The sequence below is a fragment of the Furipterus horrens genome, unplaced genomic scaffold (genome assembly GCF_987537825.1).
Source record: "Furipterus horrens unplaced genomic scaffold, mFurHor1.1.pri manual_scaffold_9, whole genome shotgun sequence".
NCBI classification, from domain to species: domain Eukaryota; kingdom Metazoa; phylum Chordata; class Mammalia; order Chiroptera; family Furipteridae; genus Furipterus; species Furipterus horrens.
Window position 1 is genome coordinate 96,280,729 of NW_028327179.1, and position 69,549 is coordinate 96,350,277.

At 51.2% G+C, this 69,549-nt stretch overlaps 3 protein-coding genes and 1 long non-coding RNA gene across 7 annotated transcripts; 2 read left to right on the top strand and 2 right to left on the bottom strand.

Moving 5' to 3' along the window:
* Window positions 1-2,388: 2,388 nt before the first annotated feature.
* LOC150002279 (uncharacterized) lies at window positions 2,389-3,678 on the bottom strand. Of its 2 annotated transcripts, none has more exons than XR_016513152.1 (2): window positions 3,426-3,678; window positions 2,389-2,783 (listed from the first exon to the last, which is right to left on the bottom strand). It is a non-coding gene; the product is annotated as an uncharacterized LOC150002279 (long non-coding RNA). The 2 variants fall into 2 exon arrangements; XR_016513153.1 differs by having other exon boundaries at window positions 3,422-3,678.
* On the top strand, window positions 3,617-12,362 carry ZYX (zyxin). Of its 3 annotated transcripts, none has more exons than XM_090287612.1 (10): window positions 3,617-3,641; window positions 4,171-4,390; window positions 4,864-5,063; window positions 5,222-5,314; window positions 5,413-5,931; window positions 9,883-10,003; window positions 10,129-10,298; window positions 10,434-10,612; window positions 11,483-11,603; window positions 12,114-12,362. In XM_090287612.1, the coding sequence occupies exons 2-10, from the start codon at window positions 4,183-4,185 to the stop codon at window positions 12,216-12,218; spliced, it is 1,716 nt and encodes a 571-aa protein (XP_090143738.1). In that variant the 5' UTR covers window positions 3,617-3,641; window positions 4,171-4,182; the 3' UTR covers window positions 12,219-12,362. The 3 variants fall into 3 exon arrangements, with proteins under 3 accessions (XP_090143738.1, XP_090143737.1, XP_090143736.1); XM_090287611.1 differs by lacking the exon at window positions 3,617-3,641 and adding an exon at window positions 3,956-4,051 and having other exon boundaries at window positions 4,168-4,390; XM_090287610.1 differs by lacking the exon at window positions 3,617-3,641 and adding an exon at window positions 3,956-4,051.
* Window positions 12,363-12,738: 376 nt separating this feature from the next.
* Window positions 12,739-27,305, bottom strand: EPHA1 (EPH receptor A1). Its single transcript, XM_090287619.1, is given in 19 exon segments — window positions 12,739-13,068; window positions 13,155-13,310; window positions 14,732-14,925; window positions 15,188-15,337; window positions 15,524-15,912; window positions 16,086-16,271; window positions 17,167-17,220; window positions 17,223-17,292; window positions 18,208-18,234; window positions 18,236-18,266; window positions 18,491-18,587; window positions 19,027-19,177; window positions 19,390-19,517; window positions 19,652-19,996; window positions 20,303-20,458; window positions 20,697-21,093; window positions 21,995-22,276; window positions 26,061-26,125; window positions 27,161-27,305. Coding segments are annotated over 19 exon segments (3,039 nt in total). The 5' UTR covers window positions 27,243-27,305; the 3' UTR covers window positions 12,739-12,989.
* A 27,303-nt stretch (window positions 27,306-54,608) lies between these two features.
* TAS2R60 (taste 2 receptor member 60) lies at window positions 54,609-55,699 on the top strand. Its single transcript, XM_090286914.1, is given in 3 exon segments — window positions 54,609-55,384; window positions 55,419-55,527; window positions 55,631-55,699. Coding segments are annotated over 3 exon segments (954 nt in total).
* The last annotated feature ends 13,850 nt before the right edge of the window (window positions 55,700-69,549 follow it).

Consider the following 69,549-nt stretch of genomic DNA (forward strand, 5'->3'; position numbering starts at 1 on the left):
CCTTCTGTGGGTGGGGTGGGGTGGGGGGGTCCCTGGGGCCGAGAAGGAAGCTGCTCTTCCTTGGCTTTCCCACAAAGATCCCTGGGTCTCGCTGGGTGCGCCACCCTCCCCCACCCCCATTCCCATCCAACCCCTCCACTGCGTCTGCAGCCCCACCTGTGAGTGTCCTTCGTTGTGAGACGCAATGCGAGTGAGACTAGGAGGGGAGTTGGGAGAAAGTGCAAAAGGAAGCGCTCTGATATTAGCAAGAAGAGATGATGGCTCTGTCATTTTCCTTTCTTAAAATTATAGAAGTTATACATGTTTATGGGGGCAAAGTCAACAGTTGTAAAAGCTTTCCAACCCTGTCTGGTGTGGCTCAGTTGGTTGGAGCCTTTGTTGGTAACTGAAAAGTCACGGGTTCGATTCCCAGTCAGGGCACCTGCCTGGGTTGCAGATCTGGTCCCTGGTGGTCCGGGCACATAGGGGAGGCAATCAATAGATGCTTCTGTCTCACATTGATGTTCCTCTCTCTCTCAAAACAATGAAGGAAAAAGAAGAAGAAGAAAAAGCATTTTGCCTTTCCCCAATTCTAATACCCTAACACCAACAATACTTGGAGAAGCCTTCTGGAAAAGTTCTATTATACAAAACTCTGTCCCTGACTCCTCTATCTCTGTCTCTATATAATTCACACACACACACACACACACACACACACAGAATTTGATGGCACCAGGTGATGGAAAAAGAAAATGGTGGCCCAAAGACGGCAAGTGGGGGCTGGACTTGGCGGCTGACCTGAAGAGGCTGTGGATACGGATATGCCAGGCTCCTGAAGGGAAGAAGTGAGGACTGCCAGGATGTAAGTGGAGGGCAGAGGTGTCTTCAAACAATAAAATATTTGCGTGACAATTTTGTTTGCAATTTCAGAGGTGAAAAATGTAACAGCTACTTGGCCTCGGTTTCCTTAACTGGAAAATGGGATCATAATGTACATTTCACAGGTTTGTCGTGAGGGCTAAATGGAGGCTCCATGTTTAAAAGTGTTCAGTATTGTATCTAGCGCCACGTGCAAAGCTTCATCAGTGTTATTATTATTAATGATGCTATTGTTATAGCGGTTGCTGGGCTTGCTGTCGTTAAGAGTGCCCAGCACAGTGCCTGGCACAAAATGAACCCTTTGTCCATCTGCCGCCAGCATACGGAAAGAACCACGTGATAGTGCTTTTTTTTTATTTCAGAAAAATCTTTTTTTTTTTTTGTCACTGTTTTTGCTCCTCCCCCCCCCCCCCCCTTTTCTTGGCTGCTTCTAACTGCTTACTTTGTGTGGTATGACCTTGATGAAAACTTTCTGGTACCTGGGGGACAGAAATTTTTGGAGGTGTGTAGAGATGGTTTAAGTAGCAAAGATTCCTGCCCTTTTTCTTTTTTACTTCTTCTCTCTGGTCTGGTCCCAAGCTGTTGGGAGTGATTAGGTGGGAACATTGGCGTCCTTGCTGCCTTTTACGCATACTACCTGAGGAGATCAATTAGAATTGCTTATTTAAGAAAAATACCTAAAAATCATTAGGGCCCTGCCTATTCCCTGTGTGCATTTGAACAGCATTGGCTCAGCAGCTCCACTAGGGACATCCTGGCCTAGTGAGCCTGTCCTCCTGGGACATCCGGTATGTTTCTACTTGTGTGTAGACTGGCTGGCAGGAAACTTAGCTTTTAACATTCTGTATCCTAAATGCTTTTAGTTATCAGTAAAACCGAGTCTGCCTATGCACTCTTCTACTCTTGATTTATAAATAGGGTCAGCTGCCTAACAATTAAACATACTGTATTTTGCTCTTGCACATTCCTTAAGGGGACATTTAGATTGCAAATGGCTTTTCCTCTGTGACACTATCTGGAAACCATCTTCCTAACTACCCCCACCCCCCCCCACTCCCTGCCCCAAGTGAGTGTAATTTTGAAGGATTGGCAGAGACTTTTGGTCTGTAAAACCCAAGACACAATTTCCAACATGCACAGTATCAGATTTCTAGCCGATCTGCACAAGGACAGGCCCAGGACCAGCTTATACCTGTCAGAGAAGGTCTGTCTGCAGAGCGTGCTTTATATCGTACATGGCCACACGTGCTCATGGCAGCGTGAAACACCCGTGACAAAGACAGTAAGACACCAGAGGAAAGAAAGATCAGTGAGGTTCAAGAAGGAGATGAAGATCTAGTATTCGGCATAATTAGCATTTGATAAGGTTGAAGGATGGAGCAGGCCTTGCATACTCCAAGGCCCATGAGAGATCAGCTTATCAACTCAGAGGGGACATTTTGAATAACGGCCTTCAGTTAACCTGTCAGAATTTCCATTCTGGGCAGAACTAGGACTTGAATAATAATACCAAGTATTACCTAACACTTCACATATTGAATTTCATTTATTTCGCCATATAATGCAATACAGTGAGTGGATTAAATATCATCGCTCTTTTACACACAGAGAAAATGAAGTGCAGAGAATGAAGAGGCACCCACTCAGGCTAGTCTCTGCCCCCTGACCTCATTCTGCATTCCTGTCTCCAGCGTTGTTTCACCTGACCCCAGGGTTGAGAGCGGGAGCTCTGACATTAGAGCTCTCAAGACACCCAGTTCTAACCCAGACCTTGGGGCTCACTGGACGCGATCCTGGGCCGCTCTCTTAAGCTCCCGGCCTGTTTTCTCCTGGTCAATGCCAGGGGTCGATCTGGATGAACTCTACAGCAGAGGCCAGGTGCTCGTCGACAGGAGGCTGTAGCCGATTTGAAGGGCCAGGAACTGAAACCGTAGGGTGTGCACAAGGGAACTGCCTCAGATGGCAGAGAAAAGGCAGCGCCCGGAAGTGTGATACTGCATTTACAGGCCGGAAGGCCATATGACTCTATAGTTTGTAAGCAGTGAGTGTGCAAGAACACAGGCGGCAATTTGGTTAGTTTCCGCGTTCGATCGCCCCAAGTCTGTCCCTTTGGCGTAGCCTGCGGCGGAGAGCTAGGCAGAGCAATTCGGTCCGGCCAGCGGGTGGCTCCCCAGAGCGCAGTCTCCGAACCCCCGGGGGGCCGCCTCGCCACCCAAAGGCTCCTTGAGGGGTCACTGTGGGCGCTTAGGGACGGTCGAAGGCGTGTCGCCCGCGTCCACGCTCTTTCTCTCGGAGCCCAAGTCGGCCGCCCGCCCTCGCCTGTGCGCCCCGCCCGCCCGCACCTTCATTCCCTAGCTCCGCTGTCCCCGCCTCGCCCTCCCCCAAATATTCACAGATCTGCAGGCGGGGGCGCGCATGGTGCGAATTCCTAGAAGCCTGAAGGGGCTGCCCAGGATTTCGAGTTAGGATCCCCTAAGGACACTTGAGGTTCGCGCTCACACACCCCCAGCCGGGTCACAGCGGGGCTTGGGGGGCGTGCGCAGGGAGAACGCTCACTCACCAACCTGGTCCACCCCGGAGCCCTGTTCCATCCCAGCTTGGCCAGTCCCGGCCGACCTGGAGGAGACTTGGGGCGCAGGGCTGGACGCTCGGTGGGGAGGTGGCAGGGACAGGTAACTGCAGGCCCGGAGAGAAGGGGGCTGGGCCGGGGCGGAGTCGCAAAGGGCTGCACCTCCCGGGCACCCGCCTGACCTCCGCCGGCTTATCCCGTAACGGGGACGGTGAGTCAGATCTTGGGCTCCGCGGGTCGGGCATGGAGGGGGGGCATGTCAGGAAATGACATCAGAGGCCTGTGCTCGGGGAGGGGTGGTCCGCGGCGGGCCGGGGTTTGGGGGGCAAGGGCGAGGGTGGGCGCAGGAGGACCTCCGCGGAGCCTCAGGCCCAGGGGCAGGACCGGGTCCCCTTCCTGGGGGAGTTTCCTGCCCAGTCGCTCTCCCCGCCTCTCCCCGCCCCCTCTCCGGGCCGCTCCTTGTATGGTCTCTGCGCCTCGCTCTCCCCGCCCCCTCCCTCCTCCCACTGCCCCCTCGTCCCACCCCCGCCGGCTAAAGGCTGCGCGGGACCCGGACGCAGAGTCCGTGGACCCGGCGCCCAGGCGGCCACCAGAGACGCGGCGCGCACGCTCCAGCCCGCGGTGAGGCGCGGGGAGCCGCCAACGGGGAGGGGACGCAGGGACGCCGAGGGGAGCTGGGCCTGCCAGGGGGTCCAACGCCCGGCTCGGCGCCGCGTAATCCGGCCACCCACCCCCAGCAGCCCGGCCTGGCCATGGCGGCCCCCCGCCCGTCTCCCGCGATCTCCGTCTCGGTCTCGGCTCCGGCTTTTTACGCCCCGCAGAAGAAGTTTGGCCCAGTGGTGGCCCCAAAGCCCAAAGTGAATCCTTTTCGGCCCGGGGACAGCGAGCCTCACCCGGCCGCCGGGGCCCAGCGCGCACAGATGGGCCGGGTGGGCGAGATCCCCCCGCCGCCCCCGGAAGGTATGCGGCGGGGCCGGGGGCTGGACTGCGGCGGGCGCCGGGCCGGGGGGCAGTGGCTTCGGGGTTGGGGGTGGGGGTGTCTGGAAAGGTTGCAGCGGAGGGGGCTGGGCGCAGGCACCCTGTCCCGAGCAGATGTTCTTACCTCATCGCGGAGCTCCTGGCTGGGAGCCAGGGCTCCTGGGACCGGTCCAAGTCCCCCGCCTGGGGGTGGGAGGTGGGAATGTGGGGCACGAATCTTCCCTCCGGGTCCGTTTTCCGAAGTGTAACGGGAGCTGCACCGCTCCTGCGCCAAGCCCCCGGCGGTCCCTGACCCGGTGCTTCCAGGGTGACCTGCGCCCCCGTTTCCGTCCCTCACGCCCCGGGACCCCTGAGAGAGTTTTTGGGTGAGAGGTTAGAGTTGTAGAAAGAGGAGAACTTAGGGAAGAGTGTTGAGGGGCTCTTGCTGACCTCCCTTTTTCTCCTTCCTACCCCAGACCTTCCCTTACCGCCCCCACCCCTCCTTGGGGATGCCGAGGATGCGGAGGGCACCCTGGGAGGTGCCTTCCCACCTCCCCCTCCCCCGATCGAGGAACTTTTCCCCCCTGCACCTCTAGAGGAAGAGATCTTCCCTTCCCCACCACCTCCCCTGGAGGAGGAGGGAGGGCCTGAGGCCCACGGCCCGCAGGCACCACAGGTATGGAGGCCTGGGGGGGGGGGGGGGGTTGCTGTGCAGAAACACCCTGAAGCGAAGGAGAGGGGGCTCCTTTCCTCTGACCACCCCTGTGCCTCTGCCCTGATGGCGTGGATGGGAGTGAAGGACTGGGATGGATGCTCTGACCCTTGACCTTCCAGCCCAGGGAGAAGGTGAGCAGTATCGATCTGGAGATAGACTCTTTGTCCTCGCTGCTGGATGATATGACAAGGAATGACCCCTTCAAAGCCCGGGTGAGGACCAGGAGAGGAGGAAAAGGAATGGGGACAGAATTGGGGGGGCAGCGCCCTCCCCTAACCACACTTTTCTACCTCTCCGTCTCCCCTTGCAGGTATCATCTGGATATGTACCCCCACCAGTCACCACCCCATTCATTCCCAAACCCAGTACTAAGCCTGCAGCTGGGGGCACGGCACCCCTGCCTCCTTGGAAAGCCCCTTCTAGCTCCCAGCCTGTGCCCCAGGCCCAAGCTCAGCCTCCGCCTCCGAGCCACGTGCAGCCCCAGCCCCAGCCCCAGGCAAAGCCTCAGGTCCAGCCGCACGCCCAGCCCCAGCCCCAGCCTGTGCCTTTGGCTAGCAGTCAGCCTCGAGGTGCCCCAGCACCACCTCCAGCCCCTAAGTTTTCTCCAGTGACTCCCAAGTTTACTCCTGTGGCTTCCAAGTTCAGCTCTGGAGCCCCAGGTGGACCCGGGTCACAACCCAATCAAAAGTTGGGCCCCCCCCAAGCTCCCTCTTCCACCAGCACAGGCTCCCCTCAGCCCCCCAGCTTCACCTATGCTCAGCAGAGAGAGAAGCCCCGTGTGCAGGAGAAGCAGCACCCAGTGCCCCCACCGGCTCAAAACCAAAACCAGGTGAGGGAGGGTGGGAGGGCCAGGCTGAGACCTGGGGGCCGAGGGAAGGGGTATAAGCCAGGAGCCAGACAATGAGGGCGAAGATGAGTGAGTGGAGTTGGTGGGGTAGGCATTGCCCGCCTCTCGGGTTGGATTGGCGGCACACGGTAAGGAAAGGCTCTTCTGGAGGGGGCCTGGCAGGGGCTGGGGTTGGGTGGGGCCTGGCCAGGAGTGGGGAGGAGCACAGACTGGGAATGAGGTAGAGGGCTGGTGGACTCTCCCTTTCACCTGTCCCAGGTGATGAGCTCATCACCAGTCCAGCCGTGGTTGTCCCTCTTCTTGAATTCTTGAGCTAATCTCGGTTTCTCTGAGCACTCAGTCTGCCCAAGGGCGCATCTGCCGATAAGGGTAGCAGCACCGGCTGAGTGCCAGGCACTATGCTCTGTCCTCAGGGCGGAAGAGATCTCTCAAAGAGGTTAAGCCTGAGGGAGTCAGCTGGACCTGGGATAGAATTCCCGGCTCCCCAACTCACACGGTCCTAGGCAAGCGAGGTGAACGTGGGGCCTCACTTCCCCATCTTTGAAATAACACTACCCACCCCGCCCCATGCAATGGTTGTGAAGATTAAGGTGAGCTAACACATACGAAGGGCTGGCATCTTTAGCTAGCCAGTGAGTGCCCCAAATGGAAGAGCTCTCATTCCTGCCTTCTAGTTCAGGGATGAGAGCTTCTGAGTGGCAGGGGGCCTGCTGGTCGTCTAGTCCGAGCAGCTGCCCAGTAAACCGATAGCAGGAATGTCGGGGTCTGCGTGTGCTGTCCCAGTAGGAAGAGAGGTCTGGTACCCAGGAGCCGCGCAGAACCCTGTGCTGTGGGGGCTCCGAGCAGGGAGTCAGCATTGGGCTGGCACAGAGGCGGATCAAGGTCGGTTGAGGCCCTGGGCGCAGAAGAAAATATTGGGCCCCTTAAAAAAAAAGAGAGACAAGGGAAATAAAAATACATGTTAACCCTATTTTATGCAGTGTAGTCATGAAACCAAACTTGGTGTCATTAGAGAAAAGTGTAAAGTTGGGGCTTGGCGGGGGCCCTTCAGAAGTCGGGGCCCAGGGCGCGCGCCCGGTGCGCCCGCCGTGAAATCCGCCTCTGGGCTGGCACATTAGGAAAGACGTCTTGGCTCTGGTGTGCCTTTGACGGATGGTCGGACTTCAGAATCCAGAGGGGAAAGTGAAGGGCGCTGGGCTGGGAATTGCATGGGCAGAACTCAAGGGCACAAATGAGCCAGAGCGTTTGGAGACTAGAGAGGAGAAGGTTCCTCGGGGAAGTTACAGAGCTATGGACTGAGCCAGTCAGTCCTGCCAGGCCCTTCCTAGTTTTTGAGTAGGTGTGTGGCTGGGTCAGAGGTCTGGTGACCGCCTTGCCTTTGGAGGCTTTTGGGAATGTTCCCAACAGAGGTGTGGGCTAGAGGTAGGAGGTCAGTGACTTGTTGGGATTCACGCCTAGGGCCGGGTACGAAGGAAATGCCGCCAGGACCTGGAAACTGATAAGCAGTTGGAACGGGAGGGGGAGGGCACAAAAATGCCTGGGTGTGTTGTGGAATGAATGTGGGTATTTTGACAAAATAGAGAAGTCAGAAGGGGAAATGCTTTGGACCGGAAGCGGGGGTGGTGGTCCAGCTGTCAGCGTGTTGAGCAACAGGTTCCAGGAGGACTCTCCTTCAGCTGGGACTGTCATTCAGTTAGAAATGGAGGCTGGGTTTTGGGAGAAGCTGGGGACTCAAGGTTGTCATGGGGGGTGGGGCAGGGGTGGCAGTGGTACTGACTCAGCGCAGGGTGCTTACGCAGATGGAGCTGAGGGCCTGGGAGGAACCTTGAGGGGTGCCCCTGTTGGTCACGTGGGAGGGAAACAGTGGCAGAAGGAGGAGGAGCATAAGTCAGGGTGGGGTCTTGGGGACGGAATTTGATTGCCAGCAACTCTTCAATGGGGGTTTGAGGACTGCAATAAGGCCACAGATGTGACAATTTGAAAGTCACTGTTGGCAGTACAATGGTCCATCTGTGGGGACCATGAACGGGGTTGAGGACTGTGTGGGCAGTTAGAATGGAGGTTCGTGTAGCCTGCTCTCTGAGGTTGGCAGAGAGATGGCCGTGTGTGTGCGTGCGTGTGTGTGTGTGTGTGTGTGTGTGTGTGTGAACCAGGAGGAAGAAGCTGATGAAGAAGAGGTTCGAGCTCTCTGAGAGCAGGGGCTGCTGCTGGGATAGAGTCTGGAGGAGACGTGGTGACACCCCCCCCCGCCCCCGCACTGACCGTGGCTTTCCCAGGGAGCAAGGACAGTGTCACCACAGTGTTTCCTGTGGAGAGGAGGGACGCGGGGGGAGCCTGAGCTGGCCGGCTTCCATCCTCCCAGCCATGTAGGAGGTGAGGTCATCGGTGAGCAAGAGGGAGCGAGGGGCTCGAGGAGGTGGAAAAGGTTCAGAGCAGCTGCCGTGGCAAAGGCCACTGGGAACCCGCAGGAGCCAAAAGCCAGACAGCCGAGTGGGGGCTGGGGGCCACCGGCGGCCCTGTGGTGCACCCTGCGCTCACTCTGCAGCCTCAGTGATCTCTCTACCTGCCTTTTGAGGCTGGAGGCAGAAACAGGAAGCGGGTGGAATGGCCAGGGCTGAGGTTGGGCCAGAGGAGCCATGGTGGCCACGCGTGGCAAGAGTGGCTGGGAGAGCCTTGTACAAATAGATGGCCAAGGGGCCAGGCTTGGGGGGAGGCCCACTGGGAGGGCTGGGAGGCAGGAAAAGAAAGCCTTTCTGAGTAGGTTCCTTAGTGGGTACACATGGTGAAGGGGGTGGAGGTTTGGTTGGAGGTCAAGCCCAAGGTCTTGGAGGTAAAGAGATTTCATGACTCAGGTCCAGGGTGTCCCGTGGTGGAAGGTGCCCAAGATGGAGGGACGTTTGGAGCCATTGGGGTTGAGGAGCTAGAGGACTGGGTGGCATGGCATTGAAGCTGGGACATTGATGCCGGCAGGCAGAGAGGGAAAGCCCACCGCTGAGTGAGCTAAGAGCTGGGGCTTCTCTGGGTCTGCTTTTCCGGGCAGATGCAGCCCTGTCTGGGTACAGACAGGCTGAGGGTGCTGGGGCCCGGGCGGAGGGGGAGGTAGCTGGCACACTGAGGCTCCAGGCATTGCGGGAGTGAAGGCCAGGGCAGGCTGAACGTTCAGTGGCCTCAGTCCTGGGGGGGCTTCTCCAGTAACAGAAGACCAGCCAGTGTTCCCGGGGGTGGGGGTGGGGTGTCTCATGGCCGTACAGGTCAGACAGCCCTTGTGGCGTCTCCTGGTGCTTCCCACCAGGAGGAGCACCCTAACCTCACCCCTCTCAGGATCCCCTAAATAGGTGTGGGCTGACCTAGGATGGGCTGTTCTCTGAGGCCTCCAGGGGAGAACGTGAGGTCAGGTAGAACAGGAACTCTCTCTGAGGAGGGTCGTGGCCCTCCGTGTGGGGGGCTGGGGGCTGGGCCGCTGCAGACAGCCCTCGGGGTTTAACCTGTGTTGTATCCTCACGCTGACAGGGCTGCTCAGTGGCAGGCAGGACGGGTAGGTGTGTGTGCGCCTGGGTGTGAGGCCCTCTCCCCTGGGGGGCCGCGTCTGAGCATGCTCTGTGGAGTTGGTGCTTCCGTGACCTGAGCTGCTGTGTGCGTGGCCTGAGCTGTTGTGTGTGTGGCCTTCGTCCGCTCAGTCCTTCTGGCCTGTCTGTGGCTGCCGGGGCCGGGGTGGGGGGTGTTGGACGAAGCTGGTGGAAGGGTCATCCCCTTCCCTTCTTTGTGTGGTGCTGGGTCTGGGACAGGGAGTGAGGAGCTTTCAGGGTGAACCCTGAGCATCTGGGAGATGGGAGGGGAGTTAGTCCTCCTTAGAAGGAAGTGGATAAGCTGGCTGGGGAGTGTTCTTGGAGGGGGTGATCCTTGAGAGGTATCAAGAGAGTGTTGGGCTTTCAGGTGCGCTCCCCGGGAGCCCCAGGACCTCTGACTCTGAAGGAGGTGGAGGAACTAGAGCAGCTGACCCAGCAGTTCATGCAGGACATGGAGCATCCTCAGAGGCAGAACGTGGCTGCCAGCGGTGAGCCCCCTGCCCCTTGACAGGACACCTGTCTCCCGCTCCGTGGCTGCTGGCTGGAGCTGTTTGAGCCGGGGGATCCTTGGCAAGCTTCCTCCTATTTATTCTCTCTCGTCTGGCCTCCCCAGAGTCCTGCGGCCGGTGTCACCAGCCCCTGGCCCGCGCGCAGCCTGCGGTTCGTGCCCTGGGACAGCTGTTCCACATCACCTGCTTCACCTGCCACCAGTGTGAGCAGCAGCTGCAGGGACAGCAGTTTTACAGCTTGGAGGGGGCGCCGCATTGTGAGCGCTGCTACACCGTGAGTCCGGGCTGGGGCTGAGGACCGCCCCCCGAGGCCAGCCAGGGGCCTGGGGCAGATGGGGGGGCCTCCCTGCCTCCGCAGCTGGCTGCCGGGTGCCAGGTCCCTGCCAACATCCTCCCGCGGCCCTCTCAGGACACCCTGGAGAAGTGCAACACCTGTGGGCAGCCCATCACGGACCGCATGCTGAGGGCCACCGGCAAAGCCTACCACCCGCACTGCTTCACCTGCGTGGTCTGCGCCTGCCCCCTGGAGGGCACCTCCTTCATCGTGGACCAGGCCAACCGGCCCCACTGCGTCCCCGACTACCACAAGTGAGGACCCGCTGGCCACTCTGGGCTCGTCACTGGGGCCAGCGCGGTTTGTCTGGGAGCCGGGCTGCCCCCTGACCCCGACCCAGCTCCACAGCCCTGGTCTCGCTTTCCGGCCCCACGTCCTGCCTGTAGGTGGCAGAGGCCAGTTCGCCTGGACTGAATTGTCCACGCGCCTTAGGCCTGGGTAGCAAGTCGTGCTCCCGGCCGGCCCGCTGGCCCCTTGGCTCACGGAGGCTTCTTTCGGTTGTGGTCTTGGGTTCAGCAACGCGTGCTGGAGAGACTTCGTCTCACACACGGGCGAGGTTCTAAAAGTTCCTTTGGAGACCAGTTGTTTGGAGCTCTGGTTTCCCCCTGCAAAGCGTTTGCAAGGTCGCTGCTTTCTCTGGCCAGCAGCAAAATCCCGTAAGGTAGCGAAAGGGCAGTACAGGGGACCCTGCAGAACCTGGCTCCCACCTCTGTGTTTGGGGTGGCCAGGACCTCACATTCCTCTGTACCCCCAGCAGTCAGGCAGACCCACCTGCGTAGTGGGGAGTGAGCCTGGGCCAGGGATCCAGGAATGGAACCAGAGGGGCACCTCTGGGTGTGCTTTCTGTGGGATGGATGTGACAGGGGTGAGGACCTGGTGGTCGCGGTTCGGGGCTGAGGGGCCTTTGGGAAGGGGAGGGGAGAGGCGGAAATTCCCCTTGGTAAGGGCAGGTATGGAGCCTGGCCTGAGGCCTTCCTCTTGGGCTTCCTGCACCTCACGGTGCGGGGCGAGACTGGCAGAGAAGTCCGCCTGTTGCCCTGCCACCGCCGTCTCCTGTCCGAGCGCAGGGGCCAGCCCCAGTGCCCCGGCCCCCACCCTGACTCCGCCTTCTGGCTGCCCTCCAGGCAGTACGCGCCAAGGTGCTCCGTCTGCGCGGAGCCCATCATGCCTGAGCCAGGCCGCGAGGAGACAGTGCGCGTCGTCGCTCTGGACAAGAACTTCCACATGAAGTGCTACAAGTGTGAGGTGCGTGTCCCTGCGGCCCGCGCGGGCTGGGTGGCGTGGGGACATGGCTCGCGGGATGGGGGGGTGGGCCGTGCCAGCTGCAGCTTTGAGGGTGGTCCGTGGCAGGGCCAGGCCTGCCTGGCCCAGATGCTCTGGTCACTGCAGGAAGGGGATGTGGGGTTTCTGGGGGGTCGCTGCGTTGCAGATCGACCAGGATAGGAGACTGCGCAATGGCGGGTGCCGTGCTGTGTCGCAGGGGGTTGGGGTCCCAGGGAGGGTCAGAGGAAAGAAGTGAATGCAGTTGGGACAGTGGGAGGGGTTCCTTTATTGGGAGGGAGGGGCACAGCTCTCCCCACCGCCCATCCTGGGCCTGGAGGCCGAGGGGACAGAAGTGGGGGTGAGCTGGGGTGGGTGTCGCTGGGTGCAGGGCCCAGTGAGGACACCGGCTGTGAGCCACGAAGCACCTGGTCTTCCGAGCGGAAGGGCGGGGGTGCGCGGCGGCCTTGCCCACCATGGCGCTCGTCCTCCCAGGACTGTGGGAAGCCGCTGTCCATCGAGGCAGACGACAACGGCTGCTTCCCGCTGGAAGGCCACGCGCTCTGCCGCCAGTGCCACACGGCCAGAGCCCAGACCTGAGTGAGGACGGGCCCTTCTCCACCGCGAGTCCCTTCCCCGTCAGCGGACCACCCACACTGAGACCACCGCCCCCCCACTGGCCCTGCCCACTCAGTTATGTTTGATGTCCAGCCCCTCCCTGCGTTCCCAACCCCTCCCAGTGTCCAAGGAGACCAGGCTGCAGAGCCCCCGTCCAGGGTCTCCAGGTCTCCCCCATCCTGCAGGGACCTCCCACCACGCTCCAGGCACCGCACCCGAGGGTCGCCATGTCGAGCGCCGCTGCTTTCACCGCTGCCCGCAGGCTCTCAGCTGTCCGCCCAGCAGCCTCTGCTCTGCTTGCTGGGGGCCGGGAGCCCCCCTGAGCCCCAGGGAGGCTGGACTGGGCTGGGCTCACTGGCGTGGACATTCCCACCTGCCCCCGTGCCTCCAGGTTGTGGCTGCAGCTACAAATAAATACGTTCTTTTCCAGAATTCTTAGCACTTGACTCTTTTGTGCTCCAGATGAGGGAAATGGAGGGATAAAAAACCAGGGGTCAAGGTGAAAACTCAGCTCCTGTTTATTTATAAAAATATATATGTGTATGTATATATATATTAAACCCTCCCTCCCCCGACCTCCCTTTTGAAAACAGAGGCTCCCAGGCTTTAGAGGGCAGTTCCTCAGAGAAGGGTGGGCAGGCAGGCAGGCGGGCGGGCGGGAGCAGCACCAAGGCCTGGGAGGTTGAGGGAAGGGACAAGAGTGACCCTGGCCCCATCCTTGCTTCCTGAGGACAGGTGTGGGGACAGGAGGGCTCAGTCTTTGAATCCCTGAATACTGCAAAGAATGCGCTTCTGGTGTCCAGGCAGCGTGATCCCCATCTGCACCAGGTCTCTGTGGTCAAGGAAAAGGGTTCGTGAGTGTGTGGGCTCAGACCCTAGTAGTGACACTCCTCCCCTGCCGGGTCCCAGGGTCCTTACTCAGCTGTCAGATCCAGCACACACTCCATGGTGTCCAGCCCGGCTGAGCGGAAGTGCAGAATGTAGCGTTTCATGCGGATGGACTCCAGCCACTCAGAGACGCTGCGGTAGGGGATCCCGTCGGAGCCGCTCAGGCTGGGCAGGCGAAGGGTCACCCTAGGGAACACAGGCTACCTCAGGCGGGGACAGGGGGCTGTCCTCGGCTTTTCTGAAACACCCCCCAGGCTCAGCCTGGGGGCATCTGCAGCCAGCATTCTAGTTGGTGTCTGGGCACGGAGATTATCAAGGCTTTGTGGATTAGCCAGGCCATTGTCGGTGAACACATTTCCTGGCCTGCTTCCTGGTGGCTCATGGCAGCAGGCAGACAGACAGCTCTGGGGGAGGTGGCAGCCCTGAACGCTCCCAACACAAGGTTACCACCAGCCCATCCATCTCCACGGACTGGAGTGGCCAGTTCTGGGCAATCTGTGGGGGGCTGGTGAAGACACGAATGTGTGAACGACCGCAGCTGAGACCTGGAATCCCAGTGTGGTCCTGCCTCATTCCGGGGTGGCCCCTGGAGTTCTGGAGTTCTGGGAGCAGCCCCCGGTTGCCACCTCCAACCTCGGCTGTTATTCTTGCACTCTGACACCCACAATACAATGAGTGTTCCTGTACTAAAGCCAGCCAGAGCCAAAAACCATTAGCAAAGTAAATCTACGGGGGGGAAAAATATCCAACATTCCAGAAAGATTAGCACATGCAGTCTCCAGGGTACGAGCGCGCTGTGCTCCAAAAGATAGTTTCAGAAGTTGGAGCACATTTTCTCCCAGAAACAAGGTTATATATGGTGGTTTGATACAGGGGCCAGCATGCCAGGGCTGGTTTACCCGATAAAACATTTGAAGTCCAGCCTTGCCCGTCTCCTCCGCCTCCCCTTCACCCTTCCCACCGGTTCCTTCTCCACATCCTGCCAATGTTTTTGATAAAACACAATTCTGACCCTGTCCCTCCCATGGGCAGTTTTTTTAAAAACTGGTCAATACTTTTCTGTGCTCAGGATAAAGTCCAAAGTTCTCTGCAGGGCTGGCCCTCCTAGTAGCGACCCTGCTACCTCTCCAGCTTCATCTCTGGTCGCTGCCCCGGGACTGGGCACTGGCAACTGCCGTCACCCTGCATGATTTGCAATCAGCCTGCCCCCAGCGCCCCACACCCATGTTGGGCCTGTGATCCGGGAGCCTTCCCGGACCCCACAAGGCTTCCTCTCAGTCATGACACTCATCCCACTGCCCATCACTTGCCAGGCTCTGTCTTCTCCATGCTGGTCTAAGTGACCAGGCTCCGGGAGCAGGGGTTTGTAAGCCCCGCCTCCATGTGCCTCCCACCTCCCTGTTGGCTTCCTAGCTTCCATCAGATACAGCTGTCAAGGGTGGGACTGCATCTCCGCCCTGGGTGGACACTCCCCGAGGGCGCAGACTGCGGTCACGCCCCCCGTTAGGGGCTGTGCACGCCCAGCACTGGGTGGACGTGGCTGAAAGCCCACTTCCATTCCCCCAGATCTGCCCTGTGAATCCTGCTGCCCTCCCCAGCGTGGTTACTTGGGATCAAAGTTGGCCATGGTCCGCAGGGCGTGGGGTGTGTCCAGCAGCTGCTCTAGCTGTGTCTTCAGCTGGTGGAAGGTGGGCCGGCGGGCGCAGTCGTAGGCCCAGCAGTTCTTCATGAGTTCATAGAGGGCAGCGGGGCAGTCCACGGGAGGAGGCAGCCGGTACCCGTCCTCGATGCTCTTCATGACCTGCAGCAGGGGACCGGGGAGTTGAGGTCCTAGGCAAGAGGCTAACCTGGCAATCCTTGCAAGATCATTGCAAAGGCGCCTCTAACCCCACCCTCCCCACCTCCTGACCAATAGTAAGGAGAACAGGGTGAAGCGGAGGGGACCAGAGGGAATAGAAGTGCAGAAAAGCTACGGGCCCAGAAGAAGAAATGAGGATACGTGCAGAAAGAGCCAAGGAAGGATTTGGGGAGAAGGCTGGAGTGCGGGGGCTACTCAGGCTCACCTCCTGATTGCTCATCTCCCCATAGGGCTTGTCCCCAAAGCTCAGCACCTCCCACATCACAATTCCAAAGCTCCACACGTCACTGGCCGTGGTGAAGATCCGATGGGCAATGGCTTCAGGTGCTGTCCACCGGATGGGGATCTTCCCTCCCTAACAGAGTCCATAGGATGGAAGGGTGATGCATTTCAGGGCATGGAGAGGAGGGGTGAAAACATACCCCTCCTCCATGAAGGCAGCATGTCCACATGAGCATGGGTCCCTGTTTGCATGTGTGCCTGTATACGTGGCATGAAATTGTGTGTGCAGATGTATACACAGTGAGTACAGGGCTCTCACCTGGGTCTCGTAGGTACCATCAAAGTCGTCCAGGAGACGCGTGAGGCCAAAGTCAGACACCTTGCAGCACAGGTTCTGACCCACTAAGGTGTTCCTGGCGGCCAGGTCCCGGTGGACATAATTGTGGTCGCTGAGGTAGGTCATGCCAGATGCAATGCCCAGCAGCATGGCCACCAGCTGCCCGGCAACCAGCTGGTCCTCCCGCTCCTGCAGCAGGGGGAGGGAAGGGCTCGGGGATGGGCAGGGTTGCCCTTTCCCGGACCAGGAGCCAATCCCCGGGGCTCCGTGGTACATCCCCCTGCCCAGCTGGTCCTCTGCCCTCCTCACCCTCAGGAAGGCATCCAGGGCTCCGTTCTCCATAAACTCCGTGATGATCATGATGGGCTTTCCTGAGACACAAAGGACACAAAGCTCATCACTATGGCAACCTCCACCCGAGCTCCACCCAAAACCACGAGAACCAGATTTCCTGCCCTTGGTAAAACATCTTCCCTCCACGTCCGGTGGTCTCACACCCTCCTTCCTCCCCTGCCCCCTGACTGCCAGACGCCGATCCTCCTACTCTTTGTGACAATGCCTTCCAGGTGCAGAATGTGTGGGTGGTTAAACTGGCCCATGATCGTTGCCTCTCGAAGGAAGTTCCACCAGTGGCCATCGGGAGATGTGTCCTTCAAAGTCTTAATGGCCACAGTCTTGCATTCCTGGCTGGGGATTCTCAGGGTCCCTCGATACACTTCCCCAAACTCTCCTGGAGAGAAAGAAAACAGGGTCATAGTCTGATGCACTGTTAGGCTCCCCATGAGGGCACAGATGAGATCCTCCAGTCCCTCAGTTCTCTTTCCTTCTCTGGATCAGAAACCTGGCGTGCCCTTTCTGAGAAAGAGGAAGGGGTGCTCTCTATCAGAAACTCCGTAACCACAGAAGCAGACTGTGCATAAGGCCTGGGGCTGGGGGTGGGGTGTCCTTCCAGGGGACGGGGACAGGAGTGCATTTCTGCACCCTGGTCAGCACCATCTCCTGGCTAACAGTAAGTGCTCAGTAAGCACTGGGTGACGTGCACGGGTCCTGGGATGTATTCATGAAGGGCAGGCTCATCCGGAGCCAGCAGCACAAGTGACTGGGGAGGCTGGTCATTGCCACTCTCTTCTGCAAGTTCCTCCGGTCACAGCTTGGCTGGCCTGGCCACATGGTCAGCAAAGACACTGCCAAGCTTTGTTCTCTGCTCAGATCCATTTCTCCCGGTGACCCAAGGGATCAGGGCAGCCCAAGGACACTGGGCCCTGGTGGGGTGGAATGCGGGGTGAGGGAGGCTCTGAACCTCCCCCAGGTTTGGGAACCATCTGAGAGGAGCCAGAGCCTGGGCACGGTGACCGCCCCCTCCTGTTGACAAGGAGGATGTGCCTAAAGCTCTTTATCAGAAACTCCATAGCCACAGAAGCAGATTGTGCATGAGGCGGGGACTCTTCCAGGACACTCGATAAGGGGGTGACAACATGACCACAGCAGTTCAAGGAGAGAGGGTGGGGCAGAGCGGAACTCATCTGGGAGCTCTTGGGCCAGAGGAGCGGCCAGCGGGGCTCGGCAGGGAAGGGCTGGAAGGAAGCAGCTCTCTGCTGCCACCCAGGGGGACCTGCAGCGCCCACCTTCCCCTATGACAGTGTCCACGATCAGCCAGGCGGGATCGAGCTCCTGCATGAAGTCCAGGGCACCCTGGGCAGGGTCCTCGTACGCCTGCAGGTCCACGTAAGGCTTCAGCCACAGCTTGTCCTCTGCGGGGAGAACAGGGAAGGCTGGGCCACCGGAGCTCCAACTTCAGGGCTCAGGAGGAAGGCGGGGGAGGGGCCGGCCGCAGGGCTCCAAGGTCTCGTTCTTCTGGTCCCTGAGGAGTCCTGTTTTGGCTGAAGTGGGAGCAAGTCTCTATTCTCAGCACCAAAGCCTCCACAGCCAACTTTCCTTCCTCCTGTCTATGCGCAAAGCTCCTGGGTCTTTACCCCTCAGGGTCCAGAAACCAGACCCGAAAGTGTGCATGGCCTCTCGTTACCCAATCTTCCCGCGGCTCCTTGACCCCGGCTTCAGACGCCTTGCCCTTCCTGCTCACCCCTGCTCGCCATGTTCCTCCAATCACTCACAGCTCGTTCACATTCCCAGACAAACCTCACCCCTGCCCCGTTACTTGGGTGGACCGCTGCTGACTCCCCTTTTGGGGGGCACCTAATGAGGTGGCCAGCAGAAAGCCCACATGCCTCGGAGGACTTCAGGGAGCCTGCCGAGCGGTCCCCGTCCTGCCTGGCCTCAGCCCACGGACCTGGCCAGCCAGGATGGGGGCGGCGGCCCAGAGCCCGGGGTTCAGTGCAGCAGCACCACCAGCTAACAGGTAATTGCACGGAGCCTCTTGGGCGCCGTCAGGACAAAGTTAATTAACCGGAGTTAATTAGGTAGCAAAACACAAAAATCCTAAAGGCAATAGAGCGCACTTGTGTCCCCCGAGTGGGCCCAGGAAATGTGGGCCCCTTGGTCCCATCCCTAGAGGCACATCCCAACACATGCATATGCACACACACAAGGATGTGCACACATGCACACACACACGTGTGCGCACACACACAAGGATGTGCACACATGCACACACACACGTGTGCGCACACACACATGCATGCATGCATGTGCAGGTGCTCCTGGCTCACCTCCATCCACATTGGAGACACGATGGCGCTGCCTCTGCTGCCCTCGCCGCTGTCCTCTCCTGGTGGGGGAAGGGGACAGGGAGGGGACAGTTCTTCAGGGCCCCAGGGCCACCTCAGGGACCCTGTGGGCTCTGGCTAACTTTTCTCCAGGGTGCAGGGCGAAGGCGAGGGCACAGTGGAGCTCTGGCCCTGGAGGATGGGAGGGTCATCGGGACTGCTTTCAGGGACTTCTGCCCAGACAAAGGGACCCAGGGTGGTGTCGGGGGAGGGGTAGGAGCAGCACCTGGACCGGAAGACGAGGATGCCCAGCAGCAGCCCCACGCCCAGCAGCATCCCGAAGATGATGGCCACAATCTCGCCTCCAGTCAGGTGTCTGGAAACTGTGGCACATGAGGTGAGGGAGTCTGGGGGGCTCAGAGCCAAAGGGGTGGGTGGGGGCCAGAAGGGCAAGCCCAGGGCAGGCCCCTCCATCGGCCTCGGGCATGTGTCCCCTAACTGGGGGGACAGGTGCGTGTGAGGGAGAGCGTGGGAAGGGCCGCCCGCAGGGACCGCGGCACCCACTGGGCGGTAAGGAGGTCTGATAGGATGCCGGCCGGCTGCAGCCAGTGTTGCAGGGTGTGCCTGAGGTCGCTATGGGGGGACTGGGGGTGAGCCTGGGTGGGGCTGTCCCCCTGAAGCCGTGTGTGTGGGGGCGGGTGTGCATGTGTGCGTGTGTGCAGAGAGAGAGGGAGGGCCGCTGGCTGGAACAGGGTCTGAGAAGCCTCAGTGGCATGACAGATGCCTGCGAGTTTGGGGCAGAGCAACGATTAAGCCACCCACCTGGTGGGCTCGTCCGAAACTCATGGTCAGGGGAGAAAGGGCCGGGGCCCAGCGGGGTCAGCATCCGGACCCTGATGGTGTACGTGGTGTCTGGCTGCAGTTCCGTCAGCAAGACCCTGGGCTCTGGAACCATCTGGTGCCATTCTTCATCCTGTAGGTGGGGACTTGTGTTGACCGGGCCGCATGGAGTCAGACCTGGCGGAGGGGATGGGTGGTCTTGGGAGCACATGGAGGCAGGGGGTGAGGGCTGGGGAACAGTCAGAGCAGCGCAGGTTTGCATCCCAAGGGAGCCATCCAGCTGCCCAGGCTAGAATGCCGGGCTGAGCCAAGAACCGACGCGGAGGCTCTCGGCTGCGTCCTCACCTGGTTCAGCACATGTAGCTCGTAGGTCAGGTTCCCACTGGGGCTGCGGGGCCGGGACCCCTCCCAGCTCAGCTCCAGCTGCCTCGGCTCCTTCTTCACCAGCCGCAGGGACAGGCCTAGTGGTGACTCTGTGAGTCCAGAGGGTTCCCATGGATTTGGGAGAAAAGAGGAAATGAGTGAGTCGCTCTTTGATTGCTCCCTGCCTGTCAGGTTGTTCTTGTGGTTTCCTCCAGGGCCGGTCCCCCCTCCCCGGGCCTCTCACCGGTGTGCCCCAGGCTGATGCTGAGCGAGGCGCTGGCGGGCTTGGAGCTGGCCAGCCCCGACACCCCATTTTGGGCTTCAACGGTAAAGGTGTAGTTGGTGTAGGGCTCAAGGCCGGCAGCGCGCACGGCAGGCGTGGTGAGCCCACTGGCCCCCGGGGAGAAGCGCACATTCTCCCCGCAGGGCTGGCAGGGGCCTTCACCCGGCACTGCTCCTTGACACTGAGAGCACCCCACGCTGTAGCTCACGTCCCGGCGTCCCCCCACATCTGCTGGGGGTACCCAGCGCAGGGAGAGCTGCGTCCCCAAAACAGAGAAGCTCAGGTTTTGAGGGGCTGAGGGGGGACCTGTGGGAGAAGAGGGGCCATGAGCGGAAGCCTAAGTGGCTGTCTCCCCACCACCCCAGTTCTTAAAGGCCTCCGAAGGCCAGGCAGCCAGGAAATCCAACTCCCACCGAGGAAAAGGCAGCTTAATCTCAGCTCTGCATTGCTGGGTCGGGGAGCAGGGGCAGGGGAGACACTCTGAGTGTCTGACACCCCAGAGAGTCAGCGCCCAATATCTGATAAGCTCCGGGCAATCCCAATCCTAACACAGGCTCAGCCAAGGTCCCGCACCTCCTCACAGGCGGCCAGGCCCTGCCTGGGGGGACTCACGTGTGCACGCTGCCTGGGGACCCTCCCCGGGGGCTCGGAAATGACCGCTGTCACAGGTGCAGAGGGTGGCCCCTTCAGACTTGGCCGTGCTGTGTTGGGGGCACTGGAGACAATGGGGTGGGCCCACCTCTGCCCGGTAGGAGCCCCTTGGGCAGGCTGGAGAGAGGGCGCACAGAGCTGTGGTTGTCCAGTGTTTTTTCTGGGTAAAATCACCCCTCCCTACCACCGCCCATCCCTGTCCTGGAAACACCCCTGCATGTGTCTCCTTGGGGCCCTTGGACACTCACCCAGTTTCATAATCTCAGACACAGAGTCTTGGTTTCCCTCCCTCCTTTGGCACCCTGGACTCTGTCCCCCTCCCCAGAGCTGTCACTGCTTCCTTGAGTCTCCTTACCAAGGCATCCCTCTCCACCTTCCTCATAGCCAGGCTCACAGAGGCAACACCCCACGAGCACCAGCCACTCGCCATCGGTGCTGCAGTGCATGCGGGGGGCTCCCGAGGGGCCGGGGCAGGCCCGGGCGTGGGGCAAGCAGGTCCCTGCCACTTCCACCAACCCGCCAGGTCTGGGGAGAGTGTCAGGGAACTGGGCCAAGCCGCGCACGGCCTTGGGGCAGCGCCGGTAGAACACCCGTACAGAGACCAGGGCCACACAGGCCCCCGGGTTGTGGAAGGCGAGGTAGAGGCCCCGGCGGGTCAGGTGGCCCAAGGAGCAGCGCTCCATGTTCATTTTCACCTCGCCGGATGCAAGGTCTCGGATCGTGAAGCTCTGGTCTGCAGCCACCGTGGTGACCTGGGAAGGTGGGGCGAGAGGGAGCAACCACACAACAGAAATGATTGCTTGCTTAATATTTTACAATGACAGGACCATAAACCAAGGACTTCTCGCACATGAGCCCCTGAGCTAAACATTTTACGTGCGTTATGCTTCCGAGTCCATCTGGAGAGGTGGTGGAATGAAGAGCCATTCCCACCTAACAGCCAAGGGGACAAAGGCCAGCCAGGTGAGGTTAGAGACCTCGTCGGAGGTCACACAGCTAGGTGGGGAGCCCAGGCAGGGGGACTGCAGCTCCCATGATGTCTGCTCTTGGAAGCTGTGGTTCTGCCTCAGTGCCAATGGGGCGATCAGTTATAGTGTGTCATAATTAATTTATTACTAATAACAAGTTTTACAATATCGTCTCTTGGGGAAAAAATGTGAGCACATCCTATCCTCACAGGCTTCTCACTCATCAGCATTCCAGGGCTTTTTTTGAGCAGGAAAGAAAGAAATGCTAGGAGAGACAGCCAGCAGAGAACCACCTTCCTGCACGGCTCTAGGAATACTCTTGGGGACAGGGCACGCAAGAAGGTCGCGGATACTAATGGGAGAAGCTGCAACACCTCTTCCTGGCCTCTACCACGGCATGCTGGTATCTCTCGGTGCCGGCAGAAGACGGGGCTGGCACTACTATCGCTGTGTTAAGACAAGGAAACCAAATCTCAGAGACAGGAAGTGATGCTCCCAAAGTCGGGATGCAACAGAAAAGGCACTCAGATCCAGTTCTTCTGAACCCCGGCACCACCATCTTTTCATTGTCTGACACCTAGCTTTTCTCTTCCTGTTTCTGGCACCTTCTTTTTTTTCTGAGCTGAGTGGGGAACGCAGAAAGGAGTGAGGCAGGGGTCAGAATGGTCCCGAGGGGTGAAAGTACCTTCTGGAACATGGGCCGTCGGAGCTGAATGCCCACATCCTGGTCACTCTCCATGTACAGAAGGTTGAAGGTCTCCTTGCAGCCCAGAGTCCCGGCTTCCCCAGGAAAACTCTTGCAGTCCCGCACGGTGAACCTGAGCTCCACGTGGACACTCGAAGCCTCCTCTCCCCGGTAGATCCAGTTGGAACGAAGCCAGTGGTCAGTGTCTCCGCCTCCTTGCACCGGGCAGTCTTGGTACATGTAGAGGGGTGTCCCGTTCAGCATCTGCTGCGTCCCGCTCCACTGCCAGAGGAAAGTCGAGGTCAGACTCCCAGTCTTCGCCTGCTCCACGGAACCCTCATTTTCTAGAGCTGATGGCGAGGAAGCCGGTGTCTGAACCCACCAGGTCCAAGCTATTTGTCCTGTGCTCTCCCCACCCCTCAGCCCCAGGATAGTAGGTTGAGCGCTAGGGTCGCGGTTCTCTATGGATATAGAATAGGCAAGACAATATCCCCTCTACCTCCCTAGTCAGCTCTGGGCCCTTCAAGTAGCACCCCCAAGTTCAAGTGTCAGAGCACCAGTTTTGACCTGTTTCATCAGCAAGGCCGTCAAGTACCCGAAGGGCAGACTTCTGTAGCGAAAGCTCATTCACAAAATTTTCTGCCTACGTGTTCAGAGACGAGGAGACCATTTTTGCTATTGAGGCCTCTAAGCTTTTGGAGAACAGGAAGCAGCAGAGAACGCTTCTGCGTAAGCGAATCCCACCCTGTCCCACAAGCGTTCCAGTAACGGGGCTTATACACCACCCGGCCCCCCCCTCCTTAAATTTCTTTCACTTTGACTTTTTAAATTTAGCTAATAATGGCTAGCACTTCCCCTGAGGAAACTGAGTCACAGCAAAGGTTAAATAACCTGCCCAAGGCACTTGGCTTGTAAGAGGCAGCGCTGGGATGTAGACCCGGCCACTCTAGGCTCCTGAGTTTATGCTGTTAGTCATTATGTCTCTATGTGATTATTATAAAATCAAAGAACGAAAACTTACATATATTAAAAAGGGAAAGTTCTCCCATCCACCCATCCCACTGTCAGAGGAAGCCACTCTTAACATTCGGGAGTAAAGCTTGACAGACCATTTTCAGCGCTTCTAGAGAAATGTTTGAATGTCTTCCTGTGTGTATGTGTTCAACATAAATTTTGTAAAAAAACATACAAACGTTATTCTGTAAGATACTGCTTGTTTTTAACCAAAAGTCTTTGAAAGACATCCACACACATGTATATAGAACTACCTAATTTTTTCTAGCAATCCGTAAAATAGTCATCCATTGTATAGATGTACCAAAACTTAGGTAATCATTCACCTATTGTTGCACATTTAGGTAGCTCCCAGTCTTGATTTGTTTTTTAAATAAACACGTGCAGATTTCTATAAGATTTCTATAGAACTGCTACATCAATGGGTCAACACACTATACATTTTATAAGAAGATTTTGCCAAATTGACCTCCAAAACAACTTGATCAGCTTATACTTCCACCACCAATGCCTGAAACTCATTTTCTGTAAAGCTCAACAATACTGGATATTAATAATTTTCTTATTTTGGGGCAATCTTATAGACAAAATGCAGTTTCTTGCCATTTTAATTTACATTTCTTTGAGGAGAGGTTGTACATTTTTTTCGTTCACTGGCTATTTGTATTTTTATGCAATTACCTATTGTCAGATAGTCTATATATTTTTTAGTTTTTATTTATTTAATTATGTTTAATGGAATTTATTGGGATAATCTATTGTTATGTTTTGATTGTTCATTTGGATGAGCTTTTTAAAAATACTATGGACATTAATCATTTGCTTGAAATGCATGTTTCAAATACTTTCTCCTTGTCTTGCTATTTAATTTGCTAATAATGTCTTTGCTGTTGCCATATATTAAACATTTTTATAACATCTAGAGTCTTTCCCTTTATGATTTTGGGGTTGTGTGTTTTGGTTGGGAAGCTGTCCCCTCCCAGACTTATAAAGATCTATATTTTCTTCTAATATTTTCATAGGTTTGGTTTTTAGGTTTAAATTTTAATCTCCCTAGAACCTTTTTTTTTTTTTTTTTTTGGACAGTGTGAAGATGCAATTTTGATGTTTTGAAAAAAATTATAGGCATCCAATTGTCGATTTATTGACAAGCTTATACTTTCCACATTGATTTGCAATTTCAATGCTATCACATACTGAAATCTCATGTAAGAGGGCTTGTTTTTGAGTGTTCTATTCTGTCCCATTGACCTGTGTAGTCTTGATCTGGGCAAGCCTTCTGTTTCATTATTCTTCCTTTCCAGAAAATATTAGCTGTTCTAAAGTATGTTCCCTGGTGGATGAACTTAAGAAAGAAAGTCCAAAATTCTATAAAATATTCCTTTGATATTTGGGTTGCAACCCCTCAGTTTATAGAGCAGAGACTAGGAGGCCCTTCCCTGAGAAAGTTCACTCGCCCAAGCCTTTCCCTCCACCAATGGGAGGGCATTCGTGGCTATTCTCTGCTCTGGGAAAAGGCAGGAAACTACACATTTGGGGAGGCATGGGGCAGGGACAGATTTATGCGTTACGTCGGGGAGTTCACAGATCAGGCAAGGGTAGCTGAGGTACTGAAGCGGGGGCCGTAAATGGCACCAGAGCCTGTTCATCAGAGACAGCCGTGATGAGGAAGCCAAGTGGAGGGCGTGCGGTGGAGGGCAGGTGGGTGGTTCGTGTGCAGCTCATTAGCCAGCCTGCAGCTGGAGCCAGGAGAAGCAGATGTTCCCAGCTGTAACTCCACCAGCTGCCCAGGATCAGCCACAAGGACCCTTTCAGCGTATCACTCAGGCGCTGCTGGCGGCTACATGGGTACATTCTGGGAAGCCTGGACCTGAGTGTGTGTTTTGAAAAGATGAGGAGGAGCGGGGACAAGGACGAGAGTGGGAGTGTGTGACCGCTGCTGTCTCCTGGCCCTCCCGGTGCTGTTTAGTCTGAGCTTTGGAAGGCGCCTGGCTTCCACTCTGGCCCAATTAGGGAAGAGTTTATTCAGGTGGAGGTGGCAGGGGCACAGTGAAGGCCTGTGGGAGCCAGCAGGTGGGCCCACGGCCCTCATTGTGGGGTGATTAGCTGCTTTATGAGATGAAGCGCCTATTAGGGCTGGCCTGATCCGGGATTTCCCAAGCAGCCCCTCCTGTAGGATACATTATGGTTTAGTCTATTAATTCTAATTACAGGCTACTCTGTGGGAGAGCTGAGATTGAGCCAGGACCCTAGGAGACAGAGGGAAAGAAGGCAAGTCACCCCAACCCCAGAAATAGAGGCCGATAGGAAAGGGAAAGGGGGCCACCCAGAGAAGGGGGCTGAGGGCAACTGGGCCAGCCTCGCATGGTTCCTGGACAGCTTGGCAGAGTGGCCAAAAGGTGTTCTCTCGGACTCATGGGATCCTACCTCTGCTCCCTGGGATTTAGGAGTATTCAAGGGACTTGGAGAAGCTGGAACGCAATGGTGTGTCTGCACCAGGGAGGATGGAGGAGGTACCATGGGCTCAGGGACCTCTGCTGAGGCCGCTTCTAACTTTGGGGAGTCACAGAGCCTTGGAAGAATGTGATGAAAACTAGCTCTCCTCTCCCGAAAAAACAAATGTCTGCATACATGCACACGACTTTGAATACACTTTTGTGGGATTCCCTGACCCCGTGGAATTTATCTGGGTAACTCCATTGGGATGAGGGGACCTCCAACTGAGGATACTTTTGTGTTTTGGTCTCAGTCCTCAACCATCCCCTAGGAAGGTCCATTCTCTCAGATGGTCCTCAGGAGTATTCAGCCCCTCCTCCCTGGGGCAGGGAGGGGAGGAGCCAGGCATTGAAGCATTCCCCATGGGGTGAAGCCTGACCCCCGCCATGTCCCATTCAGGAGGTTCTGAGTCACCTCCCCTCCCCCTCCCAGAGGAGGCACTTCCAGTTTTTCCTGCTCTTTTCCCCTGTTCCTCCACCCTCCTCTCCACCCCGCTTCCCACCGGCCCCCAGCCTTGAGCCATCCTGACCCTTCGCTGCCATCCCGGGACACTTACCCCATCCTGGGGATCCAGCAGCCAGCCCAACTCTCCCTGAGCCGTGCTTGTGTCCATCAGAGTGACTGGAGGTGGGGAGGAAAGGGGCCCGTCACCCGCGGGGGAGGAGGCCCCCCACGTGCAGCCCACATTCCTCATTCCGGGCCCCCAGCCCCCAGGCTCTGACACCTTGTTCCTAGGAGCGGGGACTTCTTGAGGCTTTAGGGGAGGAACGTGGCCCAGGAAGGAGTGAAGAGCTCCCGGGACTCAGAGCCCGTTGTCCTCTGCAGTGACAGGAGGAAGGCACAGTGGGGCAAGGGTGGAGGGCTGACTCTTTGACCAAAGTCAACGTAGGAAGCGTTAGGAAGAGCTGCCCCCGACAGAGGACTTGCACTCCTCACTCAGCGGGGGGCCCGTCAGCTGCAGAATGGAAGGGGGCAGGGGCGAGACAGTGGCTCAGCCTCTGGGGGTCAGGATCGCGGAGGAGGTGGACCGGGGACCTTAGAGGTGGTTTCTGAGTGGGAGGCCCCCACCCCTGGCAAAGGGCCCGCTCTGCTTGTGATCCGGGGCGTGCAGTGGGGTGCAACGCACAGCTGAGTCAGAGAAGTCGGGGAGGCGGGGCCGCAGGAGAGGGTGGGCAAGCCTGCCCATGGAAGGCCTCACCTCTACATCCCAGAACCCCTGCACCCCGACTGCCAACCCTTCCCCCAGCGGCAGGTCTCCCTGCCGCCCCGGCTGAGGTTTTGACAACGAGGCGACTTCCACCTCCCACGGCAGAGGGTTCGCACCTCTGGGTTGGGCACCTGAGGCTGAGACTGCCCAGTCATGAGGACCCCACCCCTACCCCCGCCATGGCTGGGGTGGGGGTCTGGACGCTGCTCCTTGCACCCCACCCCCAGTCGCAAACGGCTGCCCAGCAGGGGCCGGGGTGACTGGCCCGTGAAAGCAGCTGTTCGGGGTCAAAGACCAAAGATTGGCCTGGCCAGTCGATCCCCTGGCGACCCATAAAAGTAGAGCGCGGGAGAGGGGCGCGAGGAGAGGCCTCCGCAGGAATGCCGGCTCCCGGAGGGGGGTGCCAGCCGGGCCCGCGGAGGGGGTGGGGCGGGGGCGGGGGTCTGTACCTTCCTTGGCGCGCGCCCCCGGGGGCAGCGGGGCGCAGAGCAGGAGAAGCAGCCCGAGCCCCAGGGGCCAGCGCCGCTCCATGGCGCGGGGCCGGGACCTGGGACAGTGGCCCGGACCGCTGGGCCAGGTCGGGAGGACTGGGGGTGCCAGGCGGGCGGAGTGGGGGTGGGGGGCGGGGCTGCCTCGGGGGGCGGAGTCTCGGCCTCACCTGGATCACCTCCTTAAAGGGACAGTAGGGCAGAAAGGAAACTTGTTAGACAGGTAATAAACTTCCAAAACCGGAGGCGTCTTGACCCGATTGAGACTGCCGGCGCCGCCTAGTGGGTGGGATTAGGAATGGACTAACCCAGTCCTAATTCTAACCTTACCAACCCAGCGTTGATCCAGCCTTTAGTCTAATTCTACCTTGGACTTAAACGACACCCTGTATTCCTCCCTCTGCCTTTCTTCAGGGCCCAGCACTGTAATAGACACCGGGGAAGGCAGGGGCTTATGCTCCAGCAGGGGAAGGCTTAGATAACCCCAGTGTAGGGCGGGGTCCGCCCTTAGAGAGGCACCTGGGAGGTTGGAAGAGGGAGCAGACCCAGCCGGCGAGGGTTTTAGGTGAGCCTTCAGGAAGTAGGCGCTGGGTGTTGCGTTTTGGGCGGCAGAGGTTGGGAAAGGCCTGGGCAAGGGCCCGAAAGGAGGGAGCCCCAAGGTGCGTTCTGGGAGAGGTGAATGGGCCAGCTTGACTGCTGGGACACAGGATTTACGTTGGGAGCCGGGCAGAAAGGCAGGTGCGGGTGTGAGCCAGAGCAGGGAAGGTCTTGGCAAACACGGTGGGGAGTGTGAACTTCCCTTGCACTTTCCAGAGCCGACAAGAGGAGCCTGAGGGATTCTGAGACAGAAAGAGTCCAGCCTGCTTTAGCCCTACCCAGTTGCGTCAATGCACAGACCCCCCAACTTCTCGGAGACGGCCTCTTCTATTTAATAGCTGCTTTTTCCGTTTTCCCCTTCCATGCATTAAGCCTGACAACATCAAAGAGTGAGAGAGTCCTTGCCTTGCCCTAAACAAACCTTTCCTCTGAGGAGTGCTGGGGCCTCCCGCACAAAGCAAGCACACGGGGGACTAACATGTCAGGCAGGGTGGACCCCAGTGGGAACACAAAACAGGGGTGACGGAGGCTCTAAGGGGAGTGACGCATTCGCTGAGAAGGGGCAGTGGCCTCCACTCCTGGGGCCCCAGCTTTCTACACCCCTCCCCGGCTCCATCTCATGTGGGTGAATCATTCATAGTTTTTCTATTATTTAAGTCGCTGCATGTTTTGGTCACTGTGGTGGAGGAAGGGAGGTGGTGTATTCTAGGTGCTTATTTTATTTTCAAAAATTAATACTTCTCAGAGCATGCATATATATATATATATATATATATATATATATATATGAAGAAAAGGGCTCCTGATGTCCCAACCCACACTATCCTCATTGGCATAAATAAGTAAATATAGTGCATGGACGTTGGTTGGAAAATTTACGTGGAACAGAAAAGAAACAGAAGGGAAAGTCGAATTGTCCCCCTGCCCGCCCTCCAATCCCTGTCCCCAAAGTTTACCCCCATCAGCTCTACCATGTGATTCTCCCAGGATTTTCCCCCCTATGTACACACCACCAGCTTCCCCCTCTACTCCCACACATACGCATGCTTTTAGAATATGTATGCAGAGGGGCCACAGAATCCAGCTGCTCTGCACCAAGGGCCTCTTTCTCGTGGGAGGACTTCGGGGAGGGGGCGGAGGCCCCCGCAGGCTCGCTGGGGTCAGAGCCGGGTGACTTCAGCGGGGAGGAACGGGCGAAGGGTGCACAGCCAACAGGAGGGGGAAATGGAGCGAGCTTCAGACAATTGCTGCTAGGAAATCAGCCAGACCGTGGTGAGGTAATGCATGTGCGCGTTGCTGTAGTTTGTTAACGTTACAAGACTCTGGGGACTCAAGGGGGTGGGGAGGGGGCTGCTCCAGGCAGGCAAGCAGGCGGTGGTGGAGTCACAGGAGACTTGCTTTTGTTTAAGATTGCTCCTCGTCCCGGGCCAGGGAGTGTTGCAGCAGAGGAGGGAAAGCCCACCTTCCAGCTGCATTCAGCACGGTCCCAGCTGACAATCCCTCATTCCGTTCGCTGTGGGAGGAAGCACGCCTTCCATTTGGCCTCTGTCCTTAACTAGCATCGCAGCTTTGGTCAAGTTATTGACACGCTCCGGACCTGAGTTTCCTTAGACCTGGCTGATCTCTGAGGCCATTTCCAGGACAGGTGGTGAGATTTAGGGTCAGAAGACTTGGGCCAGCTCTTTCAGCCCTGCTGTGCCTCTGTTTCCCTAGCTTTAAAGTGGGGGTGAGGAGTCAAAGAGGAGAAAGGGCTTTGCTAACTGTAAGTACTGGGCAGATGTTAATGGGCTGGGATCTTGATTTTAAGCTGGTTGTTAAGAAATAAGACTCCTACAGGACCTTGACTTTCCCCCCTTACCTGCCTCCAGGAATTCCAATAGAAAAACCTGCTTAAAGAAAGGGGACTTCCCCTTAACCTCATGATCCCTATACACTGAATGTGGCAGACAGGGTGAAACCTAGCAGGGTCTGCGCATTGAACCTGACCCCACGTCCCACTGTTTTTGGGTGGGCCTGCAAGAATTCGTTTGCTGCGTGTCTGCTCTTTCTCATTTGTCTACCTGTGAATTGCCTGCTTTCCATTTAAAATCTCAAATCTCTACTCCTCCCCTTTGTCCAAAGTGGCATATAAATCTCAACTGTCCAATGGGCTTTTGGGTCTCATGTCTCATGGTAATGCCCCTCCCCCAACATGCATCTCTAATACATTTTGGACATTTTCTTCTGTTAATCTGTCTTATGTTGATTTGCTTATTAGCCCAGCTGGAACTTAGAAGGTGGGAGAGAAGTTAATTTTGGTCCCCACACAAGGCTATGTATGACGTACTGAGGCTCTCCTTACTGAGTGGAACAACCTCTGTGACTACAGCATCCTTTATTTTTTTCTTTTAAAAGCAATTATACTACAGGATAATTTGCACAAAATAAATTGCACCCATTCCAAGTGCTCAGTCCAATGGGTCTGACAAATGCATATGCCCTGGTAAGCACACCTCTGTCAAGTTACAGAACACTTTCATCACCCCCAAAAGTTCCCTCGTGCCCTCTGCAGCTGACCCCATCTCCGGCCCCAGGCTCCCTGAAAAAAATTTTCCTGGTTCGAAATTTCATGGCTCCTGAGTCTGGCTCTGTCCCTTCCACGTGAGCCCTAAGGCCCATCCACTCTGTAGGCCTCCGTTCACTCCTTCTGTGTATTCCCTGTGTGGGTGCCTGAGACATGCCCGGCTCCTTGCTGACGTGGGGTGAGGTGGAGTCCACCCAGCCTGGGTCAAGGCCATGCATATCCATAGACTCTGCTTAAAACACTGCTTGACCAGGAGGGTACCCAGGAAGCTGCCGGCAACCATGATGAACACATCAGTGCGCATTAGTTTATCAGACTAGTAAGTATCATGCGCTCTAGCAAGGGCCTGCAGGGATGGGACCCAAACAGCTTTGTTTGGGCTGCCTGGGGCTGGCCTGCGGTTGTAGGCAACATGATTCGGGAGGCATTGTGGGCAGCGAGGAGGGGGGGAACAGCCCCCTCTGTCTGGCATTCAGTGGACTCTGCACATCTTTAATAATCAGGCTGGCTGGGCCCCCCTCCTGGCTTCTGTCTCGCCCTTTGCTATCTGTCCTCTGATGCTGCTCAGCCACGGGCGGCAGGGGCTGGCTGATCACAGCTGCCATTTATGACAGCGCCCACGCAGGCTGCCGGGCCCTTCCGTGCATTGTTTCACTGACTTCTCACACCAGCACTTTGCGGAAGGTATCATTAGCCCCATTTTATAGATGGAAAAACCTGAGGCACAGTGGGTTGGAAGTACTTGCTCAAAATCACTTAGTTGCAGAATCAGGATTTGAACCCAGTTCTGTCTGACTCTGTGACCTGTGTCCCCTACACAGGGTTTGCAGAAGCAAAAAAAAAAAGGGGGGGGTGAATACCTAACTTTTGTCTCATTCCCTGGCTCCATCCTTCCCACTGCTCCACCCGAGAGTGAACAAAATCCAGCTTTAAAGTATAAACAATAAAAAACAAAACAAAACAAAACAATACACACACAAAAAACCAAACCCAGGGATTAGGTTGGCCTGTGCTTGAACTTCATAAAATAGAATCATCTGATATGTGTTCTTTGGTGTGTCTGAGTTCTTTCATTTACTTATATTTGGGAGATTTATTCATGTGGTTTATTCTCGTTGTTTTATGCTCTTTTAGTGTATAAAGAACACCTTACTTTTAAAGACCTCTTGACCTGTGGTGTAGCATTCTACCCTTGAATGGCTGCACTGGGCAACTCCCATGGTTTATCCGGCTAGTCTGGGTGGTTCTGAAACAGGCTTAATCTTCCCAGAAGGCACTTCCCTTTTGAAAGGAGACATTAGGGTGAGCTGGATAACTCCTTAATTGCATACATATATGAAGAGTTGGCTCTGAGCAAGGCCACCAGCCACTGTGATCCCTCTTCACCTTCCACCCTCCCTCCACATTGTCCCTTTGCCAAGAGGAAGACACCTGATATTGTTGAGGGAACTGCAACTCTTCATACCAGAACTAGGGCTGTTGTGAGATAGAGGCTGAGTTGGAGGTTTTTCTCTGAGCCGTCAGGAGCACAGGTTCTAATGCTGGTACTGAATGGCTATGAGATCTGGGGCAAATCATCAAGCTTTTTGTGAGCCTCAGCCTCCTCATCTGCTAAATGGGGGAAAACGGGGCTCAACAAGCTACGTCACAGGATAAGAGGCGACTCTAAATATGATAAGGACACATACGATTCGTGTCCACCAGGACAGGCTTCTTCGTGAGCTAGGTCTGAAGATGCAAAGAAAATGTCTGCTGAAGAAGGAGACTGAGTAGCACCAGCACCTGACTTAACAAGGATGTCTGGTTGGAGCGTGGATCGCAAGAAGAGACAAAGGAAAAATAAAGAAAGAGCTAAGAGAGGTTACTTGATCCATTTCGATGAGGAGGCTTTATGGGAATAAATGCCACTCAGATGCCTTGGGGTCACACTGCAATTCGTCCTGCATTTGTTTTTTAAAAACGTTGTCTCTATTTTCCAGTATCGAAATCACGAAAGCATCCTGGTTGGTTCAGGAGCGAGGAGGTGGGGTGGAGAGGCGGGCCGCGGGCACTGCATTCTAGCCTGGACCGCAGAGAAGAAGGGAAGCCCTGAGCTGCAGAAGGGACAGTAGCAGCCACAAAGGAGATGAGCTTGTTCCTTGGCGCTGATGGGCCAGACTAAGGAGGTGACGTGGGAATGCGCTTGGGATTATGCATTACATCCAAGTGTGTATTTAAGTACAGCCCTTACCTCAACACCGTCTGCACCCCATTCTTTCCTGCTCTGACTCACGCCAAAGCAAACATAAGACCCATTCACAGTCCTATGATTTCACTTGATTTCTGGAGCGGGGACATGCGCACGTGGAGGGGTTCCATCACACAAAGGGGCCGGGACTAAAAACTCCTCATCATTACCTTCGTGTGTGTGTCCAGGAGAGACCTCTGCGTGTCTACCTGAGAAGCGAACGTGGCTAACTGGGGGAATTGAAGTGCTGCCTTAATGCCCGGGCAGGTAAAAGGAGGGCAGAGAAAGGAGGAGAACAAGCGTGGCTCAGGGAGCCGGGGCGTGCCAGAAATTTAATAAGAACAAGTCGGGACAAGTGTTAAACACCAGGTCCTCTGGGAGAGGAGTCTGGACTTGGTCCTTGTCAGAACAGTTACTGGTTAGACCGTAGGAAGAGAAACAGTGGAAAAGCGGCCAGGTGTTAACGTCAGTTTCAGTTTGGCTAGTATGAGGGAGGAGAGGGCTTTGCCTTCCGGGTTAGGCTAACCTGGTTTATTTGAAAAAAAAAAAAAAAAAAGGACAATTTTATTACTAATCTAGGCTGAGGGTTCTGGAAGACTAACCACTGGAGAGGGTTGAGATGCAGACTGGCATAACTCACACTGCCAGTTTTAAGTTACTGGTCCCGTGGTCTGGAGGTGATTTCACAGTGTTGTCTTAGCAAAGAAGTGTTTGGGGACTAGGAGCTCCATTAATCGGGAAGACATTTGGTTCCTTTCCTATTTTGGTTTGAAGAGGTTCCTTTAATTCTATTAGGACAATCTGCAATGTATTCTAACAAGACCTAGTTAGAAAATTACTGTTATAAATGTAAACACACAGACGCATACATTTGAATATGCAGATACTAGCTACCTCTTTTAAGGAATTCATGTATGTTTCTGTAAATACATCCCTGAGTTAGGAAGGGACCCAGGCCCCGGGTCATAAAATCTTGGCGCCACCTGGTGAGGAACGTAGGTAACTGCATCTGTGACTTCAAATTCCAGGTATGCGATATGTCAAATAGATATAATTACTGTTTATAAAATCTTAGAATAGCACGCGACTGTTTATCAACATGATATGAAAGTGGTAGCCATTCGCATTGTGATCAAAACGAGGAGGCTTTAGGCTAGGAAGAGGAGGGCAGCTCACCTGTCCTTCCAGCCACGTGGCCTTGGATGGGGGAGGAGGGAAGGGCCAGCGCGAACGGAAGGGAGGGAGGGGCTTGCAACGGTGGGAGGAGGGGCTCGCCCGACCCGCAGTCTTCAGTTTCAGATACACACACAAAAAAGCAGAAGCTAAGTCACGGAGGAGGGGCTGTCTGAGAGGGAAGGGCGACCATTATTTGCAGCGTGCCTGTGAGGTACACGCTAGAAAGAGATGCTTCCCGTCTTATCAAACTTTCTTCTGCGGGAGCTGCCTTCTCCTCTGGGCAGAGCCCGACTGAGAAAAGTGGCAACATTGTTTCTTTTTCTTTATTCCCTGTTCCCAGCCTCCCTTCCTTCTTTCTTTTAAAATGATGATTGGAAAGTGCTGTTTCTTAGACCTAAACGGAGACACTTGGAGAAGCAGCAAGGCTGGTGGAAAGGACTTTCCGTAGCCCCAGGATTCAGATGAACTTGGAGTAGGATTCAGGCTTTCTGTCTCCTAGGTGTAGTCATTTGTGTAACTAAGAAACTAGCTGCCAGCTATAAATAGGCAAAGGCATCCCTCAGGCTGCACTGTCTCCTCCCTCATCCCCCCAAACCACAGGCTGTGGGGAATTTGGGGACCCCAGTTACAGCATGACTTCAATAGGGCAATTCATTCATTCATTCATTCATTCAACAAAAGTGATTGAGGCTATAATGAGCTAGGCCCTGTTTTAGGTGCTGCAGATATACAAGGGTAAATAAAACACATGAAAAAAAAAGAAATCCCCACGTCACTGGTTAACATCCTGGGGAGAGGAGCCCGCCAGTACACAAGTAACAACATATGTTTTTTCAGGTGGTGAGAAATACCAGGAGAACAGTTAAGACAGGGTCAGGGAAGGGATTATATGAGAGGGCCTCTATCATATGTGGAGGAGTCCGGGCCGAGAACTGAAGAACAGCAGGGACTGTGCTAGCAAGCGGGGGCAGGGGTGGCGTGAGGAGGGCGGGCGGGAGATACGCTCAGCAAGGCCCGTGGGAGTTGGCCCTGGTGACCAGCTTGCAGAATTGGAGCTTTCTGCTGCATGTAACCAGGAGGCAGCCGGTTTTGAACACGGGGACCACGCGAGCTGAAGGTGGACGGGAGCTTGTTTTGAGCTTCGGTGGCCAGTGAAGGAATGTGCAGAGGGAGGGGAGAACCCCAGAGACCAGGGGCAGGTAAGGAATAATAAGGCCTCCCACACAGGCAGTGGGTGGGGGAAAGGGCTCACTCAATGAGACGCAGTTCACTGGCATCGTAACAGGGGGTGCTGGCTGGTTAGACGGGAAGTGAGGGAAGTTAACCAACTCCTATAAGTATATTCACGTGGATAGAGTCGTGTTTGTGGTGAAAAAAAAACATTTCTCAACATGAAAGTAAGTGTCCTGGACTGAACGGCTGCACCCTGCAACGTGATGTGGGGATCGTGGTGACAGACTGCTGTGATGCTGTGATTTACAGTAAGAAATATACATTTGGTCTTAGGGCCCTTTTCGGGCACTGAGCTCCTAAAACTGTTGGCGTGTCCTAGGGACGGGGACTGGTTGCCAGGGGACCATCCATGACCACATGATTAAAGGGTTGGAACTTCTAGTCCCATCCCCTGACCTCGGGGAAGGGGGGAAATGAATTAATCACCCATTGGTTTAACCCACGTGGCTACCTGATGAAGCTTCCAGCAAAACCCCGAAGGACATGGCTTGGAGAACATTCAGGTGGTGAACCCGTGGCGATGTGGGGAGGAGAGTGGTCCAGCTGGAGAGGGCAGGAAGCTCTGAGCCCTTACCCATACCTCGTCCTTTGTGCCTCTTCACCTGGCTGTTCCTAAGTTATATCCTTTATAATAAACTGACAGTCTAGTAAGGAAACTGTTCTCCTGAGTTCTGTGAGCTGCACTAGCTAATCAGTCAAAACCCAGGAGGGGCTCGTGGGAACCTCTGATTTATAGCCAGCTGGTCGGAAGCGCAGGTGACCATCTGGGCTTGGACTTGGCATCTGAAGTAGAAGGGGGGAGTCTTGGGGGGCCGAGCCCTTTAACCTGTGGGGTCTCATGCTACCTCTGGGTAGACAGCGTCAGAACTGAGTTGTAGGACGCCCAGCTGGGATCTCAGAGTTGCTTGATGGTGTGGGGGAAGAAACGCACGCATTGGAATTGGGTGCCGAATTGTAGTTGGAATCAAATCGTTGATCAGGATTTTGTTTGGCTGAGTGGGGTGTGCTAGCTGGGGAGCCTGAGATGGGGTGGGTGTTGGCAAGCGGGAGGCAGGGGACCAGAGAGGTCTGTCTGGAAGCGGGCAGTTGGAGGGAGAACAGGAGAGGTGACTTTCGGAGCAAAACGGGTTAAAAATGGTCCAGATGCAAGGGGACATTTATGGAGATTTGCAGTGAGGTGGGACATGGGATGTGGTCTCCTCCTCCTCCCCCCACAGAGCCTTCAATGTCATCAGATGGTCCTTGTGGGGTCAGATTCTCGGTTTTCTCAGGAGGATCAGAGACCAAGGACCCATGATCAGGCCAGTCTTTGTGTTTTGCTCTGCTGCTGGGCACCTGGTGGGAGAAGGACGTGAGCGAAAATTTCAACCGCTCTGATCTTCTTCTAGCTTTTCTTTGATTAGTGGGTTCCATTGCTGCTGTCTGCTCTTCCAAGCCCCGCGTTTTGCCTTAGGCTCCTGCCCTGTGACATAGGTTGGGCTTCCTATCGACCAACAGTTCAGCTCTATTGAGAATAAAGGTCATTACCTAGTGCTCCCCTGCTCCCCAGGTGGGATCTTCAAGCGTTCTTCTGTGGCCCTGGCCGGCTGCCCAGAGTGGGTTTGTCCGGAAGAGGGGCCAAGTTTATCCAGTTCTTGACGTGCCTTTTATATTCTGGGGAGGATTTGATTTTGTTCTCTCTTCCTTTATCTTCTTTCCACCTTGAAATACATCCCTTGCTGTCATTTTGCAATTCTCGGAACTAAAAAGAAAACTGATAGGATAGCAGAGGAATGGCATTGACCTTGTCATTGTCATAATGATCCTCTCCTTGATCGCTAGGACTTGAGGCAGCATTAATTATAACTGGCCTGTGGGGACAGCATGGTGATTATCCAGAAACTCTCGTGGTCCTTAAGGGATGGAGAAGTTGACACCATGGACGCTCACATACAATGGAAGTGACCAAGAGTCTAATTTTACGGGGTATGTCCTGACTCCCATTGAGGCCCTGCCCTTTACCTGCTGTGGGACCGTAGGCAAGTGGTTTGAGCTCTCCTGGCTTTGAGGTGGGGGATAAGAGGTTCTCACGCAAAGTTGGGCAGGACCACGTGGTCTTCAAAGGCCCTGCGAGCATCAAGATCTGTAGTTCCACGACTACTATCTACTTGAAAGTCCCAGAAACAAGGTCAAAATCAATGCAGCGTAATTTCAGAAGAATTCCCACTCCTGACTTTTTCTGTTTGCCTCGTTGCATCTGAGAGAGCCAGATGGGTCGCCAGCAGCTCTGTTGAAGCCATCTGAGACAATCCAGCCAGGGTTCTCCGGTCTTGCTCAAGCCGGCTTGGTCCGATCCAGAAACACTGCCTCAGGGTGGGCCTCCCGTGTTTCCATCAGTACGCGAAGGATATAGGTTTTGTTAGCTTGGATTAAGTGAGCTTCTGTGAATGGGTCATTCAAGACATCTACCTTAATGCAGAAACAACGCTAGCTCTTTGTACCTAAAATACAAACTTTGATTATGTGCTTTAATGTGAATGGAATAGTCACAGGCTTGTGGAAACCTCCTTTTTAAAAGGTACTCTTGTCTTTTCAGTGGATTCATCTTTAAAATGTGTGGCTTATTTTCTTTGGTTATATAAAAGTGTTCACGCCGAACTCTGGTTTAAAAAAGAAAAGAATTCCCTCTCTCTCCGGAAGTGTTCCCAGGAGGCGGTACGAAAGAAAGGGGACACTATGTAGGACAGTGCTAAGGGGCACCTTGTCTGCACACCTCCCAGGTGGCCCGGGGACAGACATGGGTAGAGCTCTTGGAGTTCTCCTGTGACCGGGAGCTGTGCGAAGCCCATCCTGTGCACCCACTTGACCTGGCTCAGAACCCTGTGGGGTGGGCTCATGTTACAGCTCAAGGTTACACAGCTGGTAATGGGAAAGGTGACCTTCCAACCTGGCAGCATGACACCAGGACTCCCGTTGTCACCACATTTAATGCTCTTCTTTCTGTAGGCCCGCGAAGAGCTTGTTAGCAGGGATGGCCAGGTTCTGGGAACTCTGGGAACGTTAAACAATAAAGGAGCAGGAAGGAATGTCACCTAACTGGACGCCTGGATGGCAGGGAACTTGTGCCCAGGTTTGGAGAGAGTGAAGGGTTGTGTGCTGTCCACGGGACACTGGTCTTTCATCAGAGAAGCTTTCCGAGGCATCCTGGGCTTCCCGTCCCAAGGGTGGCTCCGGAGGGAAAAAGCACCGGTGTGATCACTAAAGGCTTGACTCTCTATAAGGTTGATGGAAGGAGTGTGTTCCTCCAAGGCAGGACCGCAGGGGGTGGGTGGGGACTTGAGCACAGGGGCAGCGGCCAGGGCAGACGCCGGGGACAGCAGGAGCCGGAAAGCTGTGGGGGCAGAACTGCGCACAGCTGTGTGGGGCTGTGAGGCCCAAGGGGGCTGAGCGGGAGGTCACAGACCAGGCTGGCAGGGCACCCAGAGCCTACGGCCACCACACCGTTGGGACTTGGGAAGTAGCTGTGACTTCGCCATGCAAACGTATCTTTTATGTGTAGAACATCTTCCTCCATGCTGGCTCTTCTACCGCTGCGGTCACCGCCCTACAAAGGTGAGCTCCAAGCCGTCTGTTGGACCTCACATTGGCAATAAGCCCAGTGAAATATGCGAAGGGACACTTTGCTGACCATAACGCTCGAGGTTGCTATAATTTAGTCACATGGGACCATGGAGTGCGGTGCCCACTTCTTCAGGGTGTGCTGGGCCCTCCACCCCCTAGAGATGGCAGAAGGCCCAGGAGTTCCCCCAAACCCTCCTTGGATGGCCCTGAACCCTCTCTGTTATGTGTCCTGGGGTCTCCTAGTGCTTCATAGAGACCTGGTCTGAACCAGAGGGCGGGAGCTCAGTTTGGCTCAGTCCTACCTTGTTGGCTGCATGAGTTGGCCTCACTTCCCGGGTGTAAAGCTGAAAACATGGGTGAAGGTCTGGGGTCTTCTTTGTGGTGATAGCGCAAGACTGTTCCTTGGAGCAGCGACCCTTTGGGTTGGAATGCCCGCTTCCTCCTGGTGTGCTTTCCATGGGGGACCCCCCTGAACTAGGTCGGGACCCAAGGCAGAGTGCCTGCTCTGCCCGTCTGCCACGCGGAAGGACGCAGGAATCCAGGCGTGGCCTCGCTGAGTGAGGCTGTCCCTGCCCGTGTCCGCCCTGAGCTTCACGCCACCAACACAGAGCGGCCATGGGGAGAGCTTGGGCAGAGCTTTTTTTCCCTCACCAACTCTTTTCCAAATTTCTGTTTTGGGGATTTTGAATTTGTAACGAATACCTGCCTATGTTCTCCCTGTACACATTCAAGCATTACAAGTAAAGCAGAAGCCCACCCGACCCCCGTTCCCGATTCCATCCCCTTGTTACCAGCGCATGAGGTGAGCTTTCAGATATTTCCTCCGTAAGCACTCTCTCTGTATGTATATCACGTATACTGTGGTTTTGTGCATGTATGTTTAGGTAAGTGATATCAGCTGTACATGCCATATAAATGTCTCAGAAACAGCTTTCTTCACTCAGCTCTGTGTTTAAGGATTTTCCCTAACAGTATATACAGATTTAGCTAATACTTTAAACTCTTGCAGAGTATTTCATAGTATAATGTATCATATTGTATTTAATTACAAATACTCTGGACCAATGGCACCCCTTTATAAAAATATTGGGGAACACCCTTGCATACTATCCTGAAATAAAATTCATAAAAAACACAACTCACTTAAATTATGATGACAGTCAATATACTTTTCTGACTAATATGAAGATATAAGGAAAATCAGTGTATAGTACACTAATATGTATGTTGATATGTAACTGGCTCAGGCACACGGTGGCACATGACCTCAAAGAGCAGGCAGAAGCTGCTTGCACCTCCACGTAGATGCAAGTGCTACAGCCCCGGATGCAGACAGATTTAGATGTGTTTTGGTGTTGATTTAACTACCTGGGCTGATGTTGACATTAATTTCATGATTTTCCTGAGATGATGGACAACTCGTGGTAAAGATGCAAACCAAACCGAATTCCACAACGTCTCAATTTCTTCATTGGTTCCATTCTTAGAAAAAGTCACTGTGTATCAAAACTGGGCAAAAATTACCTCGTGGTTATATATCATGGAGCTCAGTTCTTGGCTCATATGTTTTTATCTATCTATATAAGTAAGTGTCTGGCAGGGCACCCCAAGTTCTCACTGGATGGGGCAAATTCTTCATTGTATAGGGTATACACTGTGGCCCCCAACCAATGAATGCCAGTAGTAACCCCAAAGACACCCCCATACATTTCCTAAATATCTCTTCAGGGGGTGGCCCTGTCCTCATGAAGGACCCATGATTTAATGATGGCATTTATGTTTTTTTTCCCTTTAGATTATTGCTATTATAAACAAAGCAGCAAGAAGTATTCTTATATACGTCTTTTTATGCACATTGGAGCAATTCTTTAGGGAAAGATAAATCCCCGAGTCATTTCAACTAAGGTGTCCTCCCCGGGAATCTGGGTACAAACTGTGCCTTCTCTGGAGGAGAGCTCTTCCTATTTCACTTTTCCCCTCTTATCCAGGTGACTCCCCCACCTGGGCTGGAGCAGGTCTGGCTTCACTGGGAAGATCCAGAGCCTTGTCATCCCTTTCCGCTCACGGAAGGCAGCCCCCCAAAGGGGCACTGCTCTCACCTGCCCTTCTGAGCAGGGTGGCACCATCATGCCACTCATGATTTCCACTGTGAGGTGTCATCCCTGGCGGGACACCCCCTCTGTGGGGATGCCAGACATCAGACTCAGAATAGGAGCAATATAATCTGATGCTGTTCCAATTAGATTGGTGTCTGACTGAGGAGGTAACGTAATTGTGCCTATTAAAGATTATGAGTATCTTGATGGTGTTCCTTAGTGAGGTGGTGAAGTTGGCCTTGTTCCCAGAGATGCTGAGGAGGAAAGAAAGAGGGGAGCGTTCTCCAGCGGGGATGGACTGGGAGAGAGATGAGTCAGGAACAAGAACTCTGGGGCTGGCAGGGAACTCCGAGGACATTGAATTCAAAGTCTCGAAGGCCCATTCCACAGGAGGGACTTCTGGGAAGGCTCCAATGAAGCGGGGTGTTCTGAGAGAAAGAGCAGGTTTCCAAACGTTACAAAGAAGCTGTTACGAGATTTTCATTAGTGAGAAATAGAAGAGGCATTTTTTTTAAAACAAGGAATGACTTAGGAGCTGGAATGTTGTGGGAGGAAGTTTCCCACCAGAAAAGGAAAACAGTAGCTGATTGGGAGAGATTGTATTTTGTTTCTTTTGCTTTGCCTGCCTTATCTTTTCTGGGTTGTGCCTGTTTTTACCAAATAACTAACATTAGGCCTTAGCAACGGACAAAAGTGTTTTTATATATATTTCCTTGTCTAACAGTCACAAACTTGCCGAGTATTTGTTATGACAATTGTACACACCAAGGATGAAAAAGAGGGAGAGACTTAATATTAGGTAACATGTTGAAAAGGTGACAGAAATCAAATTCAAGGACAAGTCTGAACTCAAGTATATGTCCTTGACAACAAAGGAGCTTGATGCTCATTTAAACTTGTAGAATGTTACGATGAGCATTTTATTTCTGTAACTACCTTTGGAATGTCACGATATTTTCTCACCCTCTCTAATGTTTGCCTGCTTGGGTGTATTTACTCATGGTCAACTGGTGGTAACGAAATATTATGAGGAAGAGGAGAAACAGGCAGATAAGAAAACACTTGTTACTCAGAACAGCATTCCTGATTCAGAAATCTGAGATTAAGTCCCTGAAAAATGGCCCACGGATGAAGCTAGTTTCTTTTGGTCCCTGCGGGTGATAAAAACCATGAAAGCGCGTCCTGCTCTCCATTCAGGGCAAAGGCAGAGTTGTGGCAGCCTCACTGTGTTTTGCTGATTGGGGGGTGGCAGGGCAGTTGGGGGGTGGATGGAGGCATAGACGGTGTATCTAATAATAAAGAGCACGCTCCGGAGCACATAGGGCACCCTCAAATCAGATTAAATGAGAAAATGATGTATGCAAACATGCTGATCCTGGTGCTAGCCAGACTAGCCTCTTGATGGATGTTGGTTCGGTCTGAGGTGTCTTTCTTTCCCAGAACTCCCTGCTTAATACCTTAATAAAAACAATTGTTTTTTTTTAATCTTTTCTCTTTTATTACCATGGTCTGATGGGGAGAAAAATGATGAGTCCAGTTCAACTCCCCAACTGGGAGCCCAGTGCACAGCGTTCCTGGTGGCATTCTACCTTCCTGAGGGTGGCCCCGTGGGAGACTGTCACGCAGTCGCACAGAAATCCTGTTTCCATCTTTTCTGCACACGCAGACGAAATGATGGGAATTTTGCGTGGGGCTTGGAGGGAGGAGCTGGATGATTGGGAGTGCCGTTGTAACTCCTCGTCTCCATCCCTTTGGGAACAGGGTGGACGCTGTGTTATGTTCTTTGTTTGCCCCTTTATCGGATAATTCCACGCACCATCATCCCACTGCTGGTGTATATAGGTCAGCACACTTGGGCCTCATCCTAAGAAGTGTTTTATCATCTGATGCCATTAACACTCCCCTCATCTCTTATGCCCCCTGGAAGGGGTATGGTGATGAATGTGGGGTGGGAGCTGTTTGAGGACCCCAGGAGGGACAAGATGAAGGGGGATGGAGAGAGGAAAAAAAAATCAAGAAAAAAAATATCACCATTTAAAAAATTATGAACTTTTTTTCCCAGCGAGATGATTAAGCCATTTTAGAAACATGACTCATATACTGACTTCTGCCCTTTCTTCCTCCAAATGGTTATGAAAAACACATACTTGGAAGATTTTAATAAAACTATGAGTAATACTAGATCATTGTAATTCCTGTTTCTGAGGAGAGCCGTCCAGTACTTAATTGCAAAAGGCAAATGAATCCATGCTTCTAGGAGGTACTGTCATGCACAAAAATTGAGGAAGAATAATTTGGCTGTTTTCGCTTACAGCCCTCTCCTTGACTTTTCTCATTTTTTTTTTTTTTCTTAAGCTTTCATTAAAGTTATATACGAAGCCCTGGCTGCTGTGTGTGGCTCAGTGGATTGAGCGTCAGCCTGTGAGCTAAGTGTCACTGGTTCGATTCCCAGTCAGGGCACATGACTAGGTTGCCCGTCAGGTCCCCAGTTGGGGGCGCACGTGAGAGGCAACCACACAGTGATGCTTCTCTTCCTCTCTTTCTCCTTCCCCGTCTCTCTAAAAATAAAATAAACAAACAAACAAATAAATTATTTTTAAAAAAAAAGTTATGTACGCATCTAGTTGGGTTTTTTTTTTTTTTTTTATGTTCCTTAAATCATTTTTAATCTACAGGTTTTTTTCTCCCCTTCTATGCAATGTATTTGAATAAACAATGTCGTTTGTCCTGGGGTTTGTCACAGCCTAGATTCTGCTGCTTGTACCCCATGGAGTCCTTGTACACTTCCCTTTGTCCTCTGCATTCCCTGTACATTGGTAGTTGGACCTAGAGGGCCTGGGCTAGTTTTGATTTGATTAAAGATATCCATCTCCACGGCTGGATGCGAAAAGGCGAAGCTAAGTCACCAGCCAAGCTGCTGACGGTGACAAAGATGCTGATTCCAGGCCCAGGTCGGTTTCTGTAAAGCTGGAGGTGGAAGGAAAGATAAGGGACCGGACTACGTGGGGAAAGCCCTTGGGTCCACCTTCCACCTGCGTCATAGTCCCCGAAACCAACCAGCAGCGGGGCGGGGCCTTTGGCCCGAAGTCTGTGTCTAAAGAACCAGGTATTTGTCCTAGTTGATGCTGAAAAACACGGGTTCCTGCTCCCATCTTTTCTCCTTCCCTCTTTCCCCGGGACAGCTGGTTTTACTTCCTTTAGCGGACATGTTTGTGTGCGCGTGCCTTTGTAATTCAACTACACGCCCGTGTTTTTACTTTTGATTTTTCAGTCTTGGGCCCACTTTTCACTGCGGGATGTGGAAACATCTCCTTCGCCCTCACCTCATTCCCATGGCTGACCCTTTCCGGCTCGCTCGTCAACGTAGTTTTATTGTGATGTTGGCGCAACCACCCTTCAGTGTTGGAAATATTGTGACCGTGATACGATAAGAAATGCATATTTGGTTTCTGTCTCTGGCTTCTGACACAGAACTCCTGAAACCCTTGAACTTCCCTGTGTGATAGGGGTACTAGGAGCAGCTTTTCTGTTGACCCTTGAACAGCAGCACAGGGATTGGGGGGCAACCCGGCAATAGTTGAAAATTCGCGGTTAGCTTTTGACTCCCCCCAAACTTAACGACATACAGCCAGGACTTAGTAGCGGAGGCCTCACCCCCAATGGGAATCGCGGTGGGGAATCCTCGGTGCCAATGCAAATACGCTGTTTTCCGTCTGCAGTGGGGAGTCCCAGGCAGGGAAGCTGCCACTGGGAAGGCGGAAATTCTGTGCATCCCCAGATGTGAAACCCGCAGGTATGAAGGGCGGACAGCATTTACTGCAAACAAGCAAACAAGGTGTGTATGTGCATCTGAACAGTTCAGACCCATATTGTCCAAGGCGCAATGGTACCTGGTCTTTGGTTCCAGCTCCAGATGAAAGAACTGAAATCCTTGGACTCAAGGGAGTGACAAGATGGCCACCTGCTGGGGCCTGGAGTTGCCAGGAGACCCAGGTGTGGAGGTTGGAGAAAGGCTGGAGATTGAGCTGATCACACCAGTAGCCAATGATTGAATCCATTATAGCTACGTAGAGGAACCTCCATAAAAACCCTAAATGAAGCGATTCAAAGAGCTTCTAGAAGAGTTGCTGAACACATCCGCATGCCGGAGAGAGTGGGAGGGAACCCAACGTCATGGAGACAGAAGCCCCTCAGCGGAACTCTTCCTGACCTTGCCTTGTTCCTGCTGAACAAGCGTAAGTAAAGTGATTTTCTGAGTTCTGTGAACTTATCGCAAATTATTGAACCTGGGGAGGGAGTGTGGGGACCCCAAGTTATAGCTGGTTGGTCAGAAGTACGGGTGACTTACGATTGGTGTCTGGAGTGGGGAAGTCCTGCGGGACGGAGCCCCTGACGCGCTCTCTGCACTAAGTCTGAGAAGTGAGTGTCAGAACTGAACGGCAGGCTCCCCAGTTGGCGTCTGGAGAGCTGGGGAACTGTCCGGTGGGAGAAAAACCCGTGCACGTGTGTCGGAAGTGTGGCGAGGGGAGACACAAGTGTTCTTTTCCGGACAAGCTAAGTGCTATTCTTGGCTGCAGCTATGGAATTAGACAATTACTTTTTCTTGCCTGTACACATTTTTGTTTTCGGTTGGCTTAAGGATTGCCTTGTTTGGCTTGGTTTCGCTCTCCAACTCTTCGTTTGTGGTTTAAATCTTTCTCTAAGGTTTTATTCGCCTGAGAAAGTTTCTCCTGGGGCCTCCCATCCCACTCCAACCTGGACCTGTCCCCTTGAAGTCTGCCTCGACAGTCGTCCTTGGTCTTTGCCTCTCTCGTTTTGGATCCTGAAGGAATCTATTCTCCAGTAGCTCCCAGAAAAACAGTACATAAAAAGGAAACTTTGTCTGAGGCTGGGCTTGTCTGAAAGGTTTTTCTTTTGCCCTTGTCCTTGAGTCTCCTGATAGAGAATTCTAGGTTAGAGGTAATTATTCTGTTGCCTTTCAGCTTTAAAAATGACCTTTGAAAAGTGTAAAACCACTCCACTTCCTAATATTTTGAATTTGATATCCCCCCTTCCTCTATAGAAATTGTAGGAGCTTCTCTTTATGCTTATTCTGAAATTTTATGATGATGGGCAAGATACTTGCGTTCTAACTTTAAAATGCTATTTTTTATTGGAAAGGAAAGGGTGTAAACTTACCTGACTACTGAACAATATTGAACGGCGCTTTCACATTTTGATAATTGAGAATGTCAGAAACACTCAAATTCACTTTCAGAAAGTTAAGCTTCTGTTTCATACTGGATTACTATTAGGTCCAATATTCTATCCAAAATTATTTGCCTGCATATGTGACTGAGAGGAGGTCTGCAGGGCCAGAAAAATAAAAATTTAGGGCTTCTTTTACATGAAAATGATCATTAAATTTGTTCATGATTAGTTTATATTTATGTGCAGTTGAACCACTAAAAACATTATTTCTGCCCAGTGTGGCTCAGTTGGTTGGAGCGTCATCCCCCTAACTGAAGAGTTGTGGGTTCGATTCTCGGTTGGGGCACATACCTAGGTTGTGGGTTCAATCCCCAGTCGATGCTTCTCTCGCACAATGATGTTTCTAGTTCACCCTTCCCATCCCCCTTCCTCTTTCTGTAAAAGCAACGAAACAATGTCCTCTGTGAGGATTAAAAACTTTTTTTAAATAAAAAAATTATTTCCTTCTTTCTCTACCTTTTCCTGGCAGACCATCAATTACCTGATAAAACCATGGAAAAAGTGGAAGTAGAATAATCCCCCTTATCTGCAGGGGATCCTTCCAAGATCTCCCAGTAGAGGCCTGAAACTGTGGATAGTACCGAACCCTATACGTATACTGTTTTTTCATATACATGCGTACATGTTTTATGGCTTCTCTTCAGCATATCCAAATTTCTAGCATCACTACTCTTGCGCCTTGGGGCCGTTTGAACACGAAGCGCTGTGTTACTGTGACAGTCGATCTGATCATCCAGATGACTCCTAAGTGACTAAGGGCAGGTACTGTACGCAGGGTGGAGACACCGGACAAGGGGATTGTTCATGTCCTGGGCGGGAAGGAGCGGACCAGGACAGGATTGCATCATGCTACTCAAACAGCGCACAATTTAAAAATTATGAACTTCAGTTCTGGATTTTCCATTTAATATTTTCAACCATGGTTGACTAGGGGTAACAATCCACACACAAGCAAAACAGAGTAAGGTGGGGACTCCGTATTCAAACACTGCATGTCACTCAAAGGTCCAGTAAAGACTGGATGCCAAGATTTACAAACCCTGTCACGTGACATATATATTTTTGCACGTCTGTAAGATGACCCAATTGACTTTTAAGGGGAATAGGAGAAAATAAAACAAAAGCAAACTCATGAACGGAAACCAAAAATGTCCTTTACTAGCAGAGAGAACCAAGTACAAGGAGGTCTTTTCAGAATCGTCCACTTGAAATCCAACTTTCTGCGGTGACTGGTCTGACGCCAGCATCATTTCACAGAGGACTCGGGTATCGACCTAAAATATATTGCCATTTGTGCCACAGTAGAGGGTTCCTCAGCTTCATCTGCAGGCAGGAGGCACCTTCAGAAAAGAGACACATGCCCCAAACTCTGGTGAGGAACTCCTAGGATTTTGATTGCTATTGCATATTGGAAGGACTCTTGAGAAACAGCTGAAAGCACCGTCCTTCTTGTGGCCTCTTCTGGTGGCTGACTGGGAAGGGACATGGAGCGCTCTAAGATGTATCTGGTGTGGCACCAAGGGCGGGGTGAGCAGGTGCCTGAGGAAGGGGACTTGTTCCACTTCCCTGTGGAGGAGAACCGAAACAGGGGGACCCGTGGGCTTTGGAGAGCTATTAGCTGTAGAGAAGGAAGTCACGGACTACATGCATGGATGACCGTGCAAGTCACATGGAGGTTGCCTGTGAGCACACAGGGAATATTCGGTGCATGTGACCACAACAGGGCATGTGTGCCATGGCCTCACCTTGCTTCTTGACGATGTCATGAAGCTGGCCTTTTGCCAACAGATTTGAAGAGCTGGAATGTTTTGAAAGAGACAGAAGTCGCTCACCGCTGCTGTCTTCAAGAAGCCAGACGAAAAAATGCAGAGCTAAATGAAGTCACTGAAGCTATGTTGCAAACCCAGTGATCAGATGGGGTTATCTGCTCCTTGATAATCTTTGGAAAGTTCGCTGAAAATGAAGCAGGTCTTCAAGCAGGTGCTCTAGGTGAGAGGTAGCTGCATTTCCTTTTCCTGAGGCCTCCACTGTCAGTGTTTATCCTTGTTGACATTTCTCTTTGGGTGCATGAGTGTTGTTCTTTTGGTGGCCTGTATGGGGCTTTTGTTTGTCTTTATTCTTCCATGCACAGATCTCTCACCTGCAGAATTTCGAGTGAGACCGTGTAGAGACATCTTTGGGGAGAACCGTGACTTCAGGATCTTTGACATCGGATGAGGGGACTCCCTTTGCTGATTCTCCACCCACACCTCTGCTTTCTTCTCTCTCTCTCTCTCCCCTGTCTCCCCTTTTGCTTTTCCTTTTTCCAGGTTCATAGGCATTCCCGCCTCTGACAGCGCACCTTAGCTGGGTCTTCCCTCATGGCTCCCTGAGCCGGGGTTGGCTGATCTAAACCAGTGTCGCTTTGCGTGGCTCGGGGTGGAGGCAAAATGTAACGTGTGTGAAGTCACTTCACAAGTGGCAAGGTGTTCTAACAGGCTGGTTGTTATTATCTTAAGCATCGTTAATTGTTATAGGATGTGGCTCGTCCTACACAAAGCAGTCCCTCCCTGTGGGCTTGTTTGGAGCTCTGTTCTGAGTTCTTCTTGTCATACCAGTCCCTCTCGCTTCCTTGGCTCTTACTGGGACGTCTGCTGGAGATCTGATGGCTCCTGCCCCCTGTCTCTGTCTTTCCCTTCTTTTCATTATGACTCATCTATTTTTCTCATTTCCTCAGAGCCTTCTTAGGAAAGGATTAATTTGGGTTTGCCAAGCACTTTGAAGCTAAGGTGTCAATGGCTAACAGATTTGATGGCAACAGATCAGTGAAACCCACATTTTAACTGGAAATTCCCGAACTCCAATAGGGCACTGTCAGTGAAATTTTAGGCAGCGTGGGAGGTCATTGGAGGAGAAAAGGGAGCTTTTTCTCAGTGCTCCCTTTTTCTTAGTGCATACAGATGACTTCTTACTCCACCGATTCAGAGGGTGGGCCTTAATATAACATATAAAGGCAACTGAATAAAATATTAACCCAGGACCTGAAGGGGCAGGGAAGGTTTGCAGTTATAGGAGGAAACAAGAATAAGGGCCTTTTTTAAGAAAAAGTTAGGAAAGAAATAGTAAGGTAGGAAATGAACTATGGAACATGGGTATTTTCAGTTATCCTTGGAACCTCTATTTTGTTAACATTTTCTTGTATCTGGCTCTGCAGAAGGACAGGCAAATACAGGTTATGCAAATAGAGACAGGACGTCATTGAGCTGGGAGTGATTTGCATGCCAGGGGAAATCACAGGGATCCTCTTTTCAAATCCTGGGGGTCTAGGGATGTTGGCTGATCGCTAAGCTTTTGCACGAATGCAAGGAGAGAGCTTTCTGGATCTCTGGTCTCAAGAGAGTGGCTTGGCCAGAGAGGCTGTTTCTCCCTGTGGCTGTGTCCCAGCATGCTCAGGTAGAAACCGAGTCTGCAGAGGACCTCCCTGGAGAAGATGTCCTCCATGGTCATCTTCTTCCTGGAGTCACTGGCTGCAATGTTGTAGAGTGGCTTTGCAGTTGCTGTGATTGGCAGGGAGTGGGTACGATGCCAGACACTGCCCGCAGGTGATAGGATTGTGACCTTCCCGGCCACCTCCCAGTTCTGCCCGCACGGGATGGCCCTCATGAACAACCTCCCGGCCTCTGTTAAGTTTTGTTCCAAAATTCACTGTTTCAACATCCCCTGGGCCTTTATCAACACTCTCGCTTTCTGGCCCACTGCCTGGCTTGCTGTTTTCTACGGCGCAAAGACCTCCTTCTCCTCCACCTCCTCTTCTTCTGGCTCAAGTGGAGGATTTCTCCATCAGGGCTTAGGCTGCTGCTGAGCTCCCTGATGCTCTCTGGTCTGACAGTCATGCCATCTGCCACCCAGAATACAATTCCGGTGTGGATCATTGCCTCCCAGAGTTCCCATGAAAACAGCCCCCTGGATGATAGAACACAGACCTTCCATTGGCACGTTTTTTTTTGTTTTTTTTTTTTAACCTCACCTGGTACTGATGGCATTAATTCCATTCTTCTCATTCTGGTGTCCACCCTCTTGCTCATGTTCCCATTGCGCCAGCATTTGGGGAAGATAAGGGACCACAGGCCCAGCCCCTGTGAACCCAACTCCCAGGCCCACATGACGGCCTTGAAGTCACTTGCCTTCTTCCTTATCTTCTACCCATTGTTTTTCCTGTCCCTAGTGATTGTTGCTATGAAAATCCCAGCCTGCCAGAATCGCTGGGAAGTGGTGACTTACATGGGTACTTTGCCTGCCTTCCAGTGTCCTGGTGCTAAGCAACCCCAGGCTCAGCAAGGCCCTGGAGATGAGGCTCTGGGAAACCCTGGATAGAAGGCAGTTCCTTTCCAGTCATCAGTATCAACGACCACCGTCCATGACAAGCCCATGAGTGGCAAACATGCACACGGTCTGGGTGCCGTCCTCTCTTTCCATTTTCTCCTTTCTCTCCCACTCCTTCCATGTCCCATGAATCCTTTTTCCATCTTTCTCTGTTCCCACGATTCCCTCCGTTGCTTCTAGTCCCCAGCCTGGCTCTCAAACCACCTTGGACCAGAATGGTGGCCTCGTTTCCTCACAGGGCGCTATTATTCTGTATATGAGCAACCCTAATAATATTCTCCACGCATCAATTCGGTCCATACACCCTTCACAGAGAACTGTAATGCATGTCAGTTATATCTCTGTGGTCAACCTGGGGTGTTTCTTCCTTTCTTTTTAAAAGGTTTTATTTACTTACTTTTAGAGAGAGGGGAAGGGAGGGAGAAAGAGAGAGAGAAACATCAATGTGTGGTTGCCTCTTGCACACCCCTAACTGCGGACCTGGCCCACAACCCAGGCATGTACCTTGACTGGGAATCGAACTGGCATCCCTTTAGTTTGTAGGCTGGCGCTCAATCCACTGAGCCACACCAGCCAGGGCTGGAGGACTGTTTCTTTTTTTTAAGGGTCACATAGATTGTCCCACACATTGACTGCCCTCCTCATCATTGCTGTGCTCCGGGCTCAGTCTCTCTGCTTCAGTCCAGTGTAGCTTCTTTCAATCTCTGCACATGTTCCGCCCTCTGGCTTGTGGTTGTTGGCCCATCTGGAGCATCCTTTCCTTTCTCTGCCATTCTTTGCTATTCCTCCCTTCTTCTGTGCCCTGCTAATCCTGATTCCGTCCATGGAGCTCTTTGAGTTCATCTCCCCCAAAGGCTGATGGCATATATGAATTTAGTGTCAGTGTAAGTCCTGCCCATAATTTCACGTGTTTGCTATACGGCAAATTAAAAAGAATTGTCTGATGTGGAAGAGTTTCTAGCTTTTGGCCAGCAGATGATAGCAAAGGAAAACAGAGGAAATCTGCTGCAGTTCTTAATTTTGGCGGTCCTACTCTCCCTGCCTGCTCACCCAGTAGGTGGACCCTCAACACCAATGCGTAGGATAGTAGTCTCTAAACTGGGGTGTTGGCGTCCCAGGGTGTGTGCAAAATGATCCATTCGCTAAGAGAACAACAGTGTGGCATCTCCCGTTTCCATTTATTTTTATCTTATCCTTCTGATTCCTATTTTATGTACGTTTTATGATGTATGTAATGTGTTAGTGAATAGTACGGGTGTAAACTTAAAATAAATAAAAATGCATATGGTGGGATCCATGTTCATAATTTTTCTCTTTTCCTTTTTTACTGATGGAGTTCACTGTAAAGGAAGTTCAGAGACCAACAGACTAGGAGCGGTTGAGAAAGCACCAGACACAGTTAAGAGAGATTCATATACTTGAGCCAGTCCAAGTAGCAGTAATAATAGCAGAACAGAATAGAGGTTACAGGCACTTTTCAAATGAATAACTGCCTTGTAACATTCTTGGGAAGCCGAGGCCCCAGTACGTTACGTTATAACGCTAGCTGGAAGCTGAGTTGTGGCCAGAGGAGAGAGAAAGAAGGGCAGAGATGGACTAACAGGGTGAGGAGTTTTCATCTGGAAAAAGATGAATAAGGCTTTAAAAGCGATTTCCAAATTGCTGAAGAGACGCACAGGGGGTTTCCTAGGAAGTAAGGAGAGAGCAAAGCTGGATGGAGGGAACTGTGGGAAGCTGGGTCATAAAGAGTTTCTTCCTTTCTCTCTTCTTTTCTCTTTCCTTCCTTCCTTCCTTCCCTCCCTCCCTCCCTTACCCCTCCCTCACTCCGCCCCCCCCGCCCCCCAGCTTCTGCAATAACCCGAGTGAGCTGATAACTTCCATCGTGGAGGGCAATAATAAATTGTGGGGACTGAGCCTTGAGTCTCTAGCTGTGAGAGGGTTGAGGGGAGGCAGCAAAGGCCAGAGCATCAGGGGGGCCTCCCTCCTGTATCCCTCCTTCTCACTGAAGCCTCTGGAAGACTGCCTTTGCCCTGTGCAGAGCTCCAGAACTTGACTGGATGTCTCGGGTGGGAGGACTATGCTCCCGGGACCCTCACGCTCTGTGACATTTCTGCCGTCCTTTGAGTTAAGCCAGGTCTGTGGGCTTATCTGAGGAATCTTAGCTGGTTGATGGTCTCAACCCTCCCTTCTAGCCTCTAACTCACAACATCCCAGACATGTTTGGTGGCCCCATGTGAACCAATTGCAATCCAGTATCTCACCCTGACTTACACGGTTTTCTGTGATTTCTCCCAGACGCCTTATCAGCCCGCGATGCCACCATTCCCTTAGGTGAATCCTCTGCGGTTGCCAAACTCACTTTATTCCCTAGACAACAATCACACCTTCACCTCCTTTACTGATGCCACGCCCCCTGCCTTCCAGTGTGCAAGACCACATCTGTGCTGTGCCACCGTGAAGGGGCCGCTGCTGAATTCCTCTGGGAAGTCTTAGGATGGGAACAGGGTGACATGTGACCTTCAGAACCACAGGCACGGAAGCCTCCCTCTTTTTCATCCCTGTGAGACAGAGTTCTGAGTTGAGTGTTTTCCCATGTGGAGAACCTACTTAGGGTTTCTACCTCTACCAACTCGCAGGATTCCACTTATAAAGATGAACTGTGAACGTTTAAAATTTTTCAGACGTGGCTTCCACTTAAGAAGATAAATCTGACTATGAGGAAGCAAAATGCAACAAACAGACAAAAAGCACAAACGGAAGAAATCACCGTAAAACACAATGCTTATTTTAAATACAAATGATTATTCCCGCTTTGGAATCAACTTCATCTGCACATGCCCCGTAAATGTTTGTGGTTTAGGATTAGTGCAGGGACACACGGCGAGGGCAGACACCCAGTTCGTTGCTGGAGCCCCAGTGCCTTTCACAGGGTCACCGTCACACACAAGACATGCTTAGTAAGTTGTTTTTACAAGAACGGGGGGTTAACGGCATAGCTCTCCCATCGTATGAGCCACTGAAGACGTAGAAGGTAGATGGGAACGGATGAGTTTTCCATACTGAGGATTTTGTGGCTGGTCAGATTCTACCACCAGGAGCCCAGCGTTTGCCTCATTGCTCCTAAGTTCCAGCAGGCAACAGCCAGATGCCACCCCAAAGAACCAGGACAGGGAAGAGAGCAGTTGGGAACTCTGTTCCCTGGAGGTTTGCACCGAGAAAGGCAGAGAGAGCGGCAACTGTAATAGAATACAATTAAAAAAAAAGATACAAAACAAAAAAAAAAGGCTGAGTGAATGAGTTACCTTAGTTCACCTCCTTCCCTTTCCCCAGGAACACAGTGTTCCCTACAGAGCTCAGCCTCTGTGTTGGAGGAACAATCCCACCTGGACCTTTGTCCCAAGTGGACAGGGAGCAGAAAAGAGATGCTGAGCCATCTGCGTTCTGTTCTCCCTCTTCGTGGGGTTCTCTGCCTGGACCCGGTAAAATATGATGCTAGCCAGAAGGCGAACGCACCGTGAAATACTCCCTTCCTCATGGGGCTCCGTTCTGAGCGCTCAGGATCGCTGCGCGCCAGAGCGATTTCTGCAACACACGAATGTGCTTCCTCTCACTGGAGCAAGTGAGCACTCGCCTGATTGCTGATTGAGTGATTGACTGGTCTGTTTATTAATCACTCTTTGAACTCGTTCCTGTTGAAGATGGGGCCTTTGCTTCCTCTGCCTTCCGCTGGTTAAAGATGGGCTAATATCTGGTTCGCGAGGCCTGTACTGCCTCCCTACTGCTCTCCTGGCTTCTACTTGGACTACTTTTGACTCCACAGGATAGACAGAGTGAAAAATAGGCATTATAATAACAATGGTTATCCCCGCCTTAGCTATTTCTTACGCGTGTGCAGAGGTTTGTCGTGTCTGTAGAGGCGTACCGTGTGGGTGTCCTCACCAGCTGCCCGCAGGTGTATGGTCACGTCTTAGGTGACAGCTTTGAGAAATATCAGCTGCCACCTAAGGGGCACTCAATGCGAGGGCCTGATATAGTATCCACACGCCAGTGTTGACCTGAGCAGAAAACCGGCAGAGAAAGAGCAGGCAGATTCGCAGGCAGCCAGGAGGACTTCCGAAGCTGAGCCTTGACAATATTTGTGTGTGTTCTGAGAAGAGCCCTTCACCCACCTCAGAGAGCCCGCACCCTCTACTCCGTCCTCTGCATTTGGGGCAGCTGGAGGGACACCCGCCAGCCAAGACCTTTCAGAGCAGGCCTCCAGGAATAGATCTTGAAGTCTTGGCACCCACCTTGTCCTCAAGAGAGATGAATGGGGACCACGTGGTTCCCGGACCCCTGGTGATGGACAGGAGAGCCATCATCTTGGATCTCACTTTTTTCCTTTTGTGTCTGGTGGCCATGCTGGGCAACGGCTTCATTACTGCAGCACGGGGCATGCATTGGTTGCTACAGAGAGCGTTGTCACCTTGCCATGAGTTATCGATCAGCCTGGGGGTCTCTCGCTTCTGTCCACAATGGGTGGTGATCGCTGAGAGAATTTGTTTTCCTGTACGCAAAGGCCCTCCCTACAACCCTGCACTCCAGTTCCTAGCCTTCCGGCAGGACTTCGGAAACACTGCCACCTCCTGGTTTTCCAGCTGCCTCAGTGTCTCCTATTGCATGAAAATTGCAAGCCCCACTCACTTGCTCTTCCTCCAGCCGACACGGACGGTGTCTGGGCTGGTCCCATGCGCGCTGCTCAGCCTTGTGGGGTTCTTTAGCTTGAGCGCCATCTTATTTTTCATAGGCAATCAAAGCAAATATCAGACTTACTTAAGGAGAGGTCTGCAATAGTGGAATGCCGCTGGGAATACTCTCAGGAGAACCTATGAGAAATGCTACCTCTTCCCCGTGAAAATTGTTACCTGGACAGTCCCTACTGCTGTCTTCCTCACCGGCATGGTTTTGCTCATCACGTCTCTGGGAAGACATGCCAAGAAGACCTTCCTGTCCGTCTCGGGCTCTCGTGACCCCAGCGCTCGGGCACAAGTCAAGGCTCTACTTGCTCCCTTCCCTGCCATTCTCCTCACTTCCTCTTTTCTGTCACGGTGCTCCATGCTGCAGGTACTGTCCCAGCTCAGCAGTGAAGTGGAAGGCAGTGACTCACCTGTGCACAGCATTCCACCCTATCCTTCTGCTGGTGAGCAACCCCAGGCGGAGAGCCGGGCTGAAGGGGGGCTGCCCCGTAAGGGACGGGACCTCTTGAGTTGCCATGGATGAAAACCCTCAGAGGCTCTAATGCAGACAGCACAGGGGCACTGCTGCTTTCTGTCTCTGCCACATTCAAGGCCCTTTTCCTCTTTGCCACCGTTCATGGCGAGGAGAATAACTTCAATGACATAGGAATTGCAAGGTGACATTGAAGGTCCTGAAATAGGAGCCAGCAGCACTGACTTACACTCGGCAGGTGTGTGGAGTCCCCTGTGGGGCCCGGTTGGCTGTGAATCAGGAAATGTGTGCTTTCCCTCTGATCCACCTGTCGGTGTTTAAAATGGTCCTTCTGAAAACCGGATGTAAGGGCCCAGACACATCGTGCAATTGTTAGCTGCCCAGTCGGACTAGAGGAGAGTTTTGGAACCTCAGGTGCCCTCTGGCCTCGTGTTTTAAACCATCTTTCCTTTTGTTCATCCCTTACCTGCCCTCCAGCCACCTCCTGCAGTGGTGCTCCGTCCTTGAGTGCAAGAGCGTCCGACGTCTGAACTCCCTTCACAGGGCGAGGTGGAATTTGTGCCTGTGTGTGGCAGCGGGTGTGATCCGGGCTCTATGATTTATGTATGCTTTATGTTCTCCTCAATAGCCCAGTCCCTTAGTCGGTTTTGTAAATATTAAGTTCCACAGACCCAGGTGTGATTTCTTTTGACGTTGGGATTCACTGAAATTTTGACATGGGGAGTTTCCTCTACATCTGTCTGACCCTTGAGATTTAAGAAGACAAAGAGCCCTGGCGTGGCCGGATGAAGAACATAGACTGCTCTTCTGCCTGTCATGGGTCTTTTCAAACCTTCTGTGGGCTCGGCCACCTCTGTTCAGACTGAGATCCCTGCACTTCCTCTCTTGGCTCTAAAATCTCTCAGCTGCATTTCCTCCTCTCCCTCCCCATCCCCTCTGCACTAGGAGACACCCCTGCTTTCGGATTTTCAAGGTTTATTTTCCGGGCCCTGCTCACACAGCCACTTCTCCCGGAATCTTCAGCTGTTCCCTCTTTACCGTCCCTCCCTTCTTCAACAAATGTCCCTCTTAACTTTTTTCCTGAAAAAAAAAAAAAAAAAAATCCCCTGGGCTTCCTAACCCCCTCCAGTGATTGTCTGCTAACAAGTCACTTGCCCAGAGTCCCCGTGGCCCCATACAGTCCTCTTCTTCCTGTTCCCCATTCTGTTGACATGTGTTTCTAAAGGACACGTATGAGTTTCTGACCCCTCCCTGTGATACTGTCCTCAGCCTTCATCCTCCTGTGTCTCTGTAGTATTTGCCTCTCCTGATAACAAACTGTTTCTTAAAAAACAATAAGAAACTGGTTACAAATACTTTTACAAAGGTCATACCTGATGTTGGTAGGAGACATTTGGAAAAGGAAAGTAAGCACCGTCCACGCTTGCCCACCTGCCTGTCTTCCTGAAAGGTCGTCTTCTCCTGGCTCCTGCGAGGCTGCCCTGGGCTCTCGTCCCCGCCCCGCTGTGCTTCTGTCCCCTTGAAACCCCCTCACCCTCCTGCCTCAGTTGTCCTTAAGAGCTCTCTTTTTTCTTTGAGATTAATCTGCTCCTGTTCCTTGGGGTTTCCATTTACTCACCTAGTTCTAGTTATAACCGTCACGTGAATAATTACCAAAGCCTTGACCTTCCTCAAAACTCTAAACCGGTATTTCCTTTCTGTGGCTGGGCATTTGCACCTGGTGGGGACTGGTGAGCACTTGAAACTCTGCAGGTGCCAACCCTCTGTCCTCCTCTTCCTCCTCCTCTCCCTCCCCTCCCCACCACCCCCTCCACCATTCAGTTGAAGCTGTTTTTTCTGTTCTTGATATCCAGGGAATCAGGCTTACCACCTCTGAGTCAGTTCTCACTCCCCAGTCCACGCTGAGTCTGTCCACCTGAGCGGCAACATGTCTTCAGTTTCATGTGTCTGCTGCCTGTCCTTTTCTTCCTATTCCTGTGGACCCTATTTTAGATTAGACTGTCCTCTCTGCTTAAACTTCCTCACCACTTGCTCCATTATACTGCCCCCTCCCCGCTCCCATCAAATCAGCATCGCTAGATGAATCCACTGAAGGCATGACTGACCATTTCACCCACACCCTCGTCACCTCTCAGTGCTTGTCAGATAAAGCCCGGTCCCTCAACTCAGCATTCGAGGACCTCCAAAATACGGCAGTAATTGCATCTCTCACTGCTGCCATTCTAGTAGGACCCTATTTTGCAACAGAATTTGGATTATTATTGTTCTGGACGTACCTGGATTTTTCTCCCTGACACGCTGACACGTGTTCTTATCCTCACATGTGTTAAAATCCTGTTTCGTTCCTGCGCCTACCCTGGTTTATCTTTTAGAGGTTAATTTATATGGCTCCTCTTTAGAGAGCTTTCCTGGATGCCCCTCCCTCCCCCCGGCTTTGATGTCTCCTACCTTTGGGGACATATACATGGATGTTGCTCAGCTGTGACATGAATTCTGCTTTGTGGTGGAATGATCTGTGTACTGGTTTTATTCTCTCCGGTAGACTTTAAGGTTCCTGAGCATGGGCCACCCCCTAGTCTTCCATGTGCTCCCAGAAGCACTAATAAATACCGTACTTGCTACATAGAACAGAACGATTCTATTGCTCCCAGAACCCCGCTGTGAACACAGGTCCTGTTTTCTGTATATTTATCTACCTGCTCCATTTTAATGCTTAGGCTTGATGTGCATTCCGTTCCCTGGCTGCCTGGCTTATTTTTGGAGGTCAAACTTAGATTCTGTTTCTCTTTGGCTGATGCACAATGTGGAAGTAATAAATGGGTAAGTGAGTAAAATTTGCCTGATTTTGCTACGCCTTGACTTGCGTTCTTTCTTGTACATTTATATGTTGCTAAGCAACTGTGAACCACAAGCTTTTAGCTCCTTCCTATGGGAATCTAAGTGAAGCCTGACTTCGTCCTCTTCGCTACTAACCCTGGCTCCCTTTCCAAAGAACCTTCTATAAGCTTCTCTGTTCCTTCCACTCTTGACATCATTTGCCCAAGAGAACAGAGCATCCGAATGAAGAGTAATCTGCATGGTTTCCCCACATGTACCCTTGGAGCTTGAACACATGGAAACTAAAAGAGAAGCAGGGTTTGTTGTATTTTAAAAATACCTAGGAACTTATTATCATTGATTTTTTCCTGTAGTCTAATTTCATCATGTTTTATGATGGTATTAATAACAATAATTTATGAATGCCTATTTTGTGTGAGGCACAGGACTAAACAATCTGTTTACTTAAATCCTGTCTGTACTTAGTCCTTAAAACGATACTGCCGAGTGGAAGCTGAGGCTGAGAGACGTCTGCCAGGGTCTCATTGACCAGGGAAGGACAGAACTGAGATACGTTAGTGCTATAGTGTTTTAAAACAGCGTGGTATTGACGCGGGAGTAGATAAGTACATATTGGTACTATAATGGGAAAAAAAAATTAGAGCCAACATTTTATCATAAATTTTAAAGACAGATGATCTTTAATGTAATTTAAATTTAAATTACTTCTTAAAAGACCCTTCTGTTTTTGATAATTCAATTTCTCCTAGATTTCATTCCATAAAGTTGTGTAGAAATGTTGACTCTCGTCACCCCACCCTTTCATATGTCACTGTACAATAAAGGATGTAGGCACTCTTCAGCTCTCACAAACCAGAGAAGCCCTGTTTTCTCAGACCTTCTTTAAAAAAATTTTTTAAATATGTATTTTTAAATTTATTGATTTGAGAGAGAGAGAGAGAGAAAAGAAGGGGGGCAGGATTTGTGTTCCACCTATTCATGCATTCATTGGTGGATTCTTTTGTTCTTTCATCATTTTTAAAAATTGTTTTTTTATTACAGTTGTCCAGTTTTCTCCCCATTGCTCTCCCCCACCTCGTCTACCCCTCCTCCCACAGTCAGTCCCCACCCCGTTGTCCACGTCCATGGGTCATTTATAGTAGTTCCTTGACTAGGCCCTTCCCCTTTCTACCCCACTTCTCATTGGTTGATTCTTGCGTGTGCCCTGACAAGGGATAAAACCCACAGCCTTAGAATATTAGGACAAAGCTCTAACCAACTGAGCTACCTGGCCAGGCCTTTCTTTCCTCCTCTCCCTCCCTTCCTTCTTTCCTTTCTTTCTCTTTCTTTCAATGTTTATTAGAATTTAATTAATTTATTTTCAGAGTGAGAGGAAGGGAGGGAGAGAGAGAGAGAGAGAGAGAGAAACATCATTGTGAGAGAGAAACATTGATCGGTTGCCTCTCCCAAGGCCCCAGCCTGGCACCTGGTCCACCACCCAGGTATGTGTCCTGACCAGGAATTGAACTGGTGACCTTTGGGTTTGCGGGAAAATGCCCAACCCACTGAGCCACACTGGTCAAATGGTAAAAAGAATTAGAAACTTCAAGTACAAAGGATGAGACTATGAATCCTATAAGAAATATAAAAAAATAAAGTACAAGTAACAGATTGTCAGAAAATATTTACAAACATTTTTAATAGATAAAAGCTAGTATCTTTAACATACTAAGAGCTTCCTCAAGTCAATAAAAAAATACAAGCAAACTAATGGACTGGTGGTTAAAGGAGAAAAACAGATAGTACATGCTGCCAAGTAAAATGTGAAACGGAGCTTGTCACTGCTGCTGGCCAGGGAGACGACAGTTTATAAAACAATGACTTCTGCTATCAATGCTGCTATGTAAATCAGTGGTGTTCCCTTCTTTCCCTGGAAATTATGTAAAAGCAGTAAGAAAATGGAAAAGGACTCTAAAAACTCCATTTTTAGTGATGCTAAGAGATAACCCACAAATTTCACTTTATGTGAAATTACTGCCAATCAGAGATGAGGTTAGGTAGAGTCCAAAGAGAAAGTGGAAAGAAGTATAAAGAGGAATCAGAGAACCCAGAGGGGCAGAACTAAAACTCTAGCAAAATATAATTTTGGCAGAAAAAGTCACCCTGAAATGCAAAAAGCACCTTAGTATGCACGTGTTAGTTAATCTATTGCTGTGCAACAGATTATTCTAACACTTAGAGCCTTAAAACAACCTTTACTGTAAACTCATAGCCAACTCCCCCTCCCCCATTTTTAACCTATAAAAAATGGCTAATGTATCCTAATATTATTATGGAAATTGAAAGAATCCAAAAAAGAAAACAATGAAGGTAGACAAGCTCTATCATATATTAAACTATAGCATGAACCTCAAAATTTAACAAGTGTATGTGACTAGAATAGACAGTCCCGAAAATGAATACATATAATATGGAAATTTAGTATAAATTTAGTATAGGTAAAAGTAATATTTCATATCAGAAAAATAAATAATTTAACAGCTGATATTGAAATAACAGAATGGCCATCTGAAAAAAAATTAAGATGCTGGCATACCTCAAACCATATACCAGTATGAAGTCCAAATAGATCAAATATAGTATTTTGAAGTTAACAAAGAAAAAATACAATTACTGGAAAAAAATGGGAAGACGAGGATTCTCTTAAAACATTGGGGTGTGGAAAATCTTTTGAATTCATAGAAAGTTAATAAGTAAAACATTTTTAAAAGATTAATCAATTAAAATTTTAAAATTCTGCCAAGTAAAAAGTCACAAGAAATTTACAAAAAATGTAAAAAGCTGGGAAAATATATGCATTCAAAATGAAAGTTCAATCTGTAATTATAAGAGATTTTAGAAATGATAGGAAAATGATCAACCACCCAAAAGCAGAAGAGGAGAAGAGCAAATAATGCAAATATGCAATTCACACAAAGGAAATATAAACGGTTCTTAAATATATGAAAGGTAATCAAACTAAGTTATAATAAGAAAATTAAAGCTGTGCTGAGATACCACTCTTTAGTTATCCATTTGCAAAACTTCTAAACTTTGATAACATTTTGCTAACTTATTGGAGAAATACATTCTCTTACACATTGCTAGTGGGAATATAAATTAATGAAATCTTTATGAAAGGCAATTTGGCAATTCCTATCAAATTTACAAAATCCCCTCTAGGATTTTGGTGTGTATCAATGAAACTTTCAGGGTCTGTTATGGACTCTGCAGGGAAGGCATGACCTAGATCTCAGATAAGACAGGAAGAGTTGCCTCTATTGCTCAAGAAGATGGAGAGTATTTAGGGGCTCCGGTTTCTAGCAATCTATACTCCAGATCTCCCATAGTATCAAACTGAGTCTCGATTAATCCCTGAACCACTATTTTTTTGGGGTCTAGCTTCTCCCCCTGCCCTATCTGTGTCTCTCAGTCCCCTACAGATTTCTCCTGGGAGCAGTTCCTCAGAAATAAACTTGCACAAGAACTCTATCACGGGCTCCATGTCTAGAGAGCTTGATCTAAGTGGTCCGTCTTCAGACTATATTTCTCTGATCTACACTTGCGTATCCCTTCTTGAAACACCCGCATGGATGTCTAATAGGCATTTCAAACTTCTATCCCCAACTGAACTCCTGATATTTTCCCACTCCAACATGCTCCTCTCACTGTTCTTCCTGCTTCAGTGTGGCAACTCCATTCTTCCAGTTGCTCGGGACAGAACTTTTTACATCCCGCATTCAATCATTCAGCAACGCTGATGCAAAGCCATTTACCTTGGTGCCAAACCGTTTGTAGATAGCCTGCCTCTGGGGTGGGGTTTCGTAGGTAGCAAGCACCTCCTTCACTGCAATCTATTGAAAGTCAACCTTTGACATCGATGGCTCGAAAAATTTAGGGTTAGACTTGTTAACTTTCAAAATGACCTGTTCACCACCCCCGTTGCTGCTACTCTGCTGCCGGCCACTGTTAGCTCTTGCCTGGATTACTGCAATGGCTCCCTCACTGACTTTTCAGCTTCCTCTTCTCATTGGCCTTTGGTCTGTTTTCAACATGCCAGCTAGCAGGATCCTTCAAAAATGTGTCATATCATATCATGTCTCTGCTGTAATCCTCCATTTGCTTTTCAACCCAGGGTAGAAGCCTGCGTTTTCATAATGAACAAAAATGCCTGCTATGGTGTCCTGCTACTCCGCCCTCCTCTCACGCTGCTCCTGCCATTCTGGCTTCCTCCGTGTTCCTTGGCCATGCCTGACATGTCTTCCTCAGAGCTTTTGCGTTTGGTGGTTCCTCTGTTGGAAGGAATGCTCTTCCCCAGATAGGGGCGTGGCTCACTCCCTCACTTCTTTCAGGCTTGGCCATTGTCACTCTAAATGGCCATCCTTCATCCTGTTCCCTGCCCTGGTGTTCTCCTTCATACCATCATGATGTCTTACTTATTTGTATTTTATATCATTTGTTTCCCTCACTGTGACGTAAACTCCGAGAGGTTGGGGATCTGTATCTGTTTTGTTCCCTAGCAGCAAGTGGAAGACACTCAATAAATATTTGCTGAGTGTATGAATGCATTATTTTATTACAATTAACTAGATTATTAATGCAAAAATTCCTTACACACATACATCTGTAGAAGGAACAATGGCTGTTAGAAGCTGAATCATCAATTGACATTTTTTAATAAATTCAAACACTCCAGAGATTTGGGCTGGTTCACTGACATGACACCCAGCCTTCACACTTCCTGCAGTTTTTATTACAGAGAAGGAATATCATCAGGAATTTATTGGCCATGCAGACAGGGAGGTCTAGGTACATGTCTTCCTGCTAAGCGTAATCGGCATGTGAAAGCAGGATCTAAACATTCAAGAAATCAATGATGTAACTGACATAAACCAGTGAGAGGAATACAAAACAGTGATGAGCTGATGTGACCGTGGGTCAAGTATTAATCATTTATCTTTGACTCTGGTACTGAGAGAATTCCAAAGTGGAAATGTATCAGACACAGTTGTCTAGCATTAGCTATGTGTGTTTGGCTGCAAATTTGATATGTCTCAAATGCGTGATGCTGGGGAGTTTCCATCTATCTTGCATAACAATCTATTTGGTTTTGACATTTTTTAATGTCACTGATGGCCTCCTTTTCTGAATTCCTGTAGGCTTTTGGCCTGTATTTCTGGCTACCCTTGTGTGATTCACTCAGGTGATGGGGGATAATCTTGAGATTTAAAAAAGTCACAAGAACAAAGGCTCCCATGGGAGGAGACATGTGAGGGGGAAGTGAATCTTTGAAACCAGGTCAGAGTTGTGAGGCAGGGGAGAGAGAGCCAGGAAGTGGCTTCTGGTGGCTGCTCTTGGGGTTGGCCTCTGTCACAGGCTCACAATGAGTCTAAGTGTCAATTGTTTGGATGGTTGGCCTTGGTAACAGATAAAAACTTTTCAAACTAGGCGTTAGCTGTGGGCAGCTGCATGTATTTTGAACTTTAGTAAGCTGAGTTAATAATTCTTGTTCTGCCCTATAGCAATGGAAACCCAAGGCTGGGGTGGCAAAGGACTATGGGTAATTGCAGTTGTTTGGAGGACTTTTAGTTTTTTTTTTTTTTTCAGTACAATTACACTGTTTGTTTTTGTTTTTAAACAAGAAGTTGAATCAACTATTTAACATATAATAGTTACATACTGCTGTTTGTTCGTGGTGATTTTTTAAAGTGGACAGCTACCCCCTTGTCATCAGAGTATGATACCTTTTACATTAGAACGGAAGTGCAGTAGAATTTGAGAGGAACATTATTTGCCGCCTCCAGGGAGCAACATAATTTTTATTAAAATAAGGAATTAGACTTGATTTTTTTGAGGCTGGTGGCTTCTTACCCTACTGACAAACTGTTTGGGGAGCACTGTGATTTGGGTCAGCCCCCCAAGTAGGATCCATTCAATCCTGTAGAGATCAGATTCAAGGACACTCTTGTCCTTATTGCTGGAAAGTTTCAAATGGAAAAGGAAAATAGCTGGTTCAAAGATTGAGAATTAGAAAGCATTTAGAGTCTTACTCCTCTGTCCTGTAATAGAGAAATCCGTTATGAAGTTGGGAGCGGGGGAGAAACTGCATGTCTCAGGTTAAAGCCAATGGCTGGATTGTGTGAGTAAACAACATTATATTTTACTTTATATGTGTTTGACATTTTTTGTTGCATGTATTCTTGTACTTGAGTTTTTACTAGTGTGTTATTTTGGAGGGAAATCGTCAGCAACCTTGAGTAGCAAGACCAGATTTTCAGAGCTTCAGCCAGTAAGACTGCGAGCATCTTTGTACGCACACACAACACCCTCGTTTCTTCTCAGCGTTCCTGAACTGGACATTCACGTTCCTGCACTGGACATTCACGTTCCTGCTTCTGTTATCCTAGCATTTATTTAAATTCTTGTTCACTCAAAACCATATATTGAAAGCATCTGTAACGAAATAAGTCAGTAATGGAATTTGTAAGAGGGTGACACACAGAGATTATTTTTAAAAAGGGAAGCATCCAAGCTCATTCACTGGACAGACAGATGCTTCCTGAGCGCCCTCTGTTGGGAGATGTGGGGGCTGAAGGAGAGGCCGTCTTTGTTCTGCAGAACTGCATGCTTTTCTAGTAGCCCAAGAACAGTGTCTGAAATTGAAGCGTGTAATTAAAAGATTACGACTTTATCGTGTGTCAAGAAAATACTCTTTGAGAAAATGCTTTTTTTATTGTGGTAAAATACACATAACAGAAAAGTACCATTTTAAGCCTCTTTAATAGGACACTTCTGTGGCACTAAGTCCATTCATGTTGGTGTGCAGGCATCAATCACCACCAACCAGCTCCAGGATGTGTTAACCCTCCCAGCTCAGGTTGTCTCCATTAAGCAACTCATTTGTCCCTTTCCTCCCAGCCCCTGGCAACCACCATGCTACTTCCTGTCTCTGCATTTGACCACTGTAGGTACCTCCTGTAAGCAGAACCACATGGTGTTTGTCCTTTGTGGCTGGCTTGAGTCACTTAGTATAATGTCTTCAAATTTCACCTGCATTGTAGCATATGTCAGAATTTTCATCTTTATTAAGGCTGAGTAACATTCCATTGTATGTATATGCCATTGTATGTGTTGGTGGACACTGGGGTTGCTTCTACCTTTAGGCTACTCTGAGTAATGCTGTGACAAGCACACATGTACAGTGATCCCTCCCTTATTGCGGGTATGACATTGTAGACCCCCCCGCGATAGGTGACAATCCGCGAAGTAGGAACCTTACATTTCTTTTAGTATTTATATGTATTTTAAGGCTTTATAAACCCTTCCCACACACTTGTAAACCGTTCCCAGTTCCTTTTGTTTTTCACCATTTTTTAAAATTGTTTTTCTAGTACAGTTGTTCACTTTTCTCCCCATTGCTCTCCCCTGCCCCGCTCACCCCCTCTCCCACAGTCAAGCCCCACCCCGTTGTCCATGTTCATGGGTCATTTATACATGTTCTTTGACGAGACCCTTCCCCTTCTTTCCCCCCTTCTCTCTCTCCCCCTCCCCCCTTGTCACTGTTAGTCTGCTCCTTGTTTACACGCCTCTGGTTCACGCTATCCATTGGAACACAAGTTTTGTAATTTTGGTGAAATCCAACTTATCTATTTTTTCTTTAATAACTTGTACTTTTGATGTAATAACTACCTACGTCAGCTTTGTCTAAACCAAGATCATAAAAATGTACTTTTAGGTTTTTCTCAAAGAGTTTTATAGTTTTAGCTCTTATATTTGGATCTGGGATCCTCTTTGAGTTCGTTTGTGTAGGGTGTGAGGAAGGGATCCAACTTTATTCTTTTGCATGTGGATATCTAGTTGTCCCATTTTCACCGAGTTTCTATGAGTATCAGAATTTAACATATGTAAAGTATTTAGAATAGTAAATGGGGATGCATAGCAGCACTGAGTATTAGTTATTATTATTTTATCATCTATTGTACTAATTGTCATTATATGTTTATTTGCCTGTCTCTCTCAAGAGACTATCTTAATGTTTGTACCTATGTGCCTGGCCTAGTGCCCAACAGACAGTATCTGCTGAACAGATTTTTCTTGGAATGGATGAATTATAAGTAGGGCTTCTCTGACCAGGCAATTAGTGGGTAAAGCACAGCACAGATGCTAGTTCCTACACCGACATTCTACTGTGCTAGACTTGAGTCCCTACCAAAGAGCCTCTCAAAGTTAGAACATGCTAGCGTGTCTGCCCTGGGGCATCTCCCTAGGGAGCACAGCATCCAATCCCTGGGTGCGGGTCACGCTAGCATATTTATCATTCTCGTGTCTCTTTCCCTACCTGCTTGTTTCTTTCTCCCCTTGTCTCTGAGCGTGAACTCACAGAACAGAATCCCTCCCTGATATTCGTCTCTGCCAAATTGTCTCTGCTTCATCCTTTGAGTTTCAAGCCCTAAAAGCTGAAGGTGCACTACTTCCTCTCAGTCCCTTAACAGTCTCCCTACATTTTCCCCTACGTGATCTCATCTAGTTGAACAGCTTTAAATCCCATGTTAGTGTTGATGATTCCCAAACCTGTTATGCCAGCCTGAACTCCTCACTCATCCAGACTTCAATCTCAACGGTCTGCTACATGTCTCATCTTAGATATCTTAAGAAGCTTGTCAGACTTGCCATAATCAAAATAAAGTTTCTCCCACAGATGTTTTTCTCTCAGTCTTCCTCATCTAAGTAAATAGTTCCGTTAAAAAATTCTCCCAGTTACTGAAGTAAAATATTTAGGATTCGTTTTTGATTTCTCTTTCTTTAATCCTTACATCAGGGCAATCTTTTCAGGTCAGCCTTCAGAGTATGCCAGCGTCTTATCACTGCTCGCCACCTCTAGTGGCTTCTCTTGAGAACAAGCACCGTCTCCTTGGACACGGTCAAGTGCAGTGGCCTCTGACCGCTCTTTTCCACCCTTGCCTCTCCCAGTTCCATTCTCTACACAATAACCCAAACGATCTGTTTATAAACAAAGTAGATCATGCTATTCCCTGTTGAAACCCTCTCATGGCCTTCGGTTACATTAGGAGACTATTCAGATTTCTTACCATGACCAACACGACTTTCTTGATCTTACCCTTTAAATAACACAATGTCCGAAGTTGGAATTTCTGTCGGGAGTGAAGATTTAACGATTATGAGATTTCAGAGTGAGTTGTCAGTTCATGATAAGCAGCTTTTCAAAGGAAATGGATAGAAGCCTGTTCCATACTCTTGAAACGCTTTGATAAAATAAAAGGATTGAGACAGTACAGGAGAGGATGTGTTGAGGCATAATTATTTAGCAAAAGCTGGTTATGAGTCCTGTCTCATATTCCGCAGAAAGGACTAGGAATGCCTTCCCTCCCCTCCAGCCCGGTACTGGTCCAGAGCATCCACGTGGCCACTGACACTGCCTACTGTGTTCCTTCGTCCGCCGGGAGGCAGAGCGGACGGGGGGCTCGCTTCTGCCTGGGGTCTAAGAATGCGAGCCAGCCCGCCTGGCGGACTGGAGTGGACTCAGGAGAACGGGGCCGCGTGGGGCCTGTGGAAGTGGGGTGAGGGGCCAGCTGGCGTGTGTGAGAGCGTCTTGAGATCCGAGTCATTCGGCTGCCTACTCAGGTGTGGAAACTCCTGCAGCAGCCATCTGGTGCTGAATGCCTAGGGGTTAATGAATCTTGAGGGATCACTCAAAATAAAGATACCTTCTCTCCACTGAAGGAAAATGCAGGTGAGGAGGCCCGGGAGGGACCTCCAAACCGGAGAGTTCCCCAGAAGGGAGAGGGTCAGCTTAAATATCTGCCAGGCCCGGCAAGCGCACAGCCAGGCTCCTTTGCTTCTGGTCGCAGGGGGGGCCCTTCCCGCCCCTTTCCCACCGCACAGGGTGGGAGCTGCAGATACCCAGTGATGTAACAGTCATAGATCGCACGGCTGTGTCCAGTTTCCGGTGTGAGGCTGGTTTCTGACTTGAAGCGATCTTGTGACAACGTATTTGACAAGAGTGAAAGGAAAAGTCATGTGCTCCGCTGGAGTCTTCTCTGGCAGGAGACGATTCCCTTGCTAAATAAAGTGAGAATGGTGGATGTGAGTGGATAAAATAAAAGTTTGGTGATACTATGAACATGGGCAGTTACACCTGGAAAAGCTCTATTTATTCAGGCTGCTCAGGCCACACCACCCGCCGAGAAAACCTTCCTCAGGCTACAAGTCTAAAGGAGCCACTTCCCTTCTCTGGCCATTCTCCAGCGATCTCACGCTTCTCTTTTCTTCAAAGCGCTGATTACCGTGTGAACGTGTCTAGTTCCTGTGTTTGCTTAATATCCATTACCCTTCACTGGGCGGCAGGGTCCATAGAAGCAGGAGTCCCACCTCTTCGGTTCACTGCTCTGTCCCCAGTGACTGGAGTGGGAGCCTGTGCATGTAAGTGCTCAATAAATACTTGTTGAGTGCATGAATGAAGGTGAACATTGTGTAAGGAACAGATATCCGAGTGAGAAAGATGCGTCTCTCTCTTTTTATTGTGAATTATTTTTAGTGCTCTGATACATTCATGCTGTGGTGGTAACAGTTTTCACATTGTTTGTGTGACTATTGTTCTTCGTTCACTTTTTCATGACAAAGTCACAGTCTAAAAAGATGCACAAGCCTAGAAAAGTTTTAAACAAACATGGAGGAAGGACAAATTTGCTATATTAAACAGAAAACACTTGAGTATGGATTGACCTGATCTATCTTCATTTAAGGAAATATTTTTTTTTTTTTTTTTTTACTTTTATTTTTTTTATTTTTTATTTTTCAGATTTAATGTGTTTTATTGATTAAAATATTACATTTGTGCCAATTTCCCTTCCCTCTGCTCCCCTCCACCCGGTGGCCCCCTCCCTCCAGTTGTCCCCCCCTTTTAAATTATGTCCATTAGTTGTGCATACAGTTCCTCCCAACCTCTCTCCGTCTATTCCATTCCCTCCTACCATGATCCCCAATTCCTATATCATCTCCCTCCCTCTCCCCACTCCCCCTCCCTGTTGACCTCCCCCCACTATGCTTCCCTTACCCACAGTTCCTTTTCCACTCTCGTTGCCTGTTTCGTTTGCCTTTGTTTCATCTCCCTAGCTTCTGTTTTTTAAACCAGTCCCTTTAACTTCTCATATAACAGTGGTTT

Coding starts and splice junctions, on each gene's coding strand:
- ZYX (XM_090287612.1), top strand. CDS start 4,183: ATGGCGGCCCCCCGCCCGTCTCCCGCGATCTCCGTCTCGGTCTCGGCT. Junction 5,315..5,412: donor ATGACCCCTTCAAAGCCCGG/GTGAGGACCAGG, acceptor CTCCCCTTGCAG/GTATCATCTGGATATGTACC. Junction 5,932..9,882: donor CGGCTCAAAACCAAAACCAG/GTGAGGGAGGGT, acceptor TTGGGCTTTCAG/GTGCGCTCCCCGGGAGCCCC.